Raw genomic sequence first — 72,089 nt, forward strand, 5'->3', positions numbered from 1 at the left:
TATCGTTATTCTATTATACATATATACATTTATTGTTATATAATATAATATACCATATAATAATACGAGTACAATATACGTAGCATGCACAAAACAAAGACAATAATACGTTAATAAGTCTCATAATATGTCCTAATTATGCTTATTATCAATATTTTTTCAACTTGACAATTTTAATCGTCGTTAATTTAAAAAAAATTAAATATTCGAGACAAATCTATACACGTTGATTTACGGTTCCGCTCTTAATATGACATTTCTAATAAGAAATTCAAAATAGTACGATCATTCCAAGAGTTGAAGAATCATGTATCTTAATTATGTATCATGCTTGTTGACAGTTTCTGCATTCCTCACATTGAAGAATCTTAATCATGTATCATGCTCGCTGACAGTTTCTGGATTTTGCCCAGTCTGAACGAAGTCATCGATATTGCGACACATGCGAAGGCGTTTATCTCACAGCATTACCTTTTATGTCCGCTGGTAAACTTGTTCAAGTGTATACGTAACCACCTACGTGCCTCGTCACTCGCTTCCGATCATGGCGTTTTTGCCCGAGCGAATTGAGTTACCCTACGATTATCGCGTACAGATAATATTCCATGCGTGTATCCGCTTAATTTGCGGCTTTACGAACGATAAGGTAATACCTTCACATTCGCAAACGTGTGGCTTAAAGAAGCAAATCATCGTAAAGAAGCGGGAAAGAAAGACGAAGGGACGACGGAATAGGAAGCTCAATCGCTTGATTTGTGAAAATTGAGAAAAGAGAAACGAGAGTCGGAGATATGTCTGCACGCAGTAGATAAGTTTGTTATCGACATACTTATACCACTACGACCGTAAAATATAATTTATATTCAGATCGCGCAGAAAAATAACATAAATTAATATTTCAGAGTGTCGCAGAATAAAGTCCTTAGTGGTTAATAACCACGTAACCGATAATCAAGTAATAACGAACATACAACTAATACTTAATGACATTGTATCAGATAATCATTAATATCCTCGTGAAAATTTCATAAAATAGTAATTAAGTGGTCAGTTATGATACGAAATCTAAATTATGAAACAATATCTCTGTAGATCCTCATTTATGCGCATATACTGAGAAAAATATTTGAAAATGGACGAAAGATTCTAATTATATCAAGCAGAATTTCAGTTATTTCAACTGCAATTCATAGATTTAATCAGACAATTTGGATTCGTCCATTTTCAACTAGAATTCCAATTAACCCAATCAAACATTTTTCTCATTGTATTACCCTTACCTTGTTTTCTTTAACATACTTGTGATAATTAAAACAAATACATATATTTCTAAAAATGATTTTATAATGCCAAATACAGTTGATAGATTATAGTTTGCAAAGAAGAGATTACTTTAATTATAACAAAATTTTTAATTCTTACATACACATAAAAGAGTCTAAAAATAACTAAACTTTTACTTGTGTTAATAATATTAATACTTTTTCAATAGAGAATGAAAGTCGATAAGGTATTAATGATTTTTTATGCATGAGACGTTGAAATGCGGACAAAAAACGCTGTCAAGAAAAGACGATAGTAACCTTACGTATTACGATTAGCTTTGCAAATATTATTCCACGGTCGATGCCGCGCTCGTGGATATCTTTTTCTTGGGTCTGGCACGTCGTTTCCGCGAACAAAGAGTTAAGAATGTCGCGGCCGAGGTTCGTCGCTCGTCTTCGCATTAACGCCGTTTCAGCTGATAAAAAGAGGAGAATCGGGCCGTACCGAAGAAGATCACTCGCGCATCGTCGCCTTACATCGCCGTTAAAAGTATTTATTGGCGTGCGAGCATTCGGTTGCGGATTGCACTCGCAGAGCTATGGCGTCGACTACAACTGGTGTCCTGGCTGGTTCGAGAAGTAGGTCCGGCTGCGCGCTTATCGGGAAAACGGACCTGCTCTCGTTATTTTTGCGCGTCTCCGATCTCACGTGCACCTGTTTCAATCGAGTACCGACCGAATATATTACAAACCTGGTCACACCACCGTGCGATTTCTCGTTATTGAATGTTTGCGACACGACATCCTACATAATCAATAGCTTGCATCAAATTTGCACATTGAATGTTTTTCAAAATAAAAGGTAATCTCTTGTTAAAAAAAAGTTAAGTATCGAACGTACACCTAAACAAATAAAATATTAATATATATCGCTCTTATTTTAAAAATAACACAACTCAAAAAATTAAATTTCTCAGAAAAGTTAAAAAATAATTTTTTAACTTACATTTTTTCAGTTATATTTGTTAAATAAGAAAGTGACATCTTCATGTTTTACTTTTTCTAATAATAAATCTTGTATATTAAAAAATAACAAATACTAAAAATTAGGATTTGCTTAAAAATAAAATTGCAAATGTACTTCATATGCTTTGTAATAGATATCTAATAGATAACAATGTGTTACCACCCCCCCCAAATTATATTTCCATATGACATTATTACTCTCGCGCGCGAAAGATGTATTCTTCGAAGGACTATAGTTGAATTATTCTCGTACTTGAAGAATAATCAACGAGTTTTGTAAATAAATATAGAACAAAAAAACAGTAAGAAAAAATGGCAATTTATGAATTTCATTTTTTACAACATAGTGATATAAAGGGGAAGTACCGGTAATCTTTAAAAATTAATGTGAATAGGTCCCGAGTAACCCAGCCATCGTCAGACAAGAATCAATAAACATTGTAAATTTCTTTACTTCCATGATTTTAATCAGCAGCAATATAAATTTTTCATTATCTTATTGTACAATACACACAATTATAAAATTTAATATTATTTAATTATAAACTTTATAATTTCTATAATTCCTCGTAATAATTTTCTAATTATTATTGGCTCTAGTTTACCCAAAGGAGAAGCAATCTTGTTTTATACAGGATGTGTTATACCAGAAAAAATATCATTAGCATAATTCACTATAATTAGTGTTATCGAGAGAACGACGATTCTTGCAGTAGTTTTGCATAGTTTTATCTAACGTAACGATGTGCAGATTGGCCAACGGAACATTAATACGTGCAACTTATACCTTCCAGTTACTTCCATAACTACGATTTCCTGTCTTAGATTGCAATTTGCAATTCAGGAATTTCTTCTATGGCTTATAGAACACATGTATCGTATAACACAGCATAAGATGTCGAGCGTCTTTACAACATGCCCGAAGTTGCTCTTCAACTACAAAAGTATGATTGTGTCTATATTTAGCTTAAAACTATAAAAAGTAAATGTAAGTCTATAAAAAAACTATAAAAAAATTTAATCTACTAAGTGAAAAGACAAGAGAGGCATAAGTTATAGAATAATATCATTAAAGAGTACAAATAACGATTTTATGATGAGTAAGATTATAATTAAGATAAGTTTCACTAGAGACTAAATGAGTACTTCTAGGAGATGTGCGTATAATATATTTCTCTCTTTTAAAGATTTCACAACAGATAATAAGATTACCTAAGAAAATAAAATTCGTATAAGCATGTTTCATGCATGTATAAATTGCTTAAGTTATTTGAGCGGCTTTTCTCAAAGATTGCAAGAGACGGAAATAACAGCTAGAGAGTAGTAGCTTATAAACCTGATAACGTATCGCCGATAAAATAGATCAATGCACTTTTCGACATATCCTTCTCAATACGGTGATCGATCCGACAATCCAAATCTGCGCGAAATCATCTATCAATCATGAAATATCTTGCAGCGACTAGGTCGATCAATCCGTCAGATAGTCGTATCCGAGGAAAAAATCGACGACAACGATCTGGGGAACGATTTTTTCGGTATGTCGTTTCTCTCACGTACCAAAAAGAACGACAGGACCGACCCGGATGAATATCATGGTAGCGCAGCGGCGACGTCACGGCGGAGGTAAAGACGTAGATTACACCAAACGTGCTATCCATATTAATAAACTAGTTTTTGCTGACACTCGCTGCCGCGGTCTCGTTCGCTTATTACCATGGAGAAAACCATCGACTGAAATACTGCCGTTAATCCAGGCTGCAGCCGGCGTCGCCGACGCCATCGCCGTCGCCAGACATCGCGGCAGAGGCGGCCGAACTAATTAGATGCTGTGGAGGTTACCAAGGTCGTAGACGTGTCGCGCTTTTCCCTTTTGGTCAATAGCCGAACGCTGTCATCGATGGGAAAAAAATGAATGATAAAATCGAAACGATTATTATTAATCATTATAATTAAACTATTTTCGCTTGGCGCAGCGTCGCGCGATTCCCCAAGGATTGAAACCAAAGTCTGAGGAGATAGAACGTACAAAGGCCAGTAATAAATCACCGATTAATCTTTTTCATTCATCTGTAAGATACGTGTAATCCTGCCCCGATTACTGCGATTGTATCTTTTGATTGAGAAGAGATTTATGTGTTTGAAAATTGAAAAAGCAATATAGTTACCATATTTCGAAGATATGAAACAATGTTAAGATAATCAATATTTTATAATTTAATAATATATCAGTTAATTTCCACGTGCGCTACAGAATTAATGTTCCGAGAGAATTATCAGGATGATTTAATAATTATTGCAAATTCTTTTATTTCTTGTCATATTTTAATTTAATATTATTATACCTGTACGCACCTTCCGTTAAACACAAAGTAACAATATAATATTATAATTTCCGTCAACAATATAAATGTAAATACGACATATGTGTCGTATTATACATAATAGTTACATTATTGTTGAGTAAAAACTTATAACATTAATTCAATGTTACTTTGTGTTTAGCAGATTAAATAAAAATGCACGTTACTATTTATTCTATCAGTTTTTTCCATATTACTTAATTTTGTTTAAATTAAAAAAACAAACAGAATTAGAGTAAAAATTTTTTTTTTAATTACATGATAAATTCCACTTTATACTATTACATTCTGGTTTTCTTTTGATCTTTTTTTTTCTCTTATTCGATGTAATTTTAAGAAAAATTTTATATTCCAATTCTGTTTGTTTTTCTAATCTAAATGAAACTAAGTAAACTAAGAAAACTGATAGAATAATCAACAAAAGGAAGATATGCATATATATATATATTACATCTCCCTCAATATATTTGATTAGTTCTAATATTCGTTCCAAATTCAAGTCAGAGTGATCTATAGTTTGATGTACCCGTATATATTCCGTCCACTATAACCGCAGCCTTATCGATCACGCGCGGGACATAACAATGTTTTGAGAGAATTCAATTACACGAGCGTAAAGTTTTTACTATAGTAATGCTAGTCGAAGCGGAGCCAATCGCTGGAATCTCTCATCTGACCGTGCGCGTTTATACAGAATAATGTGTGCACGCTATTTCACGCTTTCGCCGGCAATAAAAACCCTCGATTAACAATCTTTATACATCGATACGTTTTATCGCTCAGCACAAGAAGAAAGATCACCGCCGCACAGTGAATTCAAAATCGACAAAGGCGACAAAGGTTCGTTCCTCGATAAGAGATACGACAGATTTTCTCTCTCGGGTATGCGGGCAGACAGGTACACAGGCACGCACAGCACGTTCGCCATGGCAGTTATCAGTACTCGTCTCGTTCCGAGGAGCGGTTAAGTACGCACGAGTCTTGTTACAACGCGAACCGTTGTACCAGATAGCTATCGCCGCAGTTATCCCGTCTACGCGGGACTTTCCGTTTACCTTGGAGAATTCGCGGCCGGCATTAATCTCAATTAGCGGCAAATCGTCCAGCATTGACGCGGCGGCCGCGGCTGCAACGGCCATCGAAGCGAGAGATTCACCAAATCGATTTCAATTTCTTAACCCGCCACGGTATGCTATGCCATGGACGAGCCGGCGCGCCAAGTGGAATATCGTGTTCTCGATTTTTGCTCCTCATACTAAGTGTGCGTCACCGTACTCTCGAGACAGATATACAATACTTTGTCCATTTTGCGGTTATCCACCTACGCAGCTTGTCCCTGTCTCGACAGTCTTTTCCGATCCTTCATTTCGTTCTCTTGCCTTTACTTTGACATATGTCCTATTTTTTTTACAACAAATTTAAAATTCGAAATCTTTATCCATTATCTTCTCAAAATTAGCTTGCTTTCTTACATATTACAGTATAATACCCCACATCGCTCATAATTTCTTTAATTTAAAATAATTAAAATTTGTCATTGTCATTTATTTTTAATATCGCAGATAAAAAAAATAATTGAAGAAATTGAAAGATAATCTTTGGCATTGTAAACTTAATATGGAATTTTTATTCACACACTAATTAAATTTAAAAAATTTACAATTCTAAGAACTTCTAAAATATTAAAAAGTCAGAAGATTCTTGCATCTCTCTTACGTTTATATTGTTTATTTTAATTTTACTTTTAATCAGTGAAGATTGCATTAGTCAGATAAAGTATGCGAACTTTTAGCTTTTTGCATATAAGAATTCCTTCCTTCTTGAAAACATATAAATAATTTAAAAAAATTCATTTTTATAAAACGTTATTTTATTTTTAATTAAATTCGCGCGCGCGCGCACATATACATTACATTATACAATATTTCGATAAAATATTTTGAATAAAAGAGCTTTTATTTTTTACTTAATACATTTTCAACAAATAAAATTTCACAAAAAAACAATAAAAATAGCCAAGTAATCAAACACATTTTCTTTAAAAATATGATGCTCTTATAATACTTATATACTACACCTTATTAAGCCAACAAAAACGCGAATTGTTTGAAAGACTTTAGGTACTGCTCTTTCTCATTTTCTTCGTTAAGTATAAAATCCAGAGCAAAGGTGAACTTCAAAGTAGGTAACTCGTTAAACTAATGTTTATTTTATAATTTATCTCAAGTTTCAGAAATTGAGTTGAAGAGAGTAAATCATTTAGTAAAAAAGAATATAATGTTATGTGCTCATAGTTTGGTATTCTTATTTTCACTCATTATTTTATATTTATAAAATTTACTAGGTTTTATGTATTTTTAACATTATTAAATAACATTATTAAAGAATTAAAATTATTTACTTAGGATATTATAAAAATAAAAAGAAGAAAATAAGATAAAAACAAGTGTTCTTTTCACCAAGCGAATCCCATTGATAAGATTTACATCCGAGAATGCATCGTTAGAGATGCTCTCTAGAGAACAAGACCGTGCTTTCAAAACAGAGTGATCAGTTTCATGGTGCCTTAGTCTTGGAATGGCCTGTCCAAGGTTCGCATGTCGATTACAAAGCGGATGTACATCGGAAATGCATTAGCAAACCGTCGGCGGCTATTGGCTTTTACTTCTACTTTTCTTCAACTATTCATTGAACTATCGCTCACAAAAGCACACGTATGCACGTGTGCGTCCGTAGTGTGTTGAGAATGTCAAGATCGGGTCCGTGAGTTTGCTAACACAAGTCTAAATGACTGTGCAAATCAGTCATCTCTGCGGAAACCAAAATACATAATTTAAATTTAAAAAAAAGTTGATCTTAGAAAATAAACTTTTAGATCATTTTTTACATGATTTATTAATTCTTTATTAATTTCTTTAAAAATTTTAACAACGTTAGTGAATACTTTTACTGACTACCTAATTTTCTTAGTAACTCTAATATCTTTAACAATCCGCGCTGCTTTAGCCTATAGCCTGATTACTTTCAAAAATTCTTTCTTTATAAATTTTTTCTTTAAATTCTGTTTGCACTTGTACAAAACCGTATCGTTGCCAAATACAGTGATTACAATTATATGACATAGGATTTATGTCCTGATTAATTTAATGGAATTCCTAATCCATCATTTCTTAAACACGTGACCTTGTAATAAGCGATTCTTATTGGCTAATCCAGCAAAATTCATAATATACAAATCTTCTTCTAATTATTTTCTTTTTTTAATCGTTTCAATCGGAATAAACAGAAAAGAATGATGTTTTACATGAATAAAAAAATAATATCATAAAATGCTTCATCGACGATCATTATGTATCTTTTATATAAATCTCAAGTTATCAAACTTCCTGCTTGGGTTACACTTGTATAATTCTCGAGTATAAACACAATTAATTACGATTACACACAAATTAATTATCGGTCTTTCACACGACAATGTATAGCACTCCCGTTGATAAAACCCATGCATAATAAAATATCCGAGTCTGCCAAACGAGCCTACGCTTCGAGAAGACGACTAAGTTAGGATACGATAACTTTGAGCGAGGATTAAATCTTAAATGAAATAAGACCGATAGATTGATAAAACTGAAGTCAATGAGACCGCTTGACCGGTTCTTACCCTGGGCAAGAATCACATCTAATCTTGACTACTTAGTTAGTAGCAATTTACATGAAAACCATAGTACGCCTAATACTGTAAGTGATGTTACAAGACGGGATAGATAAAATAAGAAAAAAGTATTCATTATTATCAATCTAAAAATCTAACAATTTGAATTTTCTAAATAATAGGAAATATCTTCTCATCCCGCACAAAATCGAAACGTCAAAAGTTCTAGCTCAATCATCGCACCTATATAGATACGATTCATGTAAGACCAAGAATAGTGAATGATAAAGTTGATAGACGTGACAAGAGGAGAAATGATTTCATCGATCGACCCTCTAGAGCCGAATCATTTGTTACAAACATTCTTAATCAACCGATTTATCAGCAACTTACTAAAGTCACATAAATTACGCAACATAGAACACGTTTCGAGTACAAGTTTATGCGGTCAATATCACTTCGTACCGCAATGCACTTGACGTGAAAACATTGCTCAACAACGCCTCACGCTATATTGGAAGAATGATCGTCAACACAAACGAAGATACAAATCCAAATGGACCTCAAAAAAAATTTTATGGCTCGACTATTTGCACGGCACTCCTGAATACGAGGCGCGATGCAATGAATCGGCTGCGGTTCGTTTATTCAGCTATAGTGACGGTGATTTGTCGAAAACCGACGTACTGTCCATTGAACACATTGAACACATTGCTCATAAAATGCGCAAGTCACATAAAAGAAAAAAATTTTAGTTCATGACAATATTGTGTTTTTGTGTTACGTGCAATAGGTACAATTAACTTTCCCCTTTTATTGAAATTAAAAAACTCTCAAAGTACTTAACCATCACTATATTAAAATCATATCTATTGGAGTTATTATCAAGAAAAAATGTAAACAAAAATTAATAACATTTTAATTCCATGAATTTATTTTTCGGTTATTACTTATAATTAAGTCTTAATGTTTAATCACATATCAACTCTTTCTCCTTTTTAATTGTTTCTTATTCCGTTAGATAAAATCCATATACTAGCTAAAACAATTTAACAAAGATAGTGATTATTTTAAAGAAAAAAGATGTAGATACATGTTACTTTTATTATCAAAAAATTATTATATAATTAAACAAATAAAAAACGTTATAAATTTTTTTTTATGTGAGTACTCTACTAAAGATAGATATAGTAAAAAGAACCATAAAAGGTATCATAACAAGTTTTTATAATAAGAGAATTTGCGTGCGACATTTACTTGTCATCTATTCTTTCTATTCTAACGGACGAGATTTATAAAATCGCGAGCATGCCTCTACACTAAAGCCGTAATTCAAGAACAATGCTGAATGTACCGTACTTCTTGCTTCACGGTACCGTACAATTACCAGCTGCCTTGACGGACAAGATTGATGTAATCACCTATGACAGTCGGTCTAGTATATGTGCGACCGATTGTGTCTTCGCCCACTTCTTCGACACTCGACCTCCTTTTCTTCATATTTTTCTTTGCTCGCTCGTTTATCAAGAACAGTTTAAATATCATTATATAACTACGACAAGGAATGCGATTATTCCAGATTCTAGATACTTGAGAAATTGCAATTTGAAAGAAACTTAATTCTTTATTCAACTTTGTATTACAATATATCGATACGTTAGATATAAATAATTTAACTGTGATTTTCGTGAATAGAATGATATATAAATTAAATTGAATATTATAATTAATTCAATATATTATTTAAATATATTATATTTTTCAACAATAGTTTTATAATATTAAATGCTTGTTAGACTATCAGAAATAAAGGAACATTTAACGAACGGGATTAAAATTCTAAAGATTCACCTCCGAGGTCACCGAATTCATGTATTCGACGAGCAGTACTTGCACAAGTCGATCTAACATACCAATGAGCTACATAAACGAGTAACGCAGACGTTTGTGTATGTATTCTGAAACCGTGAAGTGTTGCTTCCTTAACATTCGTGTCCGCGCTCTAACGCTCGGGATATTTAACTGTTTCTCGTTAAAATTAGCGGAAACGACATCGTAAAATCTGAAGCCTCGACAAGATCCCGTTCTCGTCACGGGGCACGGAGCGCCCGACAAGCAACGACGAGTAAATTGTCGCGGTCACGGGACGAACAATATGGAGAAAGAGGGAGCCGCCGCGACGCGTGAAGTTTCCTACAACTTCACTATACCTGCTTAACAACGCTGCTGCGACACAAGCGATAGCGAGGTTAACGATCTTTATTATTATTCCCGCCTAGTTACACCAGTTACTGCGGAAAATTATTAGTTATACACTTATAATTTACGTGCGCGTAATTAGAACATCCAGGAATCCAGGTGGTAACCGTGACTAAACTTGAAAATGTACGAAGATATATGATACTTGTACAATACAAAGATGTAAAACTCTTCTGAGAAACACAATACTGGATTACAAGGTTTTCTGTTTTTGCCGACATCTGAATGGTGATTCTCTGTTTTCCATCAAATTTGATGCATTTTAATGAAACTTTTTTTGCATAGACAATTTTATAAGGACAACTTGAAACAGCAAATTTCAAATCTGTTTCGATATTTCTGACACTTTATTTTAATAAAAAATTCATGAAAGTACGCGAGTCACTGATATCGCTCAAGAGACGTGTTTTATCTCTGCTCCCTCTGGCAAAGGATATACAGTTGTCGTTTCAAATATTGTCACGAGATGCTGGCGCGTCCCTTACTCTCTCAAGGCTGTTGAATTATGTAAAATACCAAACCAACAGCTGCAGAATACGAGTAACAATAATAATGGTAATAATAATACAACGTCTTGTTTATTACCACCTATCCGACCACTCAAGCCTTCGAGAGACCGCTTAAAGTTGCGACGTATACCAACATATATTCCATACGAGACACGACTCGCTGATTAGCGGTCGGGGATATTCGCATATCATTGAGCTGGCGACGCCGTCCTCCATATTTACGAAGTATATCGTGTACGGTATGCTGCCACTCGATTTACCTGTACAGGCCAAATGACACGCACGTCGTCATCGTTCGCGGTGCGTACGGCGCGTGGGCCGGTTAATTGAGTAATGAAACGCCCGCGTGCACGGCGTATATGGCATAGCTGTGGGCCGGATCATCGCTTCGTTCCGAGCGGCAATACAGCGGCACACGGCCGAGGGCCATACAGTCCCGCGAGAAGAAACGAACGGATTGCGCGTCGTGCATCGATTTAAGCGCGACCGGACGGATTCAATAACTCTCCCAGCCGAGAACGGCCGGAGCCGTTCCAAGGCATTCCGGTTAAACGTGCGTGGCAACCGATATTTACCTATCTCATTATCGGCGGAATTTATGTTACGATGTATGCACGACTTTTCCAGACTTTCTCACTGCGCCGTTAGAACACGGTCGAGAGCGTCTGTCAATTATGAAAATTATTCGGACGGACTACCAGTTTCGTATCTCGCATCTAGCGAAAACAGGCCTCTTTAATGAGCTGTACAAACGTGCCGCGGATTTTTGCATTCTAGCCTAGACTCGGCGGGTACCACCGTTAACCCTTTAATATCCAACGTGACCGGTACGCAGGTGTCTGCTAAATGGTTTCTCCGCTCATTTGTATTCCCCACGATACGTGTTGGGATTTTCAAGAGTATTTAAGATATATGAATGTCGTTAATGGTTATCTTGGCAATTTATAAACAGTTAAAAGAGAGCAACGATATAATGCAAAACATCGCGTCTTTATCGTGTAAAATACTTAATAGCAATTGTTTCGTTAATACTGCATTTTTATCTAACGAGATAAATTATTATATATACATATAAAAAGCAACTCTGCAATATTTTGAAATACATAGAAATTTTCTTTTATAATAATTAACTTTCTGTGTTTAATCTACTTCCTAAAGAATAATACTTTTTTATTGCGAACTTATTTTCGAACGGTTGAAAGTAATGTTTTATCTGACGATCATATAGTTCTTCTTGTAGCAGAATGGCTCAAAGTTCTTTGATGAATTTAATTATCGTCCTCTGTCTTCGCATTACTTGCAAATCATCGTGGCGATGAGTTAGCTACAATCGTGAACGTCGATCAATATAGTAAGGCATTCAATGACTTAACAGCGAATCTTGCGAAAGACGCGATACATTCTCCAGAGAATATAATCTAATAGAAAGAACGATAGATAATAAAGTGCATAATAAAATGTTAGTTTTTGCATTAAGGACACAAAAATACTTGAAAATAACGTCAACTATATATAGACATTATTATAATAGCATTAATTATATTTAAAAATTAAAAAGTATAAATCTTCTCTCTAGTGTTTGATAAAATAATTGATAAAACTTCATTCAATTTTTGCTAACCGACACCTTTTCTTTTAAATGTTAAACAAATTTAAAAAACGCAAAAGTAATCTTATCGAATCCCACCATATGGTGTGTACTTTCCTGAGAAGATTTAAAACATGCGTTTCATGACGATGATATATGAACACATCAGTCTTATGATCCGCGCAGGAAGAGATCGGTGGGCACAACCGAGAATGAATAAAAACGATGATCGCTTCGAGGCATCGATTTTCTGGTCAGACTCGATGAGCGTCGGACGCTGACGATGCAGTTGGATAACAAAGTCGCGTATCGCACGCGTAACGCGTCACGCTTTGCAACACTGCTAGGCCTCGCATTTAATTAGTGTCAAACGTTACACAGGCGCGTAGATAATCCAACGGATGCATTGCCATCAGTGAATATTTTCGTCAAGGCAAAGCGAGAGAACGTCACTCAACGATAATTATCAAGACCTGTCAAACGCGGACTATTTTAAAAGCGATATATTTATACCGATCTTTAAAATGAAATATTTTTAGATTACAATCGTCAGGACAATTTATCTATGGCATGCAACTCATTACACGATTGTTAAAATTTTTTACATATTCCACATTTTACGCAATGTATTATGTATATTGCATTCATAATTGCATTATGAGAATAAAATTCCATTTTATTTAATAATTTCAAATAATTAAAAAAATTGTTTCAAACTTTCCTGTTTTATTATCAATTATATTAATATTATAAAATAAAAATTATTCACACGTATAATAATTGCTAAAATAACTTATTCAAAAACTTACTTTCCATGAAAAAAAATGTTTCTTCTTATGATTGTTGATAGCAGCCTCTGTAACATTATCTCTATATTTATCGTTTATATTTTATTTTACAAGCATTAGTTTATCAAATTATTAAAATGACTGAGATTTAATTTTCCGCATCCGAGGTCATGAGCGAATTAGGAAGGAAACGTATGTAATTCTCAAGAGTCATTACCCTCCCGTCACAATGACTAACAAGTTAAACTCACCGAGCAGCTATCTGTTACGTACGTACTTTCCGGAAAGAGCGTAATCTACGGAGTCGTTTTCGGCAATGCATCTCGAGGCACTCGTTCTCCATGGCCCAATGCGAGCGACACAGTAGTAGACATAATCTCTGCCCGTGGTCATTGTGCACGTACTGCCGCAGGACTTGGTAAGCGCTGAGTCAAACGAGAAAGCATATACGTTGATCGTGATACGGACTATAAACCTTGTGAGTGAACTTACATATATTATTAGTCCAACGAGAGGAGGCCGTGTAAATGTTTCCACAAGTGACGTTCCGACATTCTGACGCTCCGAGCATACATGAACTCTATACTTTAATCGGCTCATGCATCGTCTCTCTCTTTCTCTCTCTCCCTCTCTTTCTCTCTCTCATTCTCTAGCACGGTTACTATCGCTTACGTTTTTCTCACTTTTCATCGTCGCCCTTTCCGCATTTTCTTTTTCTTTTTACTTTTCTCTTCCTTTTCTCGTTTATGGTTATGGTTATGGTTTACCTTCGCATATCGAAAGGATCCTGAGAGAGTACACATATACAGAACGATCTCGTTGTGTGCAGATGACACTGACCGCTGAGGAAGGTTATCCTCCAATTAATCGAGCATCGCAATGTACTCAGTCAGTCGTTGCCCTTCGATATACGTCGAGGCGCGAAATTACTCCTCGAAGATGGATCTCTGTGATTATTAATGCGCATCACCTTGCCCCATCGCGCCCCTCAATCCGTGAAATATGCAAATCTACCGCTTGCATTTCTGCGATTACATTCGTTTTCAAGAACCTTGAGTCATGCACACATCTCAAGACAAATAGAGAGAACAAAAAAATTCCTGATTTCTGCATAACAATTAATGACAGAGTACGATAACAATATTTTTTATTTATTCTATTCTTGTATTTCTCGCTAGATTATGGCTGGCTGTTCCTTTTGGTAAACTCCAGCTCATTATCTTATTCCCTTTACTCTCTTATGCTGTTACTCTTTTGTTTAGTCGATAGGTAAATTACCTATAGGTAAATTACCACATAGTTTATCCGAAAATGGAGCAACCGTCTTTATTAACTATAATTAAAATGCTGGAAAAAATATATATTTATTAATATTTAACATTTTTAATATATATACTATACTCATTTTCTCTTTCAAGTATAAATTCAATTTATTTTATCAACGTAAACAAGTTAAAAGTTAAAATTGTTTAAAATGTAGGATAATACGACATAAAAAGAGACAAAACGTTTCTTAAAATAATAAATTAAAATTAAACAAAACGAAATAGGACAGATAATATCGTATGGTGTCAGAATGGGTCAAGAATGCAAGATTTCCGTTACTCAAGATCTAGGATCTCTCGTCACCTCGATCAAGAGTCACGGTTCGATGAAACCATAGGAATAAGTCGTGACTACAATAAAGATCACGCGAGGAACATCACGATTCTCTACAAGCGGCGTTATAGACTTAGCTCAGCTACTTACCGTCCTTCTCTTATAGATACTTTCACGATAGCGATATTGCGCATTCAACGTCCCGACATTAGATCATAAGTTTACTAGAGCCACAGTACTGAATAAATATAAACACACGGAGCTCAAACAGATTTCAGCTACAGTAAACTTTATGATGAATATAAACGCTTACTTGATATGAATATCACATCATTTATCTTTAGAATGAGATAGAAAATTTTCAGATTTTAATAATAATAGTTTGTTATTTTTGACTTCTATATGTATACTCTTAATTTTTAGGAGTGGAATTTTACTCTCAAAAATTTGGAATGTAAAAATCGTAAATGAGTCTATTTCTAGAGTTAGTTTTAAAATACACAACATTTGTAGCGTATGTACTTGGAAAATAATAATAGTTAAATATCGTTTAACTTCATTTTAATTAAATTAACGATTTATTTGAGTAGAAATAATGACGACCCCTACATAAATAATTAAAAATCACTCTCAAATTGATATACTTTAACAGTATACAATTTCTAACATTAATATTATTATTGCTTAAATTGCAGTCAATTTAATTTGTAATATTACTACTCTAGTTCTATTTATAATTGCGTTTCAAGATTGGAAATTAATTTTGTGGCGCAGTTTGCAGGATTAGATACATATATAGACGTAAAATTCACGTCGAATCGTTTAAGCACTCGAGATCCGGCTTAGTATAAGGCTTTCATTTCCTGATTATTCCCGTAATTGTGTATTCACATTACGGTCGTAAAGATACCTTGTTTAATATAGAAATTTTCATCTAATGGCAAATTCAAAGTATTCTATGACAGGAAGGAATATAAAGGTGCGGCGCATAAGAATCCTGAATTCTGGCTGCGGTAGACGTCACGGCGTACATAATTACTACGTACGTACGCAGGTATCGCCGCTACACCTTCATCATCGAGAACGAGATGGGAGAAAAAATAGTTTGATCAACGGGTAAGCGACTGCGCGTATTATGACTCACGTCTATCATGTTGAATCCTTTAGGTACATCAGCTTCACTCATAATCCTTCGAATACTGACGAGGCCTATCTAGACCTCGCCCGCCTCGCAGTTGCAGTCAGGCCGACTCGGGGCGTCCGAAGAAGCGGGACAAGCCGATAATTTAGCGGTTTTGTTACTTCTGGAGTAGCGCCGCGTTTGCCGGCGCACTCCACGCGTTTTACATGCATTTAAAGCCACCGTGCGCGAACCGAGGCCCCCTTCTTCTCTTACACTCTATTCTCTTTATCTCGCTTTCCGTCTTTCTCATATCCCGAGACGCGGTAGACGCCGCGGTGCAACCTGCAACCGCTGCAGGCCGCAGCGGTTTTGCCTCGCTCGGTTTCGATTTCTACGCTTCTTCAACGCGGTCCCTCCAACACTCTCTCTTCTTCGCTTCGGCCTTTGTAGCGGCCGGCATTCGATGGAACGGGATATACTTTTTCTTCATCCCGAAGCGCAACGATTATACAAAGGGGGTATACTTCTTCCATCGTTGCACTGGCTGTAGTTAGTTTCCGCGCATCATCACGGTCGTGATCTTTCCTCTCGGAAATACTAACGACTCAAAGACTCAAGCTGCTACCTCACGCCAGTAGGGCGAGAGGAACTTTTGTTGCAGCATGGATAAGAAACCCGTTGCATAAACGTCAGGAAAAACAGAGTACAACGAATAATCTTCATGGCCCCGACGGGAATATCTATTAAGCGTCCGCGCCTCACGAAGAATTAACGGCTGCAACAAAATCGCCCGGGGCCGCGAAGGAGCATCACGATTCCCATTCACGCTTTTGCACGATTACCGTCGCGCATCCGCGACCGCGCCGCCGCGCCGCGCCGTTGCGATTTCACATATATCCGGATAAGAGACTCGCGCGTTGCGAATAACGGCAAATCCAAAGGGTGTGATGTATTGAGAAAGAGAAGAAAGCCCGATTACCGTTGCGCCGTGAGATCGGTCGAAGAAAACGAGGACGACCATGAATTGCGATTCGCGGATCGAACATAAGTGCACGACGGCGAATCTCTATCGCGGTATCTTATAGATCGCTTTCAGTAATACCGAATGAAATGCCCTCGATCGATTCGCCTCGTGTGCCGATCGATCCGACTGTACCAAAACCGGATGCGTCTTTTTTTGTCGAGCCTTCTCGTCATGCTTGTATAACGAGTTTAAACAAGTTTAATCATGTTTCCTACGCAAAAGTCGATTTCACGGCAATATAAACAGGCGAGAAATTGTGCACAGCTGTCTCAGTTGTAACGACTTCCTTCTCTAACGTTTCTCTGTTTACTATATCTGCCATATACTTCCATGATTTCATCATGAAAGTATCCGCCACAAAACAATGTTAAACATTAAAGATCGTTCTGATGACATGATTGGCTAGGACGTTCATTGTGATAGATTTTTAGCATTTAACAACCACTTGGTACTTATAAAGTAATTTAATTTCATTGTACTTGCATGATGCGTTTTGACGCGATAAGATAAATGAGAATAGTAGCTAACTGATTTAACTGAAGTATACCCAGTTAATTACTTGCCAAGAAGTACGATATAAAAATGACACGATATCATAATCGTATACATGAAATAAAACTTATTCGGAAATTCTTTAAAAAATTACAAAATAATTAAAACAATTAAATTAAAATTTAATACATTTTTTAGCGTAGTGATTAAAATTCAACTTTAAATAGAATATTTGCTAAAAAAAAAAAAACAAAATATATTTTCCAATACTTTCTTCCGTTAAATGAGAAATGCGTTATCGAGAAACAATACATCATATTTTGTAAAAAAAAAAAAAATAAAAAATACAGAAATAGCGTGTAGGAAGGAAAGACGTAATTAAAGATAAATAATTTGTCCATAGATCAAACATATTTCCTTCCGCTTATTTCAATAGAGAACCGCTCAACGTAAATAATATATGGCATATATAAAAGAAGAATCTATTCGTCGCTTAGTAGCGCACGAATCAGTGATGCTTGACGCCATTTCGCACAGGCAACGCTTGAACAAGCATTGTTTCGCGGTAATGCGCTCTCCCACGCGTGTAACGCCTCGTTTCATGGCATGTGCACCTCGATAGAGAGACAAAGAACGATAGAGAGAGAGAGAGAGAATCCTCTTAAATTTCTTGCCTATTCTCCCTCAGGGTTGTATGTGCCATCCATTCCTTACTCTTGCGCTAACGCGGGCAAACGCGCGCGTATGCATGCGCACCGTGCGATTCACAAGCCCGCCAGGAAGACTTACGAGCTCTCTTCTCGGTTAATGGAATACGCGCGCACAAGAACGATGGACCCTCGCGACCGGATGACCAGTCCATTTAATTACCTCGCGTCCTATTCCATCTCGAAGGCTCGTTTCGTCGACGTCCATGACAGGAGGAAGAAGACAGAGCGATAAACGCGGAACTCTTGCATCAATTTCCATTATTATATTAAAGGTATCCTTTTATTCGTTTTATCTCAAGCGTATAATCAAGAGGATTGAAAAGATCGGACATTGATCTCCCATTCCGAGCTGAATAACAAAAGTTGTCGCTAACCTGTCCACTTGTAAACGGAAAGGAACTTTTAGGAGGTTGTTACGTTTCTTTCTCGCCGAAGCGTAGAGGGAGAAGTTTCTGCTAGCATAAACCGAACGCAAACAACACAAGACCGATGAGGAGACGTCTATAGAGAGAGAGAGAGAGGTCGTGACTCGACGAAGAATCGAGAAATCGTTTCTCGTCGTACCTTCCTTATGGCTTTCCACCTCCATCATCCGAATGTCCGCGGTAGCAAGAATCGTAATTGTGAGAAGAACGCGAAGAATCCTTCAAGGAAGACTTTGCCTCGTAACGACGTCGACTAACATATATAAAACAACGTTTTCTAAAAATATTCGAAACGCAACTCATGTCGTTTATCAGATTTGCGAAAGCTTAATGCGCGAGAAATTACATCAAAAACAATCTTTATCTTTGCATATAAAATTTCAAATGTATAATTTATGTATCTTCAAATGTCCATTTACATATCTTAAGCTTATTATCTTTTAATTATTATCTACGCTAAACAAAAGTGAAGAAACACAATTGTAAGATAATTTATATGATTGCTTCGTAATAAAAAATCATTTATGGAAATGTGACTCTTAAAGCGAAATTTATAAATTAATTAACATGTAAAACACAACTTTCTTGTATTTCCAAATAAAAAAATTAACATAAAATCTCTGATTATTGTTTCTTATTGTACTAAAAGTTGATTTCACAATGACTACATAAAATCTTGTATTTTGCAATTAATTTTTTGAAATATGTTCTTGATTAAACCAGAAATTTAGGGAAAGATGATTTATTGAGAGCGTTAATAAATGCCAATCAAAAATAAGAAAATTATGTAGCAGTCTGCGCAGTTATTTTCATAGAATGTATCTGAAATAAGTAAGACACACGTAACGGCAACAAACGAGATACTAACCAACCGGAAAAAAATTTAAGAGCCTATTACTGAAGTAAAGATATAAATCGGAAGGTATATTATATCGAGGATCTGAAAGGGTCTTATTGCGGTCTCGATCGCGCGAAATTTCAGATACCGCTTTATCGAAACGCATTACTGGCAGCTTCGAGAATTGGTAACCTCGAGAAGAGCAGAAATATAAAGATTACTGTTTCACGCGCGCTCAAGTGCGCCCGAGATAAAACGCAATCGCGAAATACTCGTAGACGAAAAGGCAAACGTTCTTTGCTGAGAAGGTTCGTCTTCGGAGGCGGCAATTCCAACCGGGACTATCGCGAATCGTGTCTGACTACTAAAGTAACCCACGTAGCCTCATCTCCAATGCCTATACAAATAGCGATGTTATTGGCAAGTCAACGATCGGCGAACAGAACTTACCGCAAGACCTAAAAAGAACTCACATTTGTGTATCACATTTTGCATGCTATTTGCTATTTAAAATATACATATCTAATTTCGCAAATCACGCGCAAAATTAAATTTTATGACAAAAAGGTTCAAATGATTTATGTGACGAATTCGAAAAGCTCGAAGTAAAAGCACTTAAACTTTAAATTTGAAAGTGTATACACATTTCAAAGAATCAATAGTCAAATAGCTATTTCAACTATTCTAATTGTTCTCAATAAAAAAAAATCCACATATTAAATTAAATTGACCTCTTAGTCAGCGCCTTACGTCTTTTTAAAGATAGAATAACTACTTAATTTTCTTGAATGGAGAGAACTGCTTTCTCATCGGACATGCTTTTATTATACTTGCACTATTCTGTTGATAAAAAGAAAAAATTCGTTATACCGAATTGAAATTCCAAACTCATCAAGGTAACGGAGAACGTTGTGAATTCTTTCAGAAAAAAAAAAAAATCGGTAATATATCTCCGTCGATTAATCGCAACGAGAATTATCAGGTGTACCGACCATTTTATCGGAGACGATGCGGATAGACGCTCGCGATGGGCGGTCTGACAGTTGCTACCAACTCAGATCGGACCAACAACGTAAGGAGATCGGTAGTGAGTGGTCGCTGCCGTCTCAAGGTCTTTCAACTAGGAAACGATCGGCTTTGCCTATACCCATTAGCTCGCCAGATAGGAAAGTAATTACCGATGCATAAATCCGCCGATTGGAAGCCCCACGGCGAGGAAGCATAACGGGTACCAGAAAGTGGCGTCTCCGAGCGTCGTTCGTAATTCGCGAAGTGCAAGTCGTGTCACGTACGAACCGGCCGTTTTGCGCGTTCCGGCGGCGAAGCAGGAAGCGTCCGCTGGATTATCGGGATATAATCCTGGATAATTGCAGGTATTCTACTCCGATCCTCAACTACTTAATTAGCGCTGGAACCTGGCTCGTACGCCGGAAAGACCCATGCGATTCCTCACGCACGGTAACGCCTACCCAAGCCGTCGCCACGTAGAAATCGTCGATGTTGCATTCCCCTATTTTCTACCTATTTTCTTCTTCGTCCAATAAGATCGATAACGAGATTGAAAACAGTATATTATATTTCCTTGCTAATAAGTGTTCGAAACGCAACACGTAAAGTGTATAAAATTATATAACATTATATAAAAATCAGCAAATAATCTTTGTTATCTTAAAAAATAATTTTTGTGGTATAAAAGCTTTAAAATATGAATATACTTTATATTCCAAATACTAAAAGAATAATGTTCAAATATAAATTATATATTATATAAAGGTAGCAACACTAAATTTTTAAATTTTGATACAATTAACAAAATTTTAACTCTTTATTCCCAAAAGTTGAAAAGTTCTTGGTATAATTTAAAAAGAGTTTTGACAATTATAAGCATAAAATAAAAAAATACGAAAAATGCTTATTTATTTAAAAAGTATAGTGATATCAGCATATATGAATATTAGTTAGCACTTTTTGTTTTAATCAAAATTGTAATATAAATTACAATGCTTATTAATATAATTATTACGGCCATAACTTTTTCATTTTTATTTTATTATTATAAATATTAATTTTCAGGATATCTCACTTTCAAATATATCAATGACATTTCTTCTCATAAATTAATAGTTTTTTTTTTTAATCTAATGGAAAACTGTAAGTAACATCTCAACTGTAGTTTTAAAGATATCAATTCTGTATGAAACATATAATTTGTATAATAATATCAGAGTTATGCGAAAAATTTTCGTTTAATCTTAAAACCTTTTCATGTATAGATCTTTTCAATTTTGCTGTCTCATAAAAATATATATACAATAAGTTTTAATTTATTTTTGAACTTGTTTTAAAAGTGTATATTTTCTTTCGCACATAACAGCCTTCATAGTCACTTTATTCTTATAAATTTAAAAAAGATGTTGAAAGATTTAAGATGTTAAAGAAATGTACCGTGAAAGATCACTTACTGTAATGAATGTGCATTTATGACGTGTGCAAAAGGTATACGAACGACGAACAGCATCGTTAATCGGCATGTCTTGCCATTATAATCCAAGATAAATCTAAGCACGCCATTGATTAATCTTGCTAACCAAAGCGCACAAGCAACGCACGATTCCATTGTCGGTCCAATTCTGTCGATTATACTTCAATGCGTCGCGTTGTTGATTGAAGAAAAGAAAGCTCGAATCATTTCCGCCAGCTCGAGTCACGATCGATATCGTATTACGAAAGTTCAATCGCTCAGCCTCGGCGATCACATCTGCACCGACAGAATTAACCGACCGGAACAAAAGTAAACAAAATCGAATTCAGAGATTCGGCCCATGATATTTAAATACCGTAAATAAAAACGAACTTTAAAATCGCTTTTAAGAGTCTTATTTTAACTCTCCGGAGCTGACATAGGTCAATTGAATGCGTGAACTCAATTATATATCTCTCCAGAGCTAACAGTGAATCTATTGGATTTAATTATAAATCTTTTTATCAAAAATGTCAAACAATTCAATTCTTTTTATATTATATCTGTATAAACACTGGGGGGATTATTCTTATTGAAATATACTTACAATTAGTATTCGTTTTTTGTATTATTTTGACTTTTTAAGAAATTAATTACTGTCTTTCAAATAATATAAATTAAATTACAAACCCGTCAGTAACTATATGTTACAGATTTTGGCGTTAGCTCTGAAGGGTCAAAAATGATAGATCAGATTTACCGAATTATATTGTCAAAATGCGAATACTACTATGTGAAATATAATTCATAACAAAAACGATAAAGTCAGGCGCTATCATTGATTCACAATCTTCATACATATTTAACACTGAAATTAATTACTGTTTGAGAATGATATGTAATGTATACGTATTTGTGTGTGTGTGTGTATAAATGTGTACGTAATTAAAATATTATTGATTTGACAGCATTTAACCAATGCTATACACACATCTGTCAGCAACGGAATAAAATCGAAGTGATAAGTTACTTGAATAAACTAATAAGTTTCTTCCGCAATCGTCATTTGAAAACTAGTTCACTAACTCACTTTACTCCGGTCAACTTCTTGGAAAATGTCTGAATGTCTTCGTTGTGTACAAATGTCTGGCCTCAGTTCGATTTATCCTTCATTCAATCTACCGTGTACTATATTGGCCGTATACCTTATTACCAGATGAATAATAAATCAGCGCAGCGCGCGATGCGCACATCGGAGAACCGATAATTCTGCGACACCCATTGCGTTAAATAAAGCTAACAAACCGAGGAGTTTCGTTTAAATCATTCTCAACCTATAATTTATAGGCGCGTCTGCGTGGACTTCTTAACGTCGAGACGACGACCACGTAGATGTAACTTACGGCGGGTTGTCGATTTTTTGAATCCCGCTACTTAGTTGGCCGCAAGAAAACACTGCTGCACGTTCTGCATCATTAGCTACGCCGTGCACCGAAGTGCACCGTTGTGCCTGTAGTGACGCGGGGAAGAAAAGCGCGTTGTGTCGAAGATCGTCACGATTTGCGGGGGAATCAGCGTGCAGCTTGGATTTTCGCTTCGAGGGCATACCGTCACAACTTCACGGTATATATACTTGTATGTATCTATACGTTCTGGAGCATTTCCGGTAACCAATGCAAAATATCTATTGAATATCCATTATTGATTAAAGAACCACCACAATGTTTAAAGAGAGATCGATATGTGAGAAAGCCATTTTCTTCCTTCTTTCTATATCGTTTTTCATTATATTTGATATATATTAATTTCACAACTCATATCACTATTTTTTTAAATAAACTATGTAATCATGATCACAGTAGACATTTTTTATTCATTTTACGATTGCAATTTTTACTCAAAATCTACCGAATCTTTAGTACAGACCACATTATATCTGTACATGCATCTTTTTTATTTTTATTGGTATAATTCAACTTGAAAATTATATCTAAATTTTAAAAAGCGTCCTGTCTGAAGTACAGAATACAAATAAACGAGGTAAATAAATCTATCTCTTCATTGATTTAATTAGATTACTCTATATATTCCATGCTTAAAAAATGTCCCATTGAAATTCTATTTGACGATGATGGGACGGACCGTGTAACTTCACATTGCGATGAACGAAAAACCATGCGGTCTGTCTCGAATGACTGTCGAAACCTTTCACGAATCTATCAGCTTTTTACGGGTCGCACAAGTGTCGCCAGATTCGCGGCAGGCAATGAACGCAATCGCCTCCTGCGCGCGAGTAAATTATCGTGGCTCCTCGCGGAGCCAGCCGGTGAGAGATTAATTTCAACGCGCGCGCGTACTTTTCCCTATACACGGCAAGAAAAAAAAAGCCAGGCCAGGCTCGCGTATACATTACGCGGTGGTTGTGGTGGTGCGTGTACGACGAACAGATAGATTCCCCTTTGCCGTGATCTACAACCACGGTGAAGCAAATCGCCGTCGCGCATCACGAGACGAGTGGAATACGTCCCCGAGGCTTTCTGCGCGTCCTTAACAACCGAGTGACCGAGACACGTGGATGTATATGACCGTCTGTCTCTTCTCTACCTCCCGCTCTATATACCCCCTTTCGTATATCTTGGTACGCGAGGAGATCCACGGCTGAATCTCCAACGCGCTCGCACGCTTCCACTCTTATTCCCGTCCTGTCACGACCAGTCGCATCATTAGGCCATCCGGTATTACAAATGACGTTGAAGGGACTCCCCAGGCTCCTCCACCTCTTCTTTATACTCCCGTTCTCTCGCCCCCTTGCCCTATCGTTCTGTCTCTCTCCACTATTCTTATTTATCCCCCTTCTTCTCTCTCGCTCTGTCCCGCAACACACAGCGGGGACGTGGCGAATCTCCTTCGGCTTCTCCGCGCTGGAGTCTATCTCCAGCTGGTTGCCGAGTCAATCCGGCGAAACGTCGCTTTAACTGGATCGTACGAACGCCAGAGCAAAAACCGGCAAGCAAGTCATAAGCATTTATGAGTTTCTTACTGGCGATAATAAGTTTGGAACGATTGCTGTTTGTATCATTGCGCAAGGTGTACTGCGCCCGTTCCTGCTTCTTTTACCCGATGACATTCTTGGGACGATCGTCTTAGGAGTGGGGCAAGGGAGTGCATGTATCAAGAAAGAAACTGCACTAAATTCATTATGTCAAATTATATCCAATTTGAATTATTTTTAATCATTTCTATAAGTCGTCACTGCCCTTCACTCAATACATCGTCAATTAAATCGAAACGCAATGCAGTTAAACAATTTAACTCAAATGTGTCAAATTCAACTCAAATTTAATTTCTAATAGTACCAGTTTACATTAATGTAAACTTGTTTATACTTTTAAACTAACCGTAGAAATAGATTGATTTTCATTTTGGTACACATAAAAGTAAAAAATAACAAAATGTTGTTTTTAACTTTATATATTTTGTTATTTTTAACTTAAGGGATTGGGTTACCAATTGCTCTTTTGAAATCTAGCGGTGTACGTTGCCGTATTCTCGTGCCTTATTTGTGCAGTATCCAATTAAGGCAACGAACTATAGCCCAAGATTTTTAGGGACGACAGAATTTGTTCTTAGTATTGCTACTTAGGCTTGATTACATCAATGTTACTTTGACTTTAAGCGAAGCTTAAAAATCTTTCTTTTTTTAAAATCAAGAGAGAGACAGAGAGGGAGAGTTTTGAACCTTGCAGTTTGAAGTTAAAGTAACATTGGTGCAATCGAGCCAATCGTTTAATAAATGGTTGCACAACTGAAAGCGGATGCATTCAAATTTTATTCATAGATGATTTATCTCAACAATTGATTTCTTTATTTATAATTAAATACTATATGTATATCGAAACGTTAATGTCGTCTTTCGATCATGTTTTTGTATCGCAAGCGCTAATTGTACAGCAGAACATAGTTTTTCTACTATAAAGAAATTTAAGTTTTCTACGTTCAACTACGTGATAAGAAAGATTAAATAAGATTTCCATTCTTTGAATCAAATCTAATGTTACTATAAATTTAAATTACCACAATATTATCGATCAATTTTCTAAAATGCAAAAAAAGCATTTTAATGTTTCATATCTTCTGCCTATATTCTTTAATTCTTTTTTATTTTTTTTACTTAAATCAAAATAAATATAGGATTTTTTAGAACAAAATCTCGAGAAAATAAATTTTCAAAATTAGTTTAATATAGATAACTCCTGAAAAGAAGTTACCTAGATGAATCACATATAAAAAGACACTTGAAATGTTTCAGCCTACATCACAGACGCAAAACAGATAAATCCTACACTTATACCTTCTTTTTCGCCAATATTATTAATGTACTGATTTTGCTTTATAAAATTTGTTAATGCAAGAACACACACACAAGAGGCGATGTATCCCGGCGCCATCTGATCCCGACCGATTTTACCTACCACTCGTCCACTCGAAGACTCAACCGGTCCCCGTAATGAGCGATCATTCCTCAATACATATCATTGCATTAGCCTTCAGGACAGTCGTGCACACGCACCATGGTTCGTGGAAATCGTGTGAGCCGTGATATAGGAGCGAAAAAATGAAAGAGAACAACCATTCGCATTCTCTCGTCGAATACTGGCACGCGGTTTCTCTCTTCTTCTCGCATTCCACGCGCCGCAGACAAAACCGCGTCTATCGTAATTTCCGCAAAAAGATCATCCATAGCGATTGCTTTGTAACGACAGACGCGTCAAGAAGATTTAAATGCAATCTGCCTGCTATGTGTGATAGCCTGCTATGGGTATAGTCAATATCATGCAGCACGCGATCGATTTTGACACGAGCAAGTAGCTCACGCTTGACGGTGGTCAGACGGATAAAGAAAAAGGAAAAGGAAAATGAGAAGAGGAACGAACGTGAGAGAATTCACGGAAGAGAGATAGGAAGGAGAGAACGTACGCGGGTGGACAGGCGAAAACAGTGGGATGCAAGAGGAAAGGTCAAGCAATGTGTAGAGATAAGATGAGATAAAGTTGGCTGTAAGGGCATAAAGTCGGTACGAGAAAAGAGAAACAGAAGGGGAAAGGTGTTTTATTACAGCGGAGATACGACTCCCGGAGGATAACGACGTTACGGTGACCACGGAAATCGCGGCGGTTATATACTTCTAGAAAACAGATGTAGCTAACATAAAAGCGTATGACTAATTTACAATATATCTCGCCCGACATCGCTGTAAAATTAAGCGTTGCCAAAAGGTGATTTTAAAAATTGAACCATAAAAAGTAGAAATATCCTCTCGTACGAATCGCATTAAATTCAAGACTTTCAAAATAAAATGTATAAAAGCGCGTCTTTACATACAAAAAATATTTAAAAAATGCTTTCACGCACATCGCATTAAGTCCTAAAAAACTATCCAAAAATAAATTAAAAATAATGCACAGAAATGATAAAAATTATTAAAAATTTTATCAGATAGAACATAATCAATTGTATATATAATCTATAGCAAATTAGTATATCAGAAAATGAAAAATATCCTATGTTGTACTCTTTTTCTATATACAGTTACTTTTAAGATATTTTCAAATTATAAAATACGAAATAGAATTGTTATATTTTTTTATTGTTATTTAAAATATACTTACGTTTCAAATACAAATCTTACGAAAACAGTATACATGTATTTGAAATAAAATAATAGAAAAAAATTTTAGCGTATTTATTTGCTAAACTTATCTTGAAAAAATGCAGCATTAAAGTTTAAAATAGAAAACGTATTAAAGTATCGAGATACACAAATTAAAAAATTCATGACAATTTATTTTAAAATATACATCTGATAATTCAATATAAATAAATATTGTAAAACGATAATATTTATCCATTAGTCGAATATCGATTTATCAAAACGAGAAATATCACAAAAACTAATTAGTGCTGCGTAATGAGCATAGAGGAGACTAATGGTATACAGAAGCGACAAAACGGAGGTGCAAAACGACAAGGAAAAAGAACGAAGAAGACATGAAAAGAGAGGAGCACGTGAAACGCGACGCGATTCACAAGGCTGCGACAAGGTAAACTCAACTAACGTTGTCAGGGTGGACAAGGAGCACAACCGACAACCGACCGACCGACCAACCAACCAACCAACCAACCAACCAACCAACCAACCAACCAAAGAGTGGGATAAAGCTAAGCTAAGAGGCAAGTCAAAGCAAGTCGAGAAGAGCTAGGTCGAGGCGAGGCAAGGTAAAGTCGAGTAGGGACGGAGTATAGCAAGGCGCATTGGTGAGGCATGCTAAGGCAACGGGTCCAAAGTCGCCGTCGTACCTCGGTACGAGGCCCCGGTGGCGCGTTAACCTTCCGCTCGAACGCAGTACGCTTTCGACTCTCGCGCAGGCCAGGTTGCATCAATCCTGCCGGTCGATCCGCCGACCACGTGCAACCAGCCAACAGGCGGCTGCGAGAGAAAAGCCACGTGCACGTGTCCCCCTCATGCACCAGCGATGATATCGCCCGCATGAAAAAGAAAAAAAAAAGAGGGACAGACAATAAGAAAGAACCTTTCTAAAGGGAAAGAGTCCTCCGGAAATTACGTTTCGTGTAATGTGTCATGTGTCAACGCATTTTCGATTAATTGCTTCTCAATGATAACCCAAAAAAAAGCCAACAAAATATAAGTGCGAATCAAGATAATCGTAAAGATCAACTTTCTCGCAATCTATATATATCTCCCATGTGTTTCGCGGTCACGAGAAATTTAATTTCCAAGTGTACACGAGAAGATAATCCGAGGGCAGTCACGGTGCTCGACTGGGAAGAGCACGGGATTAAATCGGACGTCGTAAATTAATTCGCGAGAGATTCCGATCGCGCTCTTGGGTTTGGTTTGCGAACAGTTTTACACCAGGGGTATCACACCGTGACGTCGCCGGCTGGCGGCAAATTTAATTTCCAGACGCGTTTCTCACGCCTGCGAAATCAGTCCAACTGCGCGCGGTATGTGACGATTAAAAAGAGACGCGCCATCATTCTCAGCGTTCCACATTCGGTGACCGTGCTCGAAATCGACAGGTCGAGGCGGAAATTAATTCAAAATGGTCACGCCCGTGTGCGACGTGTCACGCGCGTGAGCCCCACGCTTTTTTTTTTTACCACGGCAGGGTGCGATATAGCCTTCGGGCTCTTCAAAAATTTTCGCGCTTCAATGAATCGTAAAATAAAAGAACCCGGAATCGGCCAGAAAAAGCCTTCGATACGGAGATCGATCGATCGCAACGGGTTGGAATAATTGAATTATCGAAAGCCCGGAGGCAGGAAGACGCGAATCCTTCAGGACGACCATACATGGTCGTCGTCTGCTTACAAAGCCGAGGAAGAAGCGGCAGCATGTCGTGATCGCGTGGGAGGTCGAAGCATTGCGCACGGCGCTTTTTACGCGCGAAACGAAGCGGAGAAATAGATACGTACGTTGATTCCGGAACCCACACACGCGGATAGAGCGACTCTGTTTAAACCGCGTCTTTTATTCTATTCTATTAAAAAGACGTACTGATTTGGTTACAAACGAATCTTTCAAGAACTATATATGATTAGCAGCAATTTCTTCAATACATCGTGAAAACGCGTGCCGAGCCGAAGGCGGCCACGATCGATCCGGATGAGATCACCCGAGAGATGAAGGGAACCTGATTCAGAGCAAGTTCGTGCCGCCAAGTAAGCAGCAACTCGAAATAATCACCTGCAACTAGTTCGTTAGCAAACCGTAACTAAATTTCTATGCAAATTACATCGCCGCGAGTAAATGAAATCAAGAAATTGGAAAACAAAACAGAAAGTAATATATCGCCGGGAAAAAGGGAAGAATAAAATGAGATCATGCGAGCGAACTGCGAATTTATGAACCACTTGAAAAGGACTATGTCCGTAATATCGCGTGATGAAAGAATCGTATGCGGAATGAGGTGAAAACTGCGTAAAATGCATAGCGTTGACCTGTCGTGTCAACGTCCGAGATGCATCCGTGGCTGAGGCGCATTATCGGCACGCTCCGCTTGCAGTGGAATCTCGCGAAATAAGAATCGTCCGCGAAGACATGTCGCCGCCGCCGTAGCGCTCGTGACGAACGCGCGCGACGAATGAAGATTTTCGCGGACAAAATAATAATAATAAAGGAAACGAGCAGCATGCCGGTCACGGGAACGAGGAGATTATGCAGAATGGGACTCGTCGCGGTCTTGGTCACCGCGTTGTGCATCCTGACTCTGCTGGACTCGCCGCCAGCACGACTCCCGGATCCACCGACCGATCCTCCTCCCACGCCTGGTAAGCAATTTTCCTCCTCCGGCGCAACTGCTGCGACCCTTGCCCTTTTGTTATCGGCGAACGGTTCACCGCGGCACAACCTGAAAGTGCTAACACTATACGCATTGGCATCTAGCGGGATTTTTGCTGCCATGCGAATTGATCGTGACTATATATAGATAAAATCATGCGACAAATTGGTTATTTTCATCCTATTTCATGTAACGTGATGTCTCGCGTTTATTGAAATTTGAGACCGTATTATATACTTGTCCTTCCAAGTATCTCCTTGAAAAACTGGTAAAATTGATATGTGTACTCTATTATAGAAAATATTCTTTTTAAGAACTCAAACAGTACAAAAAAGCGAAATAGAATTCTTTTTGAATCCATAAATTATGAAATATATTTTTTCCCCATTTTTCATTTCTGTTCTAAAAAATCATTAAGGGTTCCAAAATATTTCATTTTTGGACTAATTCTGAACTCTTCTTTAGATACATAAGAAAATCCTTTGTGGTTTGTAAGAATTCGAGTAAAATTTCAATAAATATATATACGTGCAATTCTTAATTTCCAGTTCAAACATCGTCAGTCTTGAAACAGTCTCAATTTAAAGATGGAATATTATAAATGTAATGCGTAATATTATAAATGAAATTAATAAGCAATTTAATAATACTGATGCTAATGAGCATTATTAAAGAACTGTAAAAAATTTATTGCGAAAAATATCATCTCAGGCAAGATTTGAAGGTAGAATTTTCTCATTACATGTAGAGGCGTCTTACTAATTCAACCACCGAGACATAAAGTGATATTATCCCGACTGAGAAATACTTTTTGCGATACATTTTTTACAGTGTTTTAAAGATGCTCATTAGCATCACCAGTATTTTATTAAATTATTTGTCAATTTACTTTATATTATGTATTTCAGCTTCAGTTTGAGACTATTTTAAGATAAATCGTCGGAATTTGTGCAATTTGCTTGAACTAGAAATTGTAAAATTCGCATAAAAATATAGTTAAATACTAATTGTGAGTCTCATTTTGATCAAACCCAATATGATCTTCGCTCATTTATAAATATTTCTCAGTTGATTTTCATTTTTAAAATTAATATTTATTATATTAAAATCACGTGGCGTCGAGTGGTTCACCGCTCTGTGCGATTGACTCGCGATTTGTAGACCCGAGTTCAATCCCACGTGCGCCCAAACGCGATTTTTCGCGTTTAATGAGCCAAAAAAATGGCTCCATCTGGTGATCAAAAGATCTATGATCATCAGCGCCGTTCGGATTCGGCGTTAAACTGTAGGTCCTATACATCAGTATACATCAGTAGTATACATATCAGTAGATATTTGTCTCTAATATCTGACTGAGGTAGGATTCTGTGGACCAATCACCCACAAATCCGAAAAACAATTTGATTCGAGAAACGAATATAGGCCTCGGACAAAAGAGGTCTATAGACGTCCTATGCTCCACATAAGGAGATAAAAGGAGTCGTTAATAATATTAAAATCACAGAGTAAATACAATATAATTTAGGTAATTTTTACAATTTAAAAAATATGTTTCATTTTGCATCTCATATTTTAAAACTTATTCTCAAATTTTTTTACTCCTTTTTACCTTCTCTAAAATTTTCACGATACTCTTGAAAACCTTGTGCAGCAATATGCAGCACTATATTGGTGCAAAAACCCTGCATTAGAACATAATTGAAAAATCTTATAATGTTGCGCTTTTTATTCTAATTTCTACTATGGTTTTTATTTACGAGAAATACAATTTCGTCGCGTTCATCTGGCAACGGTGCTACGTATCGAGCGATTCTTTTCAAACCCATTACGAACAAAAAAACTTCTCTTTCAGAGTAACTTCAATTTAACTCCATAAGAAGTAAAAGGATTTTATGAAATCTTTTTTAAATTGCCGGAAAGAAATTCTTTATGAATTCATAAAGCTACTATTAAAAAACCTTTGAGAAATTTTTTGTTACCTAATGTTACTAAAAACAAGTAACTCATTGCAACTTGGAAACAATTTGTCTTCACAAATGAACTCATTTCGAAAAAACGTTTTAGGTTTCTTTTAATTATTAAGGCAACAATTTGTTTCCGCAAGTATTGTGTCCATAAAATCAACAATGTTACATATTTTAAATATATATAAAGATTAAAAATGCACTTTTTATGGTCACTCTAAATTTTTAGGAGTGAAATTTCACTCCCAAAGGATGATAGTTGCGCCGGTCTAGAAGTGAAATTTTCATTTTTAAAGAGTGAAGAATCACCCTTAAAGAGTAAAGAACCATTCCAACCGAAAGTCAGTCTCTACGGAGAGTGAATAATTTCATTCTTTGAAAGAAAAGACTGAATATAAATGTTCATTTTAGCTCCCCTAGAGACTCTCAAGTAAGAGATGCGCAAACTGAGAAGCTGCGACGGGATTGATTATTGGCGTCAATGCAAGAATATGGCGGAGCCAATATTGTACCAAGGGCACAATCGTATTTTATTTCTACATAAAATAAAGACTTAATGTATGTTTGTATATATTTACACATATGGAGGCCGTCATATTCTTGCAAACGCTCGGAATTTGCGTACCTCTCTAAGCACCCTTACATCCAGTCTTCTCGAAATTAGGCGATGTGCTTTTGTACAAAACAAACGAATTTAACCGAAAAAGCGTCATTCTGCTTCGCAAAGCGGGATTAACCATTAAACGAAATTTTACGTTAACAAAACAAGACACTTAACTTTAAAAAGTGATTTTATACTGGCATTTGTTCGTAGTAAAATATGTGTGACTCACAGTATTGTAGCCGTAATTTGTTTCAATGTCAGTCAAATATTACTATAGTTTAATACTGGCTGCGGTTTGCAAAGTGTTAAGTTCCTTGACACGGTATGAAAGAAGATTCGCACGCAATAAACTTGTTCGAAATACCCGCAAGCGTTTGTTGCTCAGTACACGCTATTTCCTAGTCACGTGAAGTTTCTCAGCATTGAAATGTTATCCGGCCGAACGAATAATGAAGAGCTGCTATCTGCTTTTTTAAACGCACGTTCATCGCGAGTAATTGCACGGGTGCTACGCTTTCTAATACTAACAACGAATATGACTACATAAATGGCTCCCTTCGAGGGCCGATACAGATCAACCTGCGCTTACGCACCGCAAAGATTTAACAAGACCCTGCACGCAATATGCGTACACGCACCCCCTCCCCCACGAGAGAAGCTGAAAAGATACGAAGATAACGCACCGAGTGCAAAAGGAACGCGCGATACGAAGTTATAAATAAACCCCGAAGCTTTGGCATAAAGCTTGCCAAGGACGTAAATCTCGGCGCTGTTCTTTGGTAGTAGCGACTTCATTAGTCGACGTAATTTATGACGTGATTCATCGAGTGACCGCCCGTCGGCTCGTTCGCTTTCGCGTAATTCACCTTCGCTTTTACCATATAAATATTTCGCAGGAATTATGACAGTCGATCATACGGCTGAGACCAAGCTTACACACTACACACCGCAGGTCGACAAACCTTCAGGATTTGTCTTATACGAAGATCGTCTTTCATGGATAAAAATTAAATAGCCACACACGCGCACACATATTTAACACTACGTGCATATGAAATATGAATATAAATTCAGACTATTTTTACACGACGTGGAAATAAGTAGATTCAGTTAATTACACGGGTAATAACGATTCGAAGGTAATAATTACGATTCTTATCCAGATGTATCCGTGTTTTGAGGTCACGCACTTCAATTAGTTAAAGATAAGTGTTTCTCTTGTCGAGAGTAATTTCTAACTAATTAGTGACGGGCCTTAAAAATCAACACGATTTATTTGCTGATTTATCTCTGTAGCCGGCTGTAGATTCACTCTCCGCCCTGACAGTGCGATTTCCATGAGAACGCTGGTGTGCATTAGCGTATTCCTAGCGTGGTACGAATGCCTCTCTCGTGGGGCCGCGTTTACCTTCTCGTAAACCTCACGGAGCGTGGCCGCGACGGACGGTCGAGGGGAGAGGAGCGAGTAAAGGGCACGGAGTCACGAAGAATACTCGCGGCACGCAAACACGTAATACCCACCGTCGGCCCTGGTTGGGTCAAACGCCGACTTTTAACGACACACCATGACGGGACCATCATCCACCCCGTTGCCCGCGGACTCCATGGATCAGTAGGCTCGGCCAGTCTCGTTACCTACGCTCTCGACGTTGAGATCGTCCGGGAAATAGTCCCAGGCGTCCCGTCAATAACGCTCGCAATCCATATACGTTGAAGACGAGTAATTGCAAACGAGACGAGTCACGAAACGTATATAGTGCCATAAATTTACCCGCAGACGCCAACACGGCGCGTGACGTCTTATTTTTTTTCCTCTCTTTTTCTTCGTCTGGCCGCCGCCGTCGCCGCCGCCGCCGTCACGGATCCCAGTCTCGCAGAAATAATTATAAACAAGACGTAACGAGAGCCTTTAAAGCTATCATCGGCATAGATTTATTATCACTCTCAAAGAGCAAGGCGCAGTTGGACGTACATCTGCGCGAACCCTGTCGTATTCCATAAATGCATTTATTATAAATGCATTAATGTGTGAAAAAAAAGAATGGATATCTCCTATACGGGTACACTTCAGCTCGTGATTACACGGGAAACGAGTTTCTCCGCGGAATACGGGATATGCGGGGCATTCAACATTAGGGAGCCTAATTAGTGGTCACGTCGATTGAAATTCCGCCCAACTAATTTTCTCTCTCTCTCTCTCTCTGCCTGCCTTTCTCTCTTTGAATATTACTAGAGCGTCGCGTTAGAATATATGGAAATTGCAATTATGAGAACTATCGTGCGGCACTGATAAGCCAGACAGCGATACTATACCTAAAGCGAATGTTTCCTGATGCAAGCATAGCAGACTAAATGAACGTGAATGTATTTATAATACGGTGCGTTCGTTTCTAACACGTAGACGCGTCACTTCCGTCCGGTTGTGTATAGAGTCAATGTCTTTGCGTTGATTCATGATCCTCGCGACAGATAAGAGACAGAGAGAATCGATCGCGCGGCTTCGACAATAAGTTGACGTTTAGTAAAACGAACACAGCCGAGACGTCACACTCGCAGAAATTATGAGATGATATGCTAGTAGGGTGGAATGCGAGCGATACTATCGATGTAATAACGTAAAAGTTTTGATAAGCGACAGACAGTATGCAGTTTGTTATATATATATATATATATACAACGTGTATTGACGGCAGCGCAGGCACTTGCTATTACAAGAAAACACAGTCAACCGAAACTAGTTAACTAGTTAACTCGGATGAAACTTTGAGTATAGAGTAACTTGAACTACATGAATATGCATTATTCGCCTTTGAATGTGGATAATATAGAAATACATGAAGAGTACGTCATGCCTATAAACTTGTAAATACTAAATCGAGCAGAATTTAACTTATTAAACAAATAAATTATAACGCTGTGAGCTATAATGTACTAAAATCAACGTATACTATTTATATTAAAATTTAAGTACTATTCAAAACAAGAAAATATTCACAATCGATTTAATAAGATCAATATTGCCCATCCTAACATAATTTTAATAACAAAAAAATACAATTTTAGAGTATTTAATGTTTCATCGAAAGAAATAAAGAGAACCAATTAATTTAGTCAAATGAACAACTTTTTCTCAATGTTCATATTTAAAAATACAAAAAATTAGGAAGTTTTTTTTATTAATGATAAAAAAAATGTTTATAAATATAATCGTTTAATAACGCGTTCTGATTTTATTTTTGCAATCCCATTTGTTTCTGATTTTTAGCTTTGCAGTTTAAATTTATTGCAAACTTTTATTTAAAACAGTTTTCTTTATTAAAATATTATTATACTATTATGTGCTAAAAATTGTCTTTTATAATTACTTAATATTACACTTTCTAAGAGCGACGGACACAGAGAAAGCTCACACAAAATTTTATCCATATTTATGGATTCTGTAGAAGCGTGGGGAAAAATGCTATTAGCGCTCTTTGTGTCATTCTAGCCTTGTTTTCCGCCTAATGAATGATAAAGAATGACACAAATAAGAAGGCTAATAGGGTCTTCTTGAATGCTTCCTATGTTGGCAACGTTCCTTTGTTAGCTATAAGAAGCTTAACAGAGTTATTGATTTTATAAAAATATTTGAAAACAGTAATCTATTTTCCTACAAATATAACACATTTAAAAATACATATTTCGTCATAAAAAAAGAATTATCAAATAATATATCATATAATTCAACAATCCACTAATTCAATTTTCTTATTTTTCTACTTCAATATAACAACCTATAAGTTGCTCGACAATGCATTTGCTGAATACGAGTACTGTATATTTTTTATAAGGCATTATTTGGAAATGAAAATCGGAAGTTGTAATTACATTTTCAAAAATGAAAACGCAACACAAAGATTGTGCCGACTCTGTGATATATCTAGTGTGCGCGCATTTTCTGATCAAAACCTTGAATTAGCATTATTCACAGAGCCTAATTAACTTCTTCGAAGGCTTTCTCCATTCGTTTCAATCAAACAACTTAACGTCATTCCTTGCGCGCATGTTCTAGGGGGTGAACCGCCGGGCACAAGAAGCATCGTCGCTTATTCGTGGGCCCGAAGATTGGCACTCGATTACAGGCCCACCAAGCAGTGCGACGGTAATGGTACGCGCGGAATGGCGTTAAACGCATACAAGCTGCCCGGCACGAAATGGCTTGAGACAATCCCGGGACAGCTCTTCCTGTACAGCGCCCACTTGGACCTCAGAATCGCCGGTTACCCGAGCATCAGAGTGATTGGCGTTAAACGAGGAGCCCTGCCGTCCTCCGCACTCTTCTGCACTATATGGTGAGCCATTTTTCATGTCGCGATGCAGCCCGTTACTCGTCTATCTCTGACGAGCTAAGTATCAAGGAGAAGAGAATCACTAAAGGCTGCTTATAAACGAGTGATGTCGTCTATTTGCCTCTGCATTGAAAAATCGATCGAAATTAGTATCAACCTTCTGTACGGAAATTCAATGAGATAATAATTAAATTTGTTATTTATGTAAATTATTAATAAAATTATAAATACTTCCTCTATTTTTTTCTATGATTTAGTCAAAATGACAAGTTGTAAAAATTTGACAATGTGCTTTCAATTTCACTTTTATTTATGCCTTACTTAACAAAATGTAATTTTAAACTGTGTTTCAATATTTGAAAATAGCAGATGTCTAACTCGTGATGTTATCAATTAAAATATAAAATTTGTTTGCGTATTCGTTTGTTTCTTTCAGTTCGATGATCAAGAAAAATGCCAGAGTCTTGTTTCTTTTTAATACATTTACTTAAAATAAATGTATAATACAGGATATAAACACATAAATATTAAACTTTTTTGTTGAATAAAGTATATTAATTTATTTTATACTTATAATTTTAGTGAAATTAAATTTCATTGGTTGAATTGTACACAAGCTAGTTGTTTCAAGTAGCGTCAGGAGTGAATAATGCAAATATTAGCAACGGCGCGAAACGAGGCATATTCGCTTAAAATACACGGTTGAAAGACCGCGTTATAAATGTCTCTATAAATGCCTTCCACTATGCGTGCAGGTGTTTTCCGGTAGGATACTCAACATTAACCAACGTGTCTTTCGATCGGAAAAGATAGATTAAGCGTCTTGGTTTTATTACGTTACAGGTACTGGAAGAACGGGAGGATGTTATCGTTGAGCGTGGAGGCGCTCATCTCGACAATCTGGTTGGACGAATGGGGTGAGACGGCGGACAGTTATACCGGAATTCTCGTGAATTGTCAATTGCCGTTAGACGGCTCGATACGCCATGCATCTCGGGTTCATGTGGGTCCAAGTCCCTGCTTCAAGAATGCTAGTCATAGTTTAACAATTCGCTCGGAATTCGGTGACGAGACTTTTACCGATCAGAAGAGACGCCGACAGTTCACTTTGTGCATTAAAGGATTGGACTTCGACGAGGACATATCGCATAAACTAATAGCTTTCGTTGAGCTACACCGTATTCTAGGCGCGCAGTTCTTCTACTTCTACGTATTCAACGTGCATGAGAACGTACTCAAGGTGCTACGATTATACGAACGGTCGAATGTGGTGCGATGGTTCACGCTTGACCTGCCGGGTGATTTGCCGAATGAGAAGACGGCCCGAAGGCGATTCCTCAGTGAGGACATTTGGACAAAGAGGCGAATGGAGCTGATCCCATACAACCATTGCTTCTACGAAAATATGTATCGCTCGGAGTTCGTGGTGCCGATCGACATCGATGAGGCGATTGTGCCGACGCGCCGGAAGACCTGGCACGAATTGCTGCTGGACGAACGCGCAAAGCTCGGCAAAAGCTTCAAAGACTTCGCCTCGTATTCTGTACGAAACGCCTATTTCTTTCCCGAGCTGCAAAATAAGAGTCAAACCGATCGGTTGACCGGACTGGATGAGAAGCTCCGTCGCTCGGCCGAGTATACAGACTATCTGGATACCATGAGAACGGCCAGTATTTCGCCCGAGGGCGACTCGGTGAAAAGTTTCGTCTCTACGAAGCGCGCGTTAACGGTGCACAATCACTATGCTCTAACCACGCTGAACCCGTCCACTAGACGGGCTCATCATCTGGACTCAAACGACGTGCTCAAGCATCATCACCGAGCTTGCGACAGCCGACATCTCGATTGCGATCTCTTAATGGAGGACGTTAGGATCGACGAATCCGCTTTACGCTACGCGGACGAGCTGAAAACGAGAATGAAGATCGCCTTGGCCGATCTCGACGCCCTGCCATAGACTATAGTGATGTTGTAAATAATAAAAATCCTTTTTGAAATCTCTCTCGTCTCTTATTATAATATCTATCAGGCCAATCCTTGCGATATCCTTCCAGATAATTTTAATGCCGCGCGCGTTTATTTTTAAATAATCAAAATATCAAAACATATTGAATACTAATCGTCAATGTTTGCTTTGTGTTAATGCAATATATAATAACAAAATAAATTAGAAGTAAACGCGCAAATAATTTTGTTTCTTTAAGTAGACCGATTAAATTTGTTCATTTTTATTAATTTAAATTTGCTCACTTTATGTTGATTAGCAACTGCTTTAGAAAAAAATTTAAAAGATATAATTTAATAATGTGAAAACAGAAAGAAAGACTTATCCTATTAATGTTACGGTACAAAAATAATCTAAATTCTTTCCCCCTCTACCATTCATATCGGCCCCTTTGAAATGGAACAGGTCACCTAGAAATGATAGCGGCCAGAACCAGTGATCCAAAACAAGAGTAACAATGACATTTTTCGAGCGTTGTACTTAAAATTATTACGGTCGAGTGAAATAATTGGAAACATGTAAAAAGATAAAAGCAAGCTTGACACTTTTCAGGCTTGACAAGTAAAAAATCATATTGCGGTCGAGCATGATAATTGGAAAACATGTAAAGTAACAAAAGCAAGCTTCATACTTGATGCTTGAAATTATATTACAGCTGGGGCACAATAATTGGAAAGCATTTAAAGTGACAAAGGCATGTATGATGAGCCTTCAAGATTGATGCTTAAGTTTGTAATAATCGGATGCAATAATTGGAAACCATCTAAAACGACAAAAGCGAAGATGATAGCTTTCGAGGCATAAGACTTGGAGCGCTTCGAATATTCAAACGACTTTAACAACTATAACTGCTTTTCGCGCTGCCGTGGCTTCAACCGTCTGACACGTTTATCAAATGAGACGAAACGAACGCGCTATTTACGCGGAGGAAAGAATAGAAAAGGTAAGAGTCTTTTGAGTTAACGAGTACGTATGAGGAGCGAACGACTTTATAAAGCACCGCATCCATCATGCTCGGTACGTGTGAACGACAGTTTCAATCTCGCTAAAGTGGCGGTTTGGTGGTCATCCATTAGCGTTCAAGATCTCGTTCTATACACGGGTCAAATGCCTCGCGCCTCACACGGCCCCAAGAGAATTTCTATCGTTATCGACTGATTAGATTCAGATCAAATCTCTCGATGCAGAACGGCGTTTACGCGCAATCGTCATCAAACATATTTTTCACAGATTGAATCGAAGAGGACGGAAATGAGTCTTGTGCGCGAGAGAGCATCCGAGACGGAAGATAAATTCCGGAAGCAAACAAAGGTACGATTCGTTTCAAATCGCGACCGCGATTCTCTTAGATAAGTTTTACGACTCGTATCGAGCGCAGTGCAAGTGCCCGATCAAGGTCGTAACTAGATTTAATAGATCATAAGAAAGCCATCGTATCCGCATTCTCTGAAACTTGTTACAAGACACGAAGATAAAAGCGGAATGCCATTTCCGTTCAAGAGAGAAGGAGATAAGTCAGTTCGCGGAATGCTAAAATTATTCGCAGACATTCACGGCGTGCCAGGCTCTTGGACGCGTCGCTTCGCCGATTCTTCAAATGTCACTGGGACTTCAAAATGCAATAACCGAACTCGCAAACTTCCAAAGAGACGCGATGGTTATAAGACGGAGAAAAGTTTTCCCTCGTACTCTTCAAGTATATCGATCAGCCAGGCTATCGGCATTTAGGGCGACAGGTTGCAAGCGCCGAGAAACATACGCATCTAGATCGTTCTAGTTACATATACAATAATGTCTCGTACAAGCGAGACAGATCGACCTGATAACGTATCGCTAAAATAGGGAGAAACCCGATAGCCGCTATACTCGCAAACTTGCTATTACACCATGAAAATTCTGTTCCTGATTTTTCGCCTAGTTCAAGATTAGCCTCGTCACGCCGATCGTCGATTTGAATAAATTTATCTAATATACCCACTCTTTTATCGATCACGATTTTTATACAGCCATATTGTTAGCCTAATAAGACTTCAAGGCAGTCCTACATTTAGTCTCTAAAATTTTCGCATTTTTAATTCATACAGTTTTTACCAAAAAATCATGTAACGTCTTTAATAAGTAATGATATGAACTCTTCTATATTCGGAAAAAAAGATACTGAATAAAAATATATGTTACAACTATATATTTGCTATCTAATTGTGCAAGTAACTACTTTATATTCATGGTCAGATCTAATTGCAATGTTATACATACTTTATATACGATTGGTACAATATGTTGCGAAAGCGAAACGTTGGATATAAATGAATTAACATTCCCACGGCGTACGCAATTTCGGGAATGAAAATTTTAGCTGAAGAGCATCCAATCCATCATAAATCTCATTATATCCTTCAGCCCATGCACGTTAACACGCGTATCTCTTTACTGATTTATATCTGCGGCGTTTGAGTTACAACGTTTTTTTCCAAGCTGACAAAGTAATCTCGCTAAGTCACGCCTGAAGGGTTCCATTGAACGTCTCGCGCGCGAAGCGCGTTAATTCGACCGCAGAATATTTTCGCGCGGCACGACGGCGACGAGGAGCCGTGCTCCACTTAACAAAGTATCCACGAGAACGAGACGTCCGTCTGACAACACGTGATAAAATTCGCACCGGTGTCACGTTCGCCGCTCGCTCGAGCTAAGACCGATCCTGAATTAATGCGGTAATAAATCACGCGAACTTTAAGAGAGGCTGTACGCGCCTAAAGGAAGTGCATGCGCTCATCGTCTGACTAAATTTATCAACGTACCAGCATGCACCGAATGCCCGAATCCCTGTCTATCCCTCCGTATCGCGTCAGTGACGACAACGGAAACGACAACAGTGTCACGACGACGACGGGAGCTTTATCTTTCATTCCCGCAAACTTCCGCCTGGAATTCGTATATATCATCGGTAATAATGTCTCCGTCAGCCGTGTGCACCTGCTTTCTGACCGCGACATCCTTGCTTGAATAATAAGGTGCCAACTTGAGCTATTATTCCCGGGAAAATCCACACGAAGAACGGTTTTATTAAAGTATCTAAAAATTTAGCTTGATACGGATCTAAAAATAATTTTCAAATATGTGTATCTAATTAAATTTTTATGCTTTAAAATCGTTCTTTCCGTAGAAAAATCATAATATTAAACTCGCACAGTTGAGCAAACATGATCGCCGATGATGACATCGCCGCAAGTAATCTCCCGAGCGAACAAATTTTTACGATTCTCTATCGCTTTCCTCCTCTGAACAATTCAGGTCGCTTTTCTCCAGAGATCGATTCTTCTCCTGTGTGTCTGTTTCTGTCTCTGCACTTCACTACCCATTTTCCCCGTTGAAGAGAATTCATCATTCATCCCGTCACCGCCCCAAGTTGTATCTCATTGTTTAAACGGCGCTTCTCTTGAATTGTTGTGAACGACTGATCGCACGCGTCATAAAGGTAGGTCAGTTTCTGCACGATGAGGGGTAAATGGGAAGCATAATAGCATTACAGAGATGGCTCCAGAAACAAGCTTGAATTCTCCGAGACTACAGTTTTCCCGTCGTGAGACAAATTGGAGCGTTCAACGTCAAGAGAACGTGTAATGCTCTTCTTTGAGATAACGTATTTAAAACATTATGAAGTTGAAATTGTATGAAGAAGAGAATTTACAGATGATTTATGATATTATAAATGAGTAATTCTTTTAAAATTTATCAACAAATTTGTAACTGACTGTAATTATAAAAAATTATAAAAAATATTATAGTTAAATAATACTTTTATTATAATTAGTCTTTTATTTCTACTTTTTTCGACTATCTATTGCATTATTATTCACCTAAACATGTGTAAATACGTGTAGAAATGTGTGCAATATGTGAGTACAGTATGATGAGCTCGAATTCGTTTACTAAATCCAAATGCCGGTGCGGATTAGTCTTAACCCCGCAAGTTGTATATTTGTAGCAATGCTCTACGGATTATGTAATTAAAGACATCGTTTGAAATTTACGAAGCATACAAATGTTTCCATGCCACATTCACATGAAATGTTCCATATTTTTATTTTAAAAAACAACTCTTAATATCAAATTTAAAAAACGACAAAAACATTCGTAAGAACACCTATTTTATTTTATATATGTTTATTATACTTGATTCATTTATTCTGAAATTATTCAAACAGAAATTTGCGGATTTACATAATGTTCCTTCGTTACAATTTTATCCTGTGTACCTAAAAGACTAATCTTGAATTATTAACAGAGCTTGACACAAAATACAAATATTAAGAACTCAGCTTAATCGAGGCCTAAATCTGCAAGAAGTGCTCTGCTAAATTATGCGCGCGCCATAAACTTCGAGAGAATCAGGGGTATATGAGCACGCGACACGAGCGCTCATATCGTAGCACAAAAAAGCTGGAAAACATAGCTTTCGCGATTCGTCGGGTAGGTATCTGCAAGCATGCGCCTGCCATCCGCCAAAGTGAGAGGGAGAGAGAACATAGAGAGAGGGTTGATCGCGAGTAAGCAGCACGTGCGTAACAGTCATCCTGGCGCATTCGCCAGGACCGCTTGCATCTCGGAAGTTATCTTTCCATCACCGGACGTCACACAGATCATTACCCCGCGCAATAAACATTTGCAATCACATCATCAACACTCGTATCTGCATATCGCCCGTGAGAGAATTCTTAAAATTAACGATTATTTTCGTTATACTTTTCATCACGAATATTAAATCTTTCTTTAATTCGAGCACGTCTTAAAATAAACTTAAACATTATCCGCGGTGTTAAAAGGATTCCGAGGGAATTAACGTCTCGCATTTACTTTTTGATTTATTTTAAACGCACACTCTCCAGTGGAAATATATAGAGTGAACGTCGCAAAAACGTCCGGTGACACATATAAAATATGTACGATTACCACGACGAGTTACGGCACGGTTATATGTATGCGCGTGCCCTACGCGTACACTGCATCAAGAATGCGACTCATTTACACATTATTAAGTACTCCCGACAGATTCTACTAGCTACTGTAACTCCTATTATTTCCGCATGGATAAAAATCGTCGGTATGGCAAGACGAATTGCCAAATCCTCACCTTCGAGGACAAGAGTTATCAATCCACTAAAGGATACAGAAAAGAATTTTACCCAACAATGTGCTCGCTCGAATGGACCATAAAACTTTCTACCATAGCATGACAATATACAGACATAATAAAATGAGGCACAGCAGTTCTTGGCCCGATCGAGCACCGCAAAAAGTGAAGGTGCGCGTTGATCCCTTATCTCGTGCCTTTACTATCATTCCAACGAGTCACGAGACGATATATCGATTGGAACAAACTGCACCGGAATCTAATTGCCTGGAAGAAGTCATCCTTCTAGATCGATGTGCCCCAGGAGGAGTCACGTCTGTGATGATAAAACGAAGATTAATCGATGGAAAGTCATCTATAAATAAGAAACCCGCGAATTTCTCTGAGAATTCGTCCGATGTGACTAACGAGACGAGGATCATAAAAAATACCAATCGATATTTCATGTCACGCAGTCTTTCTTTAATCGAGACAACTGCAGCTCATCAAAACTCGGTCATTGTGTTAGAAGAAAACATCGTCCGAAATGAGAGACGTAAATCAGACTCGTTCGGAAAGATTAATAATGAAACAAGGAGAGATATGAAAAGAAACTCCATCTCAAGAACTACATCAGATACAGATTTTTCAAAGTTATTTTCGAAAAATGTGTACGCCGAGGAAGGGAAGGAAGCATCCGCACAACTGAAAAATAAATCTCCTTCATTCGCAGAAACGAATGCTTTTGACGTTATAGTAAACATTGCAAATGAAAGTCAGCACACAGTCAGCATCGCTCAAACAAATCATTCGCAAACGCGAGAAACCGAGAAGAGGAAAGAATATCAAGCTCTCGTTTCGCCCGCATCTTCAGCGAGACACGCGTCTTCACCACCGCACATCGAGGTGGTGGACTATGACGATTATGTGACATTCTCATCGAAGAATGATCTTCATGCCTGTCCAAAGTGCACGTCCGAGAGTATCCTTCGCTCACAGATCGATCCTTTTCGTTCCCCTTCGCAGAACAAGAAAAACAATGCCGCGGACGCGCGTGGTGTTCGAAGCGATTTAATCGAACACGAAAAGAAGGTAGCCGAGGAGCAACAAAGCAAAGATATCTGGTACAGAGACCGCATAATCGGCGAAGCAAGAAACGCGAATAAAGATGAGAAAAAACTGCAGCAACAGAGAAGAAATTACGACTTGTCGCCGATGCGACCGGCAATGGACTTTAGGAAGGAGGCTACTTTGAGACGGCATTATTACCCCGAGGGAGGTTGGGGATACGTCATTGTCACGTGTTCGGTACTGGTGCATTTCATCGGGGTGGGTCTGCAACTGGCCGCGCCCGGATGCTGGCATATAACAGCCGAATTGAAGTTTCGACATCCCCCGTTACATAGTGCAGGTATGGAATCTGATATCGTTAATGCATCGGAAATTAACTTTATAAACGTCTAAAACTTGTAATACGTATAATAGTGTACTTGGCGTATACAACATAATAAATAAATGCAATTCCCGATAGATATACTCATAAAGTTTGATTAATTAAATCTCTATTCTGATAACATGTGTATCACATCCATATTCTACTCGTTAATCGTCAGTGGCTATTATCTATATATTCTATATGCTAATTATGAATAATAATGCAAATTCAACGCAAATGTATTTATGAAAATTTTAGTCACATTCATTAATATTCGCAGATAAATCTTAAATATAAATCAAAATTGTTTTAATTTAAAAATAAACTGCAGTATGTTATGCTAATTTCTGATGTTCGCTTATGTGGAAAAATGTCTTGATTTTATTAGATTTTTTTTATTATGTTTTTGATTAAAATAATGTTACATCCTCTATCTTTCTTGACCATTTTTCATGTTTCTTCACGAACTAATAGTATATTATTTATCATCATAAGAGATAAATAATCGAAGTAAATTGAGATAAATCTTGACGATGATAAGTATCCTAATTTTGACCTGGATGTGTCTCCTTACGGATGATATTTTGATCACGTAACTATTCATACACTCAACCCCTCTCAAATCTGGTCGTACCATAAATTATGCCCGCGATACCCAGAGGTACTATAGACACATTGGAAGAGATGAAAGCTCGAGAAATCCAGATCTTCAATCAATATGCGATCACAGATGCTATTCATTATATTTATCACCTATATTTCATACTTTTTAATAAAAATGTATATAAAATTATTAAAATGAATTATTACTTTCTTATTAATTAGAGCCGGAAAATTACACATTTTTTAAATAAAGAGTTCGTGCCAGTAGTAAAATATTTTTTGAAAAAAAAAAAATAAATAGAGAAAATTTCATATCGCTATTCTAATTCAATATTCTAATATCAGTATTGTAATTTAGCACAATTGAGAAGTGTTTTTCAATTTATATTTTATTCAAAATAAAATCCGTAATTAAATATCGACGTAACAAATAAATCAGTTTTTTTATTGCACCTGAATGATAAATGCAAACCAGATTTACACACACATACATACACATGTTGGTAAAAAAAATTTAATCCTGCTGCTACTATGTTTCATTCATGAAGCTAAAATATTTAATATAAACCTTAATAACACTTATATTATTTCTAAAGTTTTTGTTTAAAAAATGTATTTCACAAATTAATTTGCATTAAAAAAAGATATTATTGTAAAATGTTTTGTTACTATTGGCTTGCTTTATTTTTCTTTAAACTGTGATGATTAGTATAATTTATTAATTAAAGCATACAATATGTTTTTGCATAAAGTATACAAAAATTTTTTTCTATGTCACGTTAAAATTTATATTTATCAGAAATTCTTGACGAATTTAGTAGTTTATATAACTTGACGAAACTTTATTACATAATAATAAAATAATTGTGAAAGTTTTATCTAAAATAAAATATGCCATTGGGTAGCATTAAAAGGAAATAATGCTTACTATTTCTAAAGAAACTCGGTAACTGTAGTCGAAGTTGGGATCAAAGTTATACTCAACTTTGCACCTCTGACATACATTGATTTTCTTGCCGCGTTTCCCACGGGCCAAGTTCCAATGGATTGACCGCAATTTGTTTGCTTTGTCATGTTCAAAACGCAGTTTTTACAATCTCTCCAGAATCTTTTAATTCTGACGAAATAAAATTATTTTCTTCAATATTACTTTTTTCATTAATACTACATCAAAAAGATGTATTAACAGTAAAAATTAACAGCAATCTAATTGAGACAAAAATAATCTTGTTAATTTGTATTAAAGAAATAATATTTTATTAAAACAACAATGTATATGTAACGCCTTTGTTTTTATTATTAATATTAATACTATTATAAATTAACAAAATTATTTTTAATTAAACTGTTATTAGTTACTACCAGTAACATCATTTTTGCATATAGAATTTTAAGAAATAATACGTATAGTATATAGAAAGTATACACGTTCAATTATTTTATTTTATGTTATTACATGTTTCATAATAAAAAGGTTTAGTAAGTTCTTCCAACGACAGTAATTTTTGTATGTATTTCCTGGCGTCATCATTTATTCCGAAAACGTAGAGATACTTTTCATTCGGGCCTTACTATTTTCGGGATTAATGCATACGAAAGAAGAGTGCCTACCATGCGTAACGTCGTAAAACGTACGTGCGAGAAAAATCAGGACAACGAATCGACAGTCAAAACGCGTCGCGTGGCTCACGTTCGGCCTAATGCGTGCAAAGCATTGCGATGCACCTACAAAACGTCACTGGATTTCACACATCGAGAACAGTTCTCGTTCGCGATCCATCGATGTTGGTGTAACTTAAAACTCGATTTTATTTTTTACTAGGCATCCTTTCACGATGTGAATCCAATTACAAAAGTCGGAAAAAAAGAATAAATAACAAAACCTGAAAAGTGTCGATTGTTACAATAAATGAAAAAGTCGCACTTCGCGCATTTCTATAGTGTACCTGAAAAAGTGCTTTGCGTTCCTGGTGTTACCATCCGTAAATACTACATCCATTGATAGTGAATTTTACTTTAGGAACAGATAAGAGCGCCTCTAAAAACACCTCTTTTAGAAGAAAAACAGATTAAATATGTATAACAAGACTGCATTGTTTGTGACTTATTTAAATCTCGCGATAAGTAAAGCGATGGCGCGTGACAGTAACGTAACTCGATTTCGAATCATTTTCTCAGCATGAAAGATTCAGCGGCTGAAACATCCGCTTCAATTGTAAGAGTTTGAGAAACGAACCGCGAAATGGATGAACAAGCTGACTCGGCGAGGTCGTGCGAGGAACCGGCATATCGCAAACGTCGCCGCTCTTACAGCGCGGCTATGAGCGAGGAGAATTCGCTCGACGAAGATGACAACGACGAAGAGCCAGAGGAAGAGGAATCCTATCCCCATCGTGACGATGCAACGCGGGCACGTTGCTGCCGGCAACGCGAATGCACCGCGCGGAAAATATCCAGTGTGGAATCCGAGACCCGCACGTCGACCGAGAGCCTCGTTTCGAAACGAGCGTTGACGAGAGAGTCTTCCGGCGACATTGCGAAATCATGGAGCGAGATCGAGCTGCCCGAGTTACTGTTAGCGCATCCGGAGATCCTATCACGTATGATGCGATGCCGTTGCTTCCTGGCGCAATTCCCCACGTGCCAATATCGATGCCGTTGCGCGCAGTGTCAGTACCAGCAGCGCCGGAAAATTTCGTCCACGTCCTCCTGCTTCGCCAGGGACTCGGTCCTGGGGGTCGGCGCGAGGCGGAAGGACTCCGGAAACTCCGTGTCCACTTGTCAGAGTTTCCTGCCGCCTTCCTCCGGCAGAAACTCTGCCGGCAGTCTCTACGTCGACATCGTGGACAACGGGACAACGACGATTCAACGTCGGCACTCGATCGCCGCCGGTCCGATACCCCATCGTCGGTACTCCGATCAAACGTACTCGTTGCGCGGCTGCAAGATCGGCCGCATAGATAATCGCAGGCTCTCCGAGCAGTCGCTCGTCGGTGATGCAATCGGAACCTGCGAAGGCACCAGAGGTGCCGCAAAACCAATCATCGCTGGTAATACCCGTCCGCGAACATTTCCGAAAGCGACAGCTCATACGACACAATCAGTCGTTCCATTTTATTCTGAGAATCTCACGCCCACCGATAGTAGAGATTCTAAAAATAATAAATCCCGAACTGCTAACGAATCTAACAGCGATGCGCATCTCGCTGCGAGCAGAAAAAGTACCAGTGCTTTTACTGGACGTAAAAATAGCGCCCTTCCGATTACACCTAAGATGATGAGAAGGCGATTCTCTGAACAACTAATTCTCGAAGGAGGCCTCGGCAGCGTCGGTGAATCTGAGAATCTGTTCGATCAACTCGAGAACGTGGAGGAGGCAGAGGAATCCTTCACTGCGATAAACGCTCGAAAAAAAATCACACTCAATAAGCATTACTACCCGGAAGGTGGCTGGGGATATGTTATTATCATAATAACGATTCTCGTGCACCTAATCTCTCATGGACTGCAACTGGCGTCCGGCTTGCTGATGAGCCCGACAATGACGCGATTCGAGCAGACAGTTAAAAACTCAGGTACAGCGTACAGAACGATATATTATTGACTTGCTTAACAATCGATTTTTTTTTTGACATTAATATATTTATTTTATATAATAGTTTAATAAGATATATGTTAATTATAACAATAAACTTATTAAAAAACAGATAATAATTTGTGAAAACTGTGTTTTCATGCTTTAGGAATCGAATGTGTATGTTTCACGTAAAAATTTTCACATTTTATTTTTTACTTTTTACTTTACATTTTTCATTAAACAGGCCGATTTCACGTGAAATTTTTCATGCATAGCGATTATGTATGCGCTAACTTCTAAGCCGGTATTCACAGTACGTTTTTATTAAGTAAAAATTTTCAGATTTTATTTTTTACTTTTTACTTTTCATTTTTCATTAAACAGGCCGATTTCACGTGAAACTTTTCATGCATAGCGATTATGTATGCGCTAACTTCTAAGCCGGTATTCACAGTACGTTTTTATTTCAAGATAATTCAATAACATACATGTCAAGATAATCTATCAAAGAACATAACATGGCTAAACTACACTTATTCCAAAGTATATTTATTGATTCCCCAGGTCTTTGCTACCACGGTTTATGACGAAAAAGTTCACGTAAATAATTTCGTATTTTCACGGTTGGAAGAGTTACATGACCCCGTGATCGTAGATGATCGTACAGTTCACGTAACTTTTCACTTTTCACATTTCCGTCCCAGGAGAAATGTTACATGACCTCCTGATTGCGTATTTATCATCAAATTTTCGTGTCTCACGCTAAAAGGAAAGTTTGATATTTATGAGTATAACTATAATATATAATAAAACGGTATGGTGACGAGCTCGATTTTTATAAGTCATCACCGCTGTAATGTCAAAAATAATTCTATTTATAGTAATATTAGATATATAAGTAGCTACGAATTTTTTAAATATCTATTGATATATAAAACGAACAGTATAACCGTTTCTATCCAATTATTTGCCTTTCAGATCTTTCACTTTTTGCCAGCATAAGGATGCCGCGACGAAAGAATACTTCGTAACACGATTTATTTTCACATCGAAATCATCACTTTTAAATCTTTTAAGCCACTCTTGGCACGTTCTTTCCGATCTAATATTATAAGTCTCATAAATTATTTTTCAAATTGCTTCAATGGCAGTTTTACCCCGATAAAAATAGCAAAGCAAAATATTGATGCAAAATAACGAATATGCACCTTTCAGCGTTTCAAATTAAATATATAATTAATTGTCTAACCGCAATAAATCAGCCTCACTAATGGAACAATAATTGAACATTAAATACACCGTTATTAGCATTATCTAAAATTGATCGTAGGAACTTATTTATCTAATGCTTGTTTCCATCAATGTAGATTAACCTTAGTCTTGATTTAACTTACTCTTAATTTTTTTCTAATTCTGAGAGTTAGAAAAAGATGAAGAGTAAATGAACCAAGATTAAAGTTAATTTACATTGGTGAAAACAGGCATTAGGTGTACACATAATTAGTTCCCGCGGTCAACTTAGATAATACTAACAATGGTGTATTTAAATTTCCGTGCCTAATTATTTTTCCATTAGTGAAGTTAATTAATCTCCATGATAAGGCGAATATAAGACATATCAAACAGAGTGTATAATTGTATCCTCGAAAACAATTATAAAATTATAGTAGTTTTCAAAGACACTATATTACATATTTTTTTAGTATATAAAACTATAAATACAATTATTATTGTTAATTTTATAGCAGTAATAACTATAAAAATAGAATTTCCCTAATTAAAGTAAAGTAGAGTAAACCGTAATTATTTTATAATGCAATTAAAATGATAAATACCACAAAGTTTTCTCTGTGTGCATACGTTAATTACAAACGTTAATTACAAATGCGATTTACGGATTAAAAATAATCAGAATATCAGACTGACATACTTAGTAATAAAAATGTATTAAGAAATATAGGTCATAAATGATGCGTGAGAAATGAGATTAATTCCTATCGTGTGTGTGCTCGTTTTAATTACAAAACAAAAAATTAATAACGCGACTGTATGCTTTATTTCAAAAGATGTATCTTAAAAAATTTATAATGTTTGTAAATTAAAAGTAATATGATAAGACAACAACGTCTTAGCACATCTCGTTCCGCGTCATAATTACTAAATCCAATCAAGACAACGTGCTTTCAACAGGCGCGCGAAATCAGGAGAACTGACCTCTCTTCTCCACAGAAACTAATCGATCACAGTCGAGTGAGTAATCGAAACGAGGTGAGCATATACGTCATATTACGGTACTCGTTAATATGCAAATGTACGCCACCCACGTCGATTAATATTAGGCAAAAGACACGTTTTGTTCATACTCTGACAAGACGTTGCGAAACTTACAGTAAACTGAGGCTGCAAGAATTATAGAGAAGAGATACCAAGATGTGCATTATGTAAAACGATTCGATATACCTGCAACAACTGTCGTCCAAACGGTACTCATCTACCGTAAACTATGTTAGAACAGCAGTGTACAGATTTGCCTCTATCTTACAATCTGCAATTTAGAGCACGCGTCTATACGCATGTACGTAAAGTGTCATGCACAACATGGATGCAAACACGTCTGTTAGTTACGTCACTGATTAGATTAACGCGATCACTGATCCAAATACCTATTATATCATATTAAATAATATTACTACAGATAAATATAAAATCATATACATATATATATATATATATATGGCAAAATCAATTAATATCATAATTTTAGCAATAGGTTAATATTTATAATCGCAATAATTAAAAAGCACATCATTTTGTGATATGTAGCGATATGAGAAATAAATTAATATAAATTGTCACTACAGAATTTTATAAATATTATTTTACATTTATAAATTCTCTCTTTATGTTTGCATCATTTTAAATGTCTTATTTATTTATAAAAAAAAAACTAATATACCGTGTTGTAAACATTTGCTATAAATTAACCTAACCATTCACTTTTTAAAAAAAAATTTATAATGTATTGTATTTATCTTAAAATATAGAAAAAATGCATTAATTTTTTAATTTAATTTTTAATTTGAAGATAATAATGGAGTTAAATCTATGACACAATTTTGTAATATACCAAAAGTTCATCAGTGATAAATGCACAAATTATAATTAATCAGAAACTATTTGTCGAAGAGAATGTTAAATCAGATGAAAATTTCAACTACATAATGGAAAATGGAATGAGGTAACAACTCACGACCGAGTATTTAATCAAATGGTAAATTATTCGAAAACACTTCATCGAGATGAACATTTATCAAAAAAAAAAATCATAGAAAAGAAAATTGCTCCAACAGAAAACTTTTTTGAATAATTACACGAAAAATTTAATATAGCTTGACCTGCGATAGATGTGGTTTGTCTTAACCATGTCCAGTTCTAAATGGGTCAATACTCCTTCAATGAATTTTTCATTGGATGGATTGTTTCATAATTTCCCTTCCCACACATTTTTCCTTCAAATCCTCGTTCTCCCTATCAATTTCTATATAGGTCAGTTTAGTTTTAACCAATTTTTATTTCAATAAATTATTGACATTCACCTTTTCATTACAAATGAAATATATTCTCAATAAATTTCTCTGCTCAATAACTTTGTTATTTTGCTGAATTGCATTTCCGCGAATTCTGTGTATACCCACTATTAAAGCGAGAATATTTTTACAAATATAAAAACGACAAATATTTTCCTAGTTATAGAATCCGCTGCAAAAACAGACAAACCGCACACAAAAACTTCCTACGGGATTCTGAGAAAATTACTGGATATGCGTCATGCTTGATAAATGTTTAATTGACTATAATAAATCTAATGCTGTTAAGTAAATCGCAGCGAATTAATCTTGGTCTCCCATTATCCCATTAATTCAAACTTTTAACCTACTATCGCGTAAACATAATCGTTCATATTGAATTTGTGAAAATATATGTAATTCTGAAGCAAAGTTGAGTTGTAATTGTACATATGCAGTTAACATAAATAAATGTAAATAACATACTATAATATTTAATAGTATCATTTTAAGTAAATATATTTTTTAAATAGTATAAATATAATAATCAACAAAAATAAAAATTTCCACATTGAAATATTTATTATGATAGATAAATATAGAATTAGATAATACATTTGTGTATACAATATTAATTATATTATATATTATGTAATATACGTTATATATTTTAAAAAATTAAACCGCTTGATATTCTAGCAACCATTTTCTGATAAAGTAGATACATGCAATTCTCTTTTGCCTGTAGACCGTTTTATCAGCTTATACTAACTTACCGACAACTCGGATCTTACCTTCTACGTACGTTTACCGAGAGTTGATCTTTTCATAAAATATTCTGCTTCAAACAATGATTTTTATAAAAGAAGCAAATTATAAATTATATTATGCTCTAATCTTGTTTTAAATAATATAAGTTTGTTTATATAAAGCTAAAACTCATTGAACTCATAATTCCATGTAATTATTCTGTGAGTCTCATTATAATTATACCACATTTCTAATTGAACTAATTATTCGGGTGTATTGAATAAATTATTCTCTTGATATTCTGTACATACTAAGAGTTATACTTAGCAACTAGTAATTTTTATTTAAAATTTATTAAATGTATATTAATATGTACTCGTATTAGTAAATATATGTATATATTCGTGCCTTTATAAACATATATGTTCACATGACTGCATAACAAATATTAAAATGATTAAAATAAGAACATATATATGTATATCTCCAATCTCTTATTAACATTAAAATCATTAAATCAGTCAAAATAACTAATATGTAATTTTTCTTTTAAAAATTATTCAAATTCATAATGATGCATTGTTTGATCAACCAGAGAAAATTTAATATTATCTTAACGAAAAGAAACTTAATGAAAGAATATAAACAGTTAATAATCTAGTATAACTTTTACGATACTACCACTAGCCAACTAGTCATTAAATTTTATTGTCTCCCGTCAAGTGTCATAAAGGACTGTTGTCAGTCAATGCACGATCTTTATCAAATACCTTTTATATTCGCAATAAACTTCCAACTACCATTCTAGATAATGATACTTTTATTTTACTCAAACTCGACTTGCTCGATAGAAAATTTCATGATATCATGTGTGTGTGTAAAGATATTTTTATATCATTTTACTACGCACATTTAATCTCAATGAAGAGTAAAGAAACAGCTGTGATTTTATTATAATTTTCCGTTTTTAGAAATCTATCTAGGAAAACGAAACAGAAAGAACGATTTTACTAAAATATCGATAAATTGAGCTAAATACGGATCTGAAAATAATGTTGTCAAATTATCAAAATAATTTGACTGATCACCCTGATGTCCTTTCTTAATAGAAATAGATCGATAAATGATTGTAGAATTTTTTGGACAATTCTTCATTGAAGTTGATAAATTATTAAGTGATTAAAAAAAATTAATTATCTCACAAATACACAAATGGCAAACAGAAATGCATAATAAAAAAATAAATAGGGTATATTATTTCGCATGACATCTGTCGAAGCTTTAAATTTATCATGTTTAATGATGCCTGACTCAAATGTGTTTCTTTTCGACGTGCAGCGAAAGGAAATCATGAGAATAAGTGAGAAGCTTGTTGCGAACGTGACTAATGGTCTAAGAGACACGGCCGTCGATATATGGCGTTTTACTCTGCCGAATCACGAGAGCGAGCAGAGACAAATGCGTCTCATCCGTCGTGAATGCAAAGTACTCGAGATTAGCAGGAACCGTAGGTCGCTGTCTACAATCACGCTCATGCTTGCGTTTTAAAATCGTTTTGGCTACCTAATATGCTTGGGAAGAGAGAAATATTACATAATAAAATCTAAAAGATAAAAATGAAATGTAAAAAACGTACACCGTACGCTAAAAATAAAGTCATCTTCAAAAATAGGCATTTTTCAAGTTATATATAACTTTTTTAAAATTTCGTATATATTTAAAGTTTCATCAAAATAACTCGAATGGTTTTCTAAATTTTTGGAAAAAAAGAAATTTTTTTCTTCAACTTAAATGCCCTGTATCTTTGAAATTAAACTGTTTCAGACATATAGTCATATAAAGTTTAAACCTTGAATCTATGCGATAAATTATTCCTTAAAATCTATTAGAGTATTTATTTATTAATATTCATCCAGTATTTCTACAAAAATTCCTATACCATAATTAACAAATAAATCGCGATAAATCCGATCAATAGGCTCTAATCAGATATTATTTGTTCATGAATAATTCACATTTTACATATTAGCTTTCTTTTCATTGGTCCAATTATTACCTAATCAATCAATAAATTTGCATATATCGTCATATTATATACAAATTACATTTCAATGCATTCGAAACGACAAATAAATTACAGCTGTTTGACATGCACATGTATAGTAGAATAATTAATTCATCATCATAACTAAGTTATTGAATTGCTAATTGCTGTGATACACATTCCAATGGTGGGTATTTGCATAATTATGCAATACATAATTATCTGAGGCGCACTATGTTAAACAAGAGGAGGCACGAAACCTCGAATAACGTATGTATTCTGAAAGAGTTCATAGACAGTCGCAGTAACAATCATAAAACCGGATATGCTTGTATCGAGATGATATACCATACATAAGAACATACAACTAACAACGGAAGGCTGTAAAGGCTATAATAACGCCAGATGAAGATAATGTTACAAAAAGGAACGAGCGTGAAAATATAAAAATCTAAAATTAAAATGCATTGTCCAGTAATCACAGATAGCTATAAAAAGATAAAAAAATATATGAGAATATACTCAGCTAACAGCTGTTGCGTTGACAACATATATTCCGTTTTTATACTGAAGACGTGAAATTAAAGAGCAAATGCAAAGACGAAACGAAATAAAAAGATCGTACAAGTGTTATAAGTTCATTTTGTCAACAATTAAAAATGTAACTTTTTGTCAAATTAGTAATATAGTATAAATAATTTGCAAATATAACTATTATATTTCAATGCAATATCATACACATAAATATGGTTTTGCTGAAAAAAATATGATACTTGCATACATTTGATGATTCAAAATAAATATGTAGAATACTCAAATTGATTCCTAGAAATAATGTATCAAGTCTCATATAAATGACGTAATAAAAAAGTATTTCTATCTAAATAAATTGATACCTCATAATCGCGGTCTGAAAAATCTCGACGATTCGCGTAAACATATACGGTCGGTTTCGCGCTCCGATATCGCTGCACTTGTTCTTAACACGAGACTCTACCGTGTCTCCTGATGTTATCACGATAAGTTAAGAAACGTTTTTGAAAATTACGTTACAACAAATAGTTCAAATTATAAATTTGATGGTCATATATAAAAAATACGATATCAAATATTATGATAAAATATACGATAATGAAATATTATTTGCTATAATTATTGCGTGCTAATTTGTCATTGCTTATGAATTCATAACACAAAAATCAACCAACCAGACGAATGCATTGCTCGCAAATCGCATATATGGTACGTATAAATGTGCAGACATTCTGTCGCTTGCAACGGCTGCGGTGTGCTATAAACTTTAACATCCCGCGAATCAGTGATGCATCTTCTTAAGACAGAAAAAGAGGGTGCAGCTTGCGCTGTTGATTCCAACACGAATACATGTACGCGTTTTCCTCTCAAATGTCAAATGTCTCCTTCCTTCTCGTTTTCATAAAACTTTATTGGAACTAGTGGTTCTCTGGTACGCATACGGAAGTTTATAGTTCGCGAATATGTCGACCATATACGACGGCAAATGAAATGGAATCGGCGAGGTCGGTTAATGACATCCGAAAGCTTGTCCGCGATGACGTCGTCATGAATGCTCGATCGACCACGCCTGCCGAATCAAGTTTTACTTTCATTCGGTGAAAGTAGTACCCCCCTGGCCGGATCCTCGCGCTCGCAACGAGTTTATCAGACGCGTGCACTTTTTTCCTGATCCTTTCTTCTACTTCCACCATCACAACATAGTGTTCGCCGAGTAATAAAATAAACGTTCTTTTTTAGATTCTTCCTCAGAACAATTGTCTCTTTCTACAATCGCAAACAACAATGAAACTACAGCAATTTCTACAATATAATTTTTTACGAATCTCTTAAAAGTATTTACTACTAAGTTGCTGTTCATTTACTGATAATAATTGTCTTATAACAGATCTGATAAATTTACAAAGTTTAAATAATAGTTATGTATTTGATTGAAAAACTTGAATAATCTCAGTACGCAAAATTAATATTTTATTGTTTAGAAAATTAATTGTTTAAATCTCAACCATTAAAATATTAAATAAAAAAAAAATGTCAAATTATTTCCACTCATTTCTAAACTCCTATTTAGAGCAAAACTAAATCATAATCAACTTTTATAATACAACAAAAATATTACATAAAATATAATATAATGTATATATCGATAATTAAGTGTTTTAAAATGCAAAATATTAAAAAAAATTATAATTAAGATTTAAAAAACTAAATTAAATGACTCAATATGTAATGTCTGTACAGATTGCATTACAATTATTGCATTACAATAGATTCTTACTTTACCGGAACTTATTTAAACAAATACTGAATTCAAGAAAAAGCGTTTGGTAGAATATTCCCTTTTCTTTCCAACGACGTAATTGAAACCGTTACATGATAGAAAAGCAGAACACAAACGATCAAAATTGTGTAAATTAACAATTTCGCGGTATGTATATGTAGGTATTAAAGTATACCACAGACTTCTGTATTATACACTAGACGACTAACTCTCTTATTTACCACATACCTAAAAGTTATCTCCAAAAACTAAATATTATCTATATTTGCGTGACATAAAGGAGATAGCCAATGCATCACTGACCAATGTAAAGCAGAATCTACAATATAAGGAGTCGGCGATGATCGTAAAGTTTGAAGTCGTAAGAAACTGACCAATCTCATATAGTCGATTATTCTCATATTGTAATTAAGCACTTTTTTCTTACAAAAATGATATAAAAAATCAGTTTTCCAAAAAAAGAGAGAAAACTATTTTTTTCCTTGACAAAAAATTATTGACTAATCAAATCTCGATAAAAGAATGTATTGTTAACATGATCATTTTTATCATCTTCATTTCACAATCTTCAAAAAACATTCTTTTCTCCTAAGTTGTAATAATATGTTGATAATTTTTTTAAACTACTTTTGTGTGATGTTTTAACGATTTTTTATGTGTATATAAATATTTAAATAAAAAAACAGTATTATTTATATATAAAGTCTGTAAAATCTTTTGATATTCATATTTACATCACTATTTGCGAGAATCACCCTCATAGCTTTCTGTATAGATAACTTTATTCTCTGAGAGTAATTTTTCATAAAATACACAAAACGCAAAAGTATATGGACTAGTTCGTGAAAATATACTGGACAGAACGAAGCTGTTTGTGTTCCTTGCGAAACTCGAGCAGGACTTTCTTTATGTCGGTTTGTAAATCGCATCCACAAGGCAGAATTCACATTGCTCTAGTATGTCGCTCGAGGAATCGGGCGATAAGATACGAGAAAATACCGCTCGTTTGTCGATGTTTCAACAGTATAATCCTTCGTCTGCGATACAGAATTCAGAAACAACACAAGTATATCTCAACGAAAAGAAAACTCGTTAATTCGAAAAGAATAATTTGTTAAATCAATATTAATTGTAAAATTAAATTATATTATTAAAAAATAAAATTTATATTTCTTATTGTTTATTTATACGATTCAAATAATTACCATGAAATAAAATAAACAAAATATATACTAAAAGAAATATATAATACAAACAAATTTTGATTTTAATTAAATAAATTCGTAATCTAATTTCTAAATATGTCATACAAATATAATTAAATTATCATATTATTATAAAATAATAGTATACTATTATTATGAATCTAATAATTAATTTTTAAGAAACGTGCAGTGCGAGAGCTTAAAGAAATAGCCTGTCATATTCAATTCATAATATGGCCATTTATTGTTTCACTTCCGCGCTATCAGAAATTCGAAAAGACAGGCAATAAATTTAATTAATCAAGAATGAAAACGATCGATTTGCGAATTTCGCGCATGTTTAATCGTGGAATCACTCAAAATATATGCCGGTGGCACTTTAAGAACTAAGCGAAATATGAGGAACACTTTACGAGGAACACTCGCCAGCGGTGACGTTTATATCGCGGGGAACGGTTTGGCACGACGGAAATGAACCGACGTACGTCGCTCGGTATATAGGCGAAGATATAATTACGCCATATAATTTATATACGCCACTCATGATACACGCACTGCGGTGAGAAAAGAGCACGCGCATCGAAGAAGAACGCAAGGATGAGAACCTTTGCAGGGATTACCATTCCGTTTTTTTTTTTTTTTCTGTCTGTACTTTCGCTTTGTAAAGATACCGAACGGCCGTAAAGTCCGAACTCTAAGATCTGCCATGAAGAAGAAGCAGATGCCTCTCGAATCTGTCGTCCTAAAGCCTCAGATGTACGACGCCGGTGACGCGTGACAGATATAATACATTTCTTTCGCTGTTCCTCGCACTTCTTCGCGACCACCTTCCGCTCGATACGATATCAGTTATCATCAAAGTCACGAAAATGAAAATATTAAAATCGTCATTAAACTAGAAATTTATTTTTATAAATAAATTTTTTGTTAAAAAAATATATTGTTAAATAATAGAAATCTAATGATAAATTTAAATGTTTTCAGTTTTCCGTAATGAAAACACAGATTCAAAATTCATACTTCACTTTTAATTGATAAATGCAATTTTTAAATGCGCATATATATACATATATATAGGTACACTGTGAAATTTCAAAAATAAATTCATGCATTTATTGATAAAAGCGAGATATATGAATACAAATCATAATATATTGGTGTGTCACATGTTTTCTTCTGAAATACCAAACGATTAAATCTCCCTTCCACTGCTTATTCCAAGTCATCTTTAACCATGGTTATTTGTATCTCTTAAATCGGGCTATAAATCGTCACATGTAATCCGTAAATACCAAGCTTAATCTGATTTAAAACGAAATTGAAAAACCTACGATCTAAATGTGTCAACAGACTTCTTGCAATTTTTATAACATTTGCGATTTATTTATTTTAAACTTTGTTTTCGTAATCTACCGGATACCCGTAACACCGAGAAATTAACTTGGCTTCTCGACAACGGAAGTCGCGAGTCAGCACCGCTATTATGAGCACGTGTCTCTCGTTCTCGCGTCTTTTATAGAATGGTAGGAATTTCAAAAAAATACTTTGGAAAATATATTTATTAATAGAATCATATCATATAATTAATAAAATCATCACAGTATTGTCATCTGTATGTTCATCAACTACGAGGAATTAAATGCACCTGCCAGTTTCTTTTTGCACGCCTCGCAAAATTTACAAAAATCCATGATAAACTGAATACTTAGCAGCGACAAACAAAGAATCAAGAAAAAAATAATACCAAAACACGTTTTTCGAATAAAATTTATAGTATCAGCAATTAACTTTTATTTCCGATATAATCTTTAGAAATAATATACGTTAAGAAGAAAATAAAATTTTTTTTATTGAATTAATTTATCCTGTATAAATCAGAATGGCTACAAGTCAGAGAAAACATAAAAGTATATTACAGTCCGATGTAAAAAATATCGATGAGGCACCAATTCGTTTCTGAGAATATTACAATGATATAAATCTTATATGATATACCATACATCAATGGGTATGCCATGCACATACTTGTTCTTTTAAGGAATACAGATCTAGAAATACAGGTGCGAGGACAGTGAGACTTGCAAGGCGATGTAACGATATTGGTAATGACGATGTGATCTCCGCCAAGTAGTGGTGGTGCCCGAGAGACGACCATGGAGATGGAAGGGGGCAGAGGGAATAGAGCGAAAGCCCGTCTCTCGCCGGAGCGCGGCATCAGTCGACGATACCGCGCGAAACCCTACGTTCCACAAATCCGTCAGCCTTACTTTGAGTCATCTTACGCAGCTTAGTCGGTTATTTCATCCCGATCGGAAGGCTACGTGATCCGTTTGCGCATCAACTCTCGAAATTGTTTCCGCGCTCAAATTTCGCAAGAAACGAGTTCAATTTTGTGACCTTTTCCCGCAAATACTTCACTCTTTCTCCTCGTCTTCGTACCCACATTGAATTCACTCAATCGAGAAACTCGCGCGGGAGTTTCGCTCTCACTGTGAATTTACGCGACCACACGAAGTCGTAAATCGGTCACGAGAGACAAACCCATTAACTGACTTCGGTAATCATTTTATAACGCATTCCTTGCTCACTTAAAATTGAACGCAGCAAGCATTACCTGGCGTATGCGATGTTTGTTTATTATTCGAGCAACTATTACATCGGCACAATTATCTCCGGATAGTCTTGCAACCGCGTAAAATCCTAAATCGATCACGATTTGTGATTGAAAACAATAATTCTTATAAGATTTCCATCTTAACTATGCTTAATTACCTATTATTTTACGTCACGCGTTTGTTCCTGACAGCTCTTTAAATATCTGCATTATGTGACAAAAAATCAATACTAACATATAAAATGTTCAACGCAAAAGATATTCATTGCTTGTTTCTTTAAAAATACTTGTAATATACAAATCACGTGTAGATAAAAATTAAAATTAATCAAGAATCAAATTATATAGCATTTATTTCTTTATTCGTCTTTTAATTTGTTAGCATTTTCTCACACTTTCTTATGATACCATTATTTTATTATAAAGCATAGGCTTACAATTTTACCAATTGAGACTCACAATATAATTCATTCTATTAGTTAAACTACAACCAACAGATAATAAAAATAAAGCGATCTCGTGCATAACGAATCACATTGACGTTGTTTTTGCCGAAAAAGTTCAGTAAACGGTTTTTTTTTTTCCTTTAACTCGTTCAGTAAGCGAGGCTTTTAGAGAACGGCGGCAAAATGTGTGCGCGGACGCTATCGAGCGATGCATTTATAGACATAATAAATCGCGGTGCTGCACAATGAGAAGAGCTCATGCTGAGAATTTATTAAAATCGAGCGGTTAGAGAGCCCGCACTCATCTAAGCGCATTAACGGGAGTGAAACCGCCAATGGATAGATCTCACAATACAAAGGAGCAACGCGCGGTAATTTATAATAGCTGATTCGGCGAGCTGATTCAAATTAATTCATCGTAATAACCCATGGGGAAAATATCTCACATCAGTCATATTTTACACAGCACCCGGACATATCGTGAACAAAAATCGCGATTAATCTTGACTTCCGAACTTTCGAAATTGACAGTGGCATTGTCCGCAAGGCGACACGTTTCATCACTCTTCATTTTGTATCAAAACTAAACTAATACGCTAACAAAAGAAAAGGAGGTTCTATTATTGAATATAGTTCGAAACATTGATCGTGACTGATATTAAAAACGTTTCTATCATTATTCGAGGATGATACCAAAGTAATTAATATCATAATCTAAACATTTTATATTGTCAGGTATTCAAAAAGCAATGATAACCTAATTTCTTAAATTTTTTGTTCCATGTACGTCAAGATATAAAATAATCCATTTCTATAGTTACTTTTAAAGTAAACAACATCCATATTAATGCATGTGCTTAACAAATAGTAAACTTGAATCAAATTAATTATACATTTTTTTAATTAAATCGTTTAACTTTGTTTGTTAAATTAACGGACATATTAGAAGCAGTAGCAACCTAGAAATGATTAATCATACAAATGATTAGACAGTGAATTTAACTAACAGTGGATTTAACAATTAATATTAGCAAAAATTGACTAACAGAATAATTTAATTAAGTAACATGATTAATAATCAATTATAATTAATCAACCACAAGTGTGTCGAAATGCAGATTAAAAAATAAACAAGTATACGAACAATAATTAATTTTTCTTTTGATATCGTTCAAGTCGAAGGCAGAAACTCTTCATATTAATATTTTACAAAGTATAAATATACGTATTCATTGTCAAGCTTCTATTCTTTCAACACTTTTTAGTAATTGGAAACCAAAGACAATTGCTACAAGACATTAAAGTAGTAAAAAAGACAACAACAGAAAAAAGAATAAATTAGCTTCTCCCGACTTTCTAAAATACGTGAAATAGTATTGAGTGTATAATAGGTGCGTCTCATACGTCTTCAAATCTACAAACGTTGGCGTGCAGTTACCGCGAGGAAGAAACTCATGAGAAGAACGTACGCTGCCGTCAGAACAATCGGCAGCATGTTTCTGACAAAACGTGTGCGGTTACACATAGAATCAATACGTGCGGCAGGAATGTATACGAGCCCCATATACACGAGCAGCATAATCGGCAACGATACGGGCACGTAGCAATGAAAGAAATCGTTCTCCCACCTGTGATGTCGATCCCCCGCGCGCAATCCTGGCCACTGTTGGACACAACAGGCAAACGAAATTGTGCAGTTCCCGTCAACTCGTCCCTAAAGAAAAAAAATTATCCTGTGGAAACCACTAACATAGATAAAAGCAACATCGCGACTCTTCAACCTGAAAGCAACCCCCAGGTGCAAGCGAAACGACTACTATATCGACACTACTACCCTGAGGGAGGATGGGGCTGGATAGTCACTTTTGTCGGCACTCTTGTACATATTCTAGGACCGGGCCTGCAGTTCTCTATTCCGGCTACTATCGCATTGCCTGCTAAGGTCAAATTCTATCACCACCCGTGGCACACAGCTGGTGAGTCGATCGAGATTTTCGACCATAAACGTTATTCTATGTACATATATATTGTGTAATACGTGGAGAGAAACAATAAAATCTTGTACAAATATAATCATATATCTCTCATTGTGCATTTCACTTTTGTTATTTAATATTTTTATATAGAACAAATCTACAGTTCAATTACATAAAATTAAACGCTGCTATGTTTTTAAAATTCAATTTTCCATTCTTTAATTTTTAAAAATTATAATAGCAAATATAATGTAAATATCTGATAATGCTAAGATAGAAATCCTTTTTCCACACATATCTTTGATAATTTAAATACTAACAAAGATCTGTATTTATTTAAGCTCGAATTCTCATTGAATTCTAAAAAAACTAAATTCTAATATTATTTATTTTTGTCAATTATGTATTATAAAAGCGTCTTTATTATAAAACGATTAAAGCAAAATCTCTCCCCTAGTGGCAAATTATCGCACGGACTTCCTATCAAGTACATTAATGAACAAAGTCAAGCCACACTATCTCAACTTTAAATCCTTATAACGGACGATATCGAAGTGAAGTAAACTCGTTACTGGCATGCTAAAAGTTATAGTAAATATATACTGTAGCTAAAGTTATACGAAATTAACCGTAAAATAGTTAATCATTGAGACTAAACAACGTAAGTAAAAATTGTCCCTCTTATTCAGAAATGACTAAATATAAAAATACAATATTACTTGTATTTATTATTTACATACATTTATATAAAGTGAATGTGAAATGAATATAAAATTTTTATTCAATTAATCAGTTACGCTTTTAAAATAAATCAAATATTTCAACAACAATTTACAATGAAATTTAAAAAAGAATGTATTAATATAAAAACGCGTAAAATTTAATTAGTATAGAAAATCTCAGCACATTAACATCTTTTCGAAAAAAAAATTACAGAAATTTAATTTCTGTTAACAGAATTCAGAAAAACAAATTTTATTATTTAGAAGTAAAGTATTTTTTTTATTATAGCATTATTTCATGAATCGATTATCATAAAGAGATAAAGAAAATTGAAATTTTTTGAAACTACAGGTTTCGTTCAGCTTTGGGCCTATCTCTTGGCGAGTTAAGCCCCGATATAAACGTCCTCTTATCCAGCGCTAATTTATCTCTGCTTTCTCGTTTACTGCCTTATATTCCTTGTTCGCCAAGCACGCGCCACAGCATGTGAGAAGCTAGTTACTCGCGCGATAAAAGTTGCCACAGAATCATCACACTTATGAAAGATATAATACATATTACAGTTGTCTGAACTTTACTACAGCGAAACGTGATGTTCTTAATCGATCAATACACTTTTATTAAGATTTCAAAAAAGCAAAAGTAACCCCAATCCCTTAAATTAAATAACATTTTGTTATGTTTAACATTTATACATGTTAAAATATAAATCAATTCATTTCTATGATTAGTTTCAAAGTAAACAACATCTATTTTAACGTATTTAGCAATTAATAACCTAAATTTAAGTTAAATTTGAATGAAATAAATTTACTTGAATTAAAATGTTTAACTCTATTATTAGTTATATTTACGACATATTAGATAGAAGTAATGGCAACATGTAGAAATAATTAAAAATAACTCAAATTTAGTTCAATTTATGAATTTATTTGATTATGAATTTAATAGTGTGTGTCTAATGAATAAGTAAACGATGCTTTTAGTATCCTTGTCTATTGTATTTCACTTTTATTAAAGATAAAATAAATTGGATAAAAGCAGTTATAATATATTTCAGTTCAACGACAATTCCGTAAATTGACTGTGTGTATACCATTATGCAGAAATAGCTATCTTTTTTGTCTGACGTACCATTATGGAGGTTCTAAATCTTCCACGCTCCTATTACAAAATTAAGCAAAGAAAGAAAAAACTAAAATACTTATCTTCTCTTGCATTGGAAGCGAAAAATTGTTTTGTTTAGTAAAGTTTAGTTTTTCCTATTTCTTCTACTGTGTATATCCTGTTTTATATTTGCGTTAAAGTAAATTATTATAATACAAACCAAAGTAAACCAAATATTAATTAGAGATTGTGTTGTGTGTGATTGTGTTATAAGTTTATTCTATTTCTGTTTTTTAATTAGCTATTGAATGAATTTTTTAGAAAATTATCCGATAGTCATTCAATATACTTCTTATCATATAATAAAAATCTTTATCATAAAAACGCAGTAATGAAATATAAATCTAACGTCTTTAGCATTAAAAACGAAAAAAATGCATCCAGACAGCACAAGTATAAAAAATAAATTTTAATGAAGTACGATTGTTATTTTAACGGGCTTTTAAATTTTTTTCTGACAGCGTGTTTCTTTAAGTTTGTCATTGACAATGCTTTTGCGTGCCACTATAATAGTGGCACGCGTGCCGTGGATTAACCATCTCTGTATTAATAAATAGGCTTGTTATTTTTTTAACGCAGTAATATCACGATTTAAATTGATTAAATCTTTTTTTAACTTTCTTGCATAGTTTATTTTTTCTCCTTTCCTTTCCACGTTGGAGAAAAAAGAGGAAAGATAAACCATGCAAAAGGATCAGCTAAAAAGAACAGACTTTTAGATATAAGAAATTGTTGTTAGTATAATAAATAATAAATTTTCTGCAACAAGCTTGTATAACTTCTATATAATTTATAGCTATACATATAGTTATAATTTTGTCGTATTATTTTTCCTATTATATTAAATACTTCGCTATTGCAGATATCTAATTTAAAGAAAATATAATCATATGTTAAAATTGGCGTGTCACGCTTTTTTGAAGCCTCTTTTCGTTGAGGCTGCTGGTATTCTCTGATTTTGATGTGGTTTCGTATTCGGGGATTTTCGGGGTCGATTATTTCGAATCTGTACTTGCTTTAATGTACTTTACTCTTGTACGCGACCCAGCACAGCCACACTGTGGGTCGAATTTTTCGACGTAAACGATGAGCAAATTGTCGGATTCTGGATATTCTTAGAGCAAATAATTCTAGAAACATTTTGAGACCAAAATGATCCCGGCAATTGATTGCTTTAATGTACTTTACTCTTGAACGCGACCCAGCACAGCCATACTGTGGGTCGAATTTTTCGACGTAAACGATGAGCAAAATGTTGGATTCTGGATATTCTTAGAGCAAATAATTCTAGAAACATTTTGAGACCAAAATGATCCCGGCAATTGATTGCTTTAATGTACTTTACTCTTGTACGCAACCCAGCACAGCCACACTGTGGGTCGAATTATTCGACGTAAACGATGAGCAAAATATCGGATTCTGAATATTCTTAGAGCAAATAATTCTAGAAACATTTTAAGACCAAAATGATCCCGGCAATTGATTGCTTTAATGTACTTTACTCTTGTACGCGAACCAGCACAACTACACTGTGGGTCGAATTTTTCGATATAAACGGTGAATAAAAAAATAAACTAAATATTGTTTATCAAAATGGTAGAATTAATGTGGCGATCGAAAACAATAATGAAATTCTAAAGGTTTTCAAATTTCAGGGAAATTTTGTATTATTAGTAGGAATTGGAGGAGTTGATTTCAAAACAAGTTTCAAAGAAACATAATTCATAATATTTAAAAAGAATATAATAGACCATCGCGCGCGTAGCGCGCGCAAGGAATGTGCTAGTATCACAAAATTCAAATCATATGATTAAAAAAGTAAATCTCTTTATACATACGTATATAGACATACTATAACGTATATAGGTTAAATAAAATATGTATTATATATAGATAATATAGATACCTTATTAATATTTTCATTAAAATTAAAAAATTATACACATATCGACATACCGACGTTGAGAAGATAACACAGTACTCTGTTATACGAAAAGACTACCAACGAACTGTGAGAACATTTCAAGACATCACCGAACAAAACTTTACACAAAAGAAGATCAATAAAAAGTCAATATAGAACAATATTTATACTGAAATTTTTCTTATTTCTTATTTTTAGGGATTCATAAAATATCTATTTTGAGCAGATTTTATTATATATATTATGACAATTGATAATTACTTATTAGTTCTAATGTGTGTGTGTATCTATTTATGTTTACTATTTAGATAAAATCATACAACAAAATATTGTATAAACAACTGCTGATTTTTATGAAAAAAATAAACTGTTTACTCACACAAATTGCGTTGCTCTAAATTCATGGCCGCACTTCGTACACAATTTGTCTGACTGCAATCAATATTGGCTGACTACAACTTGTTGCATCTGTAAACAAGTTTAACATAAAATTACATTTTTAAGATTTACACAAAGATTTGTTCTTTAGCATTTTCTACAATTATACAATATATAAAAAAATTTGATACGCAATTTATATTTAATTAATCAATCTAAATCGTGATATTACTGCGATAGTTTAGTAGAGCTTGCGTTTCAAGTCTGAAAAAATTCGGCGCCCAATTAAAAATCTGCATACGTCGTATATAAATTCACACGCAATTATATAGAAGTACCCGAGACCCAGTTACGGCATGTTCTCATTGGTTTTCATTGGTTTTAATTAATCCTACTAGTCTGTGCAAATTTACTACATCATATTGTTTTGGTCAAAATAATTAAAAAGAACTTTAAAAAATTAAAAATAGAAACTTTTTACATAAAAAATATTTTACATTAACCGACAAAGTTTATCATGTGTGTATCAAAGAAAGTTTTTAAATAAAATACGAGTATTAGTAAAAGAAAATTACATTTTTTTTAGATCAAACAAACTTGAACAGGCTAGCATGATTGAGTATGAAACAATAAATATTAATATACAGTAATAAAAACACGTATTAATTAATACACTGGAACAAATTTATATCATTTAGTAAAGTGTCCGAGACTGCAAAAATAAAAAGCAGAAATGTACAATTCAATTATCTCAATGTTCCTCGCGACGATCGTGCCGGGAGTCGTTCGAACACAAAAAGCAATGGAATAACTTCAATGCAAGAATCGGCAACAATCTTACGGTCTCCGTTTTTTAATAATAATCTGGGAAAAGTTGTGCTTTTCCGAAAGGAATTTTTACTTAAGTTTCCGAAAAGAGAAAATGATTTCTTAAATATTTCCGATCAATAATTCTTTTAAATTTCTAGAAATTTTTATACTTGTTGATGTTTATAACATATTTCACTCTTTTTAGGAGAAAAGTATAATGAACATGGCCGGAGACGCTACCGCGTCTCCTGATAATATATATATATATATATATTTATGAAATAAATAAGAGAGATTTTTATAATTATGGTTTTATTTCGAAAACACACACTAAGAAAAACACAAGCTATATTATAGAAGTGTAGAAAATAAATAAGATAATAATAATAGGCAATATAAGAAAAGAAAAAATATTAAATCTCTGTTAAATTAGCACCCCATTTTTAAAATTTCATATAAAATACAATTCGAGAAATTACAGATTCTTTGTCCAAGAGTTTTAAAGAAAGTTGTAGATATATTATATTATAAAAAGAATTCTGATAATAAAATTAATTTAGGAATCCAAAGATATAAGCCTACTTCATATTTTCATTGAATTATAATTCTACAGTAAAATGACCATTTAATGAGGGTGCACAAATTTTTAGTATTTATTTGCAAAGATGCAGATCAATTGACAGCCAAATCAAAATTAATTCATTTAAACATAAATGTTCCTTAAGATAAAAAAATTTATTAAATATTAATTTAGTTTTAGTTAATTACATAATGTTCAATTATACATATATAATTCAGTTCTAATTATGTAAAACTTTATGAAAAAAACATGGATCTTACATATAACGTTTATGTAGCGATCTTAAAAATAATCACTTATACTTATTAGCGTCCCAATATCATATTTACTACATACGTTTCATAATTCAAAAACTGTAATTAAAATGTAAATTTCATAACTGTAAGTTTTTTCACATTATTAACGCAAGAAATGCGGAATATTCCACGTAATATCACTTCCAGACATAAGAACAAGAAACATGCAACGTGGCAAGAAACAGGTGTCTTGCACGAAACTTTGCAAGTGTCAACGATGATTCGCGATGAATAAGTGTAAAATAATTTGAGGAGGAAAGAGACAAATGACAAAGACATATATATTTAAAAAATAGCATGGCGAAGCAATTTATAGACGCATCAGTCATATTAAAATTTCCATTTGCATAATACAACTATACCTTTAAGAAAACCATTGCTCATCTCTTTTTTGTGCAGTACGCAATCAAAGTAAGACGACATTAATTTCATATGTAATTACACAATACAAATCTACAATTTTATTAATACTGTTATTACATTTTTCAACAATATATATAATGATTTATTTTATAATTGTAAATATATACGTATTATATATATTAATGAATTTTGTGCGACTTTCTTTAAACGTTTAAACAATTATATTATTGTACAACAGATTGAGTACAGACATATCTATATTCAAAAAAATTACAAATTCAGATTGCATTAAGTACAAATTCAAATATGCACAAGATTAAACGCATAGATTAACTAATACTATAATAGTCAGAAAAGAATTATATCACTAAGGGTGAAAGCCTATACTATCTATACTACAACTTGGATACTTCAATTCGTAAGTGTCACGTCTTAAATTGCTTCTTGCCAGACATCCTGACCATGTAATAGCTGTTCAACGTTTGCTTTATCTGAAGAACACTCTGTCAACTGCTCGTGCCTTCTATAAGGAGCCATACCAAATCGATATGTAATAACGAGTTGAAATATGACACGCCAAAAAAGCGTTGATGACATCCTAAGTGGTAGACGGATAATACAAGCGTGACACGAGCATTTGGATAATGCAGACCAAAGTCTTTAGCAGCATAACCCTTAACCCCTGTCAAAATGCAAATCACTCTTATAATGGATAAGTTTATCTTAAGTAGATCATGTTTTATAATGATTCTCATGACTGTCACATCTCTCTAATTTTTTTATAAGCATAAAAGATTATTTGAACTTGTTTTGAATACATTT

General features: G+C 35.1%; 1 protein-coding gene across 1 annotated transcript; it reads left to right on the forward strand.

The window, feature by feature from the left end:
• Positions 1–30,150: 30,150 nt before the first annotated feature.
• On the forward strand, positions 30,151–39,338 carry LOC108780746 (uncharacterized). Its single transcript, XM_018548545.1, has 3 exons — positions 30,151–30,474; positions 37,105–37,384; positions 38,225–39,338. Exons 1-3 carry the CDS (start codon positions 30,288–30,290, stop codon positions 39,336–39,338), a joined length of 1,581 nt encoding a protein of 526 aa, XP_018404047.1. The 5' UTR covers positions 30,151–30,287.
• The last annotated feature ends 32,751 nt before the right edge of the window (positions 39,339–72,089 follow it).

The sequence above is a fragment of the Cyphomyrmex costatus genome, unplaced genomic scaffold (assembly GCF_001594065.2).
Source record: "Cyphomyrmex costatus isolate MS0001 unplaced genomic scaffold, Ccosl1.0 scaffold123, whole genome shotgun sequence".
NCBI lineage: Eukaryota > Metazoa > Arthropoda > Insecta > Hymenoptera > Formicidae > Cyphomyrmex > Cyphomyrmex costatus.

Coding starts and splice junctions, on each gene's coding strand:
- LOC108780746 (XM_018548545.1), top strand. CDS start 30,288: ATGAAGATTTTCGCGGACAAAATAATAATAATAAAGGAAACGAGCAGC. Junction 30,475..37,104: donor CGATCCTCCTCCCACGCCTG/GTAAGCAATTTT, acceptor CGCATGTTCTAG/GGGGTGAACCGCCGGGCACA. Junction 37,385..38,224: donor GCACTCTTCTGCACTATATG/GTGAGCCATTTT, acceptor ATTACGTTACAG/GTACTGGAAGAACGGGAGGA.